Raw genomic sequence first — 57,147 nt, forward strand, 5'->3', positions numbered from 1 at the left:
AGCTTAGTTTTTGTACAGATATGCAGTATGAATTGTGGGACCAGGTGGCATGTTGGCACAGTTGTAGCACATGCTGCCTCGCAGTAAGGAGACCCGGGTTCGCTTCCCGGGTCCTCCCTGCGTGGAGTTTGCATGTTCTCCTCGTGTCTGTGTGGGTTTCCTCCCACAGTCCAAAGATATGCAGGTTAGGTGAATTTGCGATCCTAAATTGTCCTTGGTGTGTGGGTGTGTGTGCCCTGCGGTGGGCTGGCGCCCTGCCCGGGATTTGTTCCTGTCTTGTGTCCTGTGTTGGCTGGGATTGCCTCCAGCAGACCCCCCCCGTGACCTTGTGTTAGGATATAGCGGGTTGGATGATGACTGACTGAATGTGGGACCTTTTGTGAACAGGAAAGTAAACACTGTATCTACTCACGTATAACTCGGGTCTTGAAATCCGAAAAATCAATCATAAAATTAGACCCTGACTTATACGCCCGTTCAAAAAATATGACACTTAATTTGTTTGTGTTTTTTTTTTACATCTTCTTGCCTCTTTCAATCTCCCACCAGTTTCTCAGACACATCGAATTTTGTTGCAGTAGTGCAGTTACCGATTTCTATAGTCACTTCAATGACTTTTAATTTAAAACCAGCTTCTGATCGAACGCTCCATCGTAGATAAGGGATGCTCTTCCGATAAAGGTGTATGAGGGTGTGAGATACACAAAACATTAAACAGTGCAAATGTCGCTTTGGAATAGTTCAGGCATTGCAGTGTGGCCACGTAGGCACAATACATAGAAATCAAAGGCCGTGTACTCAGTGGTTACTCTCTCAGGTGGGCATTAGCATATCATAATCTCTTGGACCAATAGCATGAGTTTTTCGCATTCGACTTATACGACTGATATAAAATACCAGAAATTATATGATAAAATCAAGGCCCGTGAGAAATTAAACACAGGGATATACATTAAGTAAGTAAAAATTGATTTATAGACACCTTTCACAGGCAAAGGCCTAAAAGCACGGTACACTTATATGCACAGCTAGCTGTTTAAGATGGGTTGAAATCTACTTAATAAATGAATGCCTCAGGGTTAGCGTTTGCAGTGCACCATACAATGCACATGTCTCTGTTATATGCCATTTGGTATGGGATTCATGAAAGCAGTGGTGATGTTTGTGATGTGCCATCTGCTGAAATGACAGAGACATTACAATCAGACAGACATACACAGAGGTAATTATTTTGTATTACCTCTTTTAGGGAATTTAGATGTCAACTTTTGTCAGCACAAGGGGTTGAGGACAGATGTCGACCCTAAGGATTAGAGAGTGAAAAAAAGCTAAATACATCAACATTTACACTAATAGTAGACCCTCTTTGCTAGGAGGACTGTTAGACTGACTTATTGAGTTGACGTCAAATCCCTCCGTGTGCGTGAGTAGCATAAAGTAAAGAACATCTAGAATGGCACCGACATTGGGCAAGAGAGAGAGAAGCCAATGCGCAAAGCAAAATGCTTTGTATACATTTATTTTCTTGCATATTATTGCTGAATCGGATTTCAGCAAATGCGAAGTGGAGTCAAGGAAAAATGTATTATTTGCAGTGGTATAAGAAACAAAAGTTTGGCGGAGACGCTCAAATGTTTAAGTTCAGAAACTCGCACAGTGCCTGAAAGAAAAAAAGAAATTGATGTGAAAAGGCTAGTCACGGCCCACCATCTATTATGTTTCAGACAATATTACAAAAGATGACCCCTGTGCCGATGACATGATGGTGCTGCTGTGCCAAGTTTGTCTTCTGGCGCTGGCAGCACCCACACCTCTGCCTCAGAAACCGCTGAGAGGTCATCTAGCTGTGTGCTGACAGATGCTGTTCTGGAGTCAGAAAATGCAATAGTGGATGTGGCCAATGAACTAATGAATATAAGGGCTGTACTGTGTGATATTGACCACAAATGAAATGATTGGTTGAAAAGTAAATGCTGCATCTGATTACATGTTTTTACATTCTGCTAATTACATTCAAACAAAGTTGTAATGCTGTCAGATCTGGCTGATCATTTTGTGGGTCAGGTTCATCGTTGCACATCTGTTCAGGTACATGCTTGCACACTACGACTCACTACAATGGGCTGCAACACTTCCAGCATCATCACACTGAGCACTGGAGCGCCGCAGAGCTGCATGGTTAGTCCACTGCTCTTCACCCGGCTGACTCACGACAGCACAGCCACGCACAGCACCAACCACATCATCAAGTTTGCGGTGCAGGGACTGATAAGCAGGTATGATGAAACAGAGATGAGGTGGAACGGCTGTCCGCATGGTGTGAAGACAACAATCTCTCTCTCAATGTCAACAAGACAAAAGAGAGAATTGTGGACTTCAAAAAATCACATCCTGCCCACATCCCACTCAGTATTATCGGTTTAGATGTGGAGACTGTTAGGAGTACCAAGTTCCTCGGTGTGCACATAACTGAGGAACTTACGTGGACGCATAACCTCATCACTAATCAAGAAATCCCAGCAGAGACTACACTTCCTGAAGCGGCTGAAGCGAGCAAGTCTTCCCCCTTCCATCCTCACCATGTTCTACAGAGGCACCATTGAGAGTGTTCTGACCAGCTGCATCACGGTCTGGTATGGCAACTGCAACATATCTGACTGCAAGTGCCTGCAAAGGATAGTGAAGACAGCAGAGAACATTATTGGGGTGCCTCTCCCTTCACTACAGGACATATTTTATAAACGCAGTGTCTGCAAGGCCTACAGCATTGTGCGGGACCCTTACACCCCTCATGGACTTTACACACTTCTGCCATCATAGAGAAGATACTGCAGCATCAGAGCCAGATCATCTGCGATTCAGCAGGAGAGTTTTTACCCCCAAGCTGTCAGACTCCTTAACACCAGGCTGCCCCCTGGGATCTTCCACACAGCCTCAACCGCCTTTAAAAACAGAACTTTTATACATGCAAGTCACTGTCCTGCAAAGACGAGTGTGCAGGTAGAAAAGAACTGAAAATCTCATACTGACCTTGAAGGATTTTGCACACTGAACTTTGACATTCTTTGATTCTTTGATATTCTTCTGCTGTGAAACATTCTGACCTGTCATTATTTACACATGTCTTATTAATTATCATCATACACTGATAATTTCTGTATTATCTATATCTATTATTTATTTATTTTATTACATATTTATTGACTATATTTATGTATCTAAATTGCATAATACCATATATTGCATCAATCTTGTTTTTGCACAATGTCTTGTCTTGTTTGTGTTTTAATTTTAATTCTATTTTTAATTTAATTTTTATTTTTTATTTGCACTTCATGTTGTTATGCTGTGGACCCTGAGCTTCGCAATTTCGTCTATCTATATACTTGTATATGGTTCAGATGAAAATAAAGTTTGCTTTGACTTTGACTTGAAAGTTTTGTGCACTACAGAGCAGCACCTTAAATGAGTGTAAATGCTTTCTATTTACATGAGAAAATTCATTCCTTGAAGCTGCCTTTGTAGTGTAGTGATGGCACCGATCGCCACAAAAGATCAATCCTCTGCTCTTTACTTTGAGGTGACTCACTATCCTTAAGAGGACCGCTTGCTTTTGGCCACACTAGTTGGAAAAAGCACCTGCAACTGTGCAGAGTTGCCGTTTTTATAGGTTTTCCAGCTATATACAGTTTGTTGTAATGCCAGCTCATTCTTTTGGTGATTAACTCCTGGCTGATCTAACTTGTCCAGCACCTTTGAAATAGCAATGTGTGTACAGTTGACCACTCTGATTACAATTGGAAAATAGGACCTTGCTGCGAATTGAGCTTATATACAAATTTATTTTCCAGTTCAACCACAATTTAAGGAAATCTTATCTATCAGGATGACGAGCAGACAATACCATCCTATACAGCTGGCATGATGGGACTCAGTGATGTTTATGAAATATCCGAACAGTCAGCAAGCTCCTGTGGCTAAAAACCTGAGAATGGACAGAACTTGCAAAGGAGCAGGTAGAGCACAATTCCTCAAAGTCTGCCATTGTAAACCTGGTGCCAATTCAGCAAACAGTGCCAAGAGGATAACTCTTAGAAATCAAAATCGACCTAGAAGCCAGTCATCATCCATCCATCCATCCATCCTCTTCCGCTTATCCGAGGTCGGGTCGCGGGGGTAGCAGCTTAAGCAGAGAGGCCCAGACTTCCCTCTCCCCAGCTACTTCTTCCAGCTCTTCCTGGAGAATCCCAAGGCGTTCCCAGGCCAGCCGGGAGACATAGTCCCTCCAGCGTGTCCTGGGTCTTCCCCAGGGCCTCCTCCCGGTTGGACGTGCCCGGAACACCTCACCAGGGAGGCGTCCAGGAGGCATCCTGATCAGATGCCCGAGCCGCCTCATCTGACTCCTCTCGATGCGGAGGAGCAGCGGCTCTACTCTGAGCCCCTCCCGGATGACTGAGCTCCTCACCCTATCTTTAAGGGAAAGCCCAGACACCCTGCGGAGGAAACTCATTTCAGCCGCTTGTATTCGCGATCTCGTTCTTTCGGTCACTACCCATAGCTCATGACCATAGGTGAGGGTAGGAACGTAGATAGGCTGGTAAATTGAGAGCTTTGCCTTACGGCTCAGCTCTTTTTTCACCACGATAGACGATGCAGAGCCCGCATCACTGCGGACGCCGCACCGATCAGCCTATCAATCTCACAATCTATTCTTCCCTCACTCGTGAACAAGACCCCAAGATACTTAAACTCCTCCACTTGGGGCAGGATCTCACCTCCAACCCTGAGAGGGCACTCCACCCTTTTCCGGCTGAGGACCATGGTCTCGGATTTGGAGGTGCTGATTCTCATCCCAGCCGCTTCACACTCAGCTGCAAACCGCTCCAGAGAGCTGAAGATCACGGCCTGATGAAGCAAACAGGACAACATCATCTGCAAAAAGCAGTGACCCAATCCTGAGTCCACCAAACCGGACCCCTTCAGCACCCTGGCTGCGCCTAGAAATTCTGTCCATAAAAGTTATAAACAGAATCGGTGACAAAGGGCAGCCCTGGCGGAGTCCAACTCTCACTGGAAACGGGCTTGACTTACTGCCGGCAATGCAGACCAAGCTCTGACACCGGTTGTACAGGGACCGAACAGCTCTTATCAGGGGGTCCGGTACCCCATACTCCCGGAGCACCCCCCACAGGATTCCCCGAGGGACACGGTCGAACGCCTTTTCCAAGTCCACAAAGCACATATAGACTGGTTGGGCAAACTCCCATGCACCCTCCAGGGTCCTGCTAAGGGTGTAGAGCTGGTCCACTGTTCCGCGACCAGGACGAAAACCACACTGTTCCTCCTGAATCTGAGGTTCGACTATCCGACGGACCCTCCTCTCCAGAACCCCCGAATAGACTTTTCCAGGGAGGCTGAGGAGTGTGATCCCTCTATAGTTGGAACACACCCTCCGGTCCCCTTTTTAAAGAGGGGGATCACCACCCCGGTCTGCCAATCCAGAGGCACTGTCCCCGATGTCCATGCGATGTTGCAGAGACGTGTCAACCAAGACAGTCCTACAACATCCAGAGCCTTAAGGAACTCCCGTATCTCATCCACCCGCAGAGCTCTGCCACCAAGGATTTTTTTGACTACCTCGGTGACTTCAGTCCCAGAGATGGGAAAGCCCACCTCAGAGTCCCCAGGCTCTGCTTCCTCATTGGAAGGCATGTTAGTGGGATTGAGGAGGTCTTCGAAGTACTCCCCCCACCGACCCACAACGTCCCGAGTCGAGGTCAGCAGCGCACCATCCCCACCATATACGGTGTTGACACTGCACTGCTTCCCCTTCCTGAGACGCCGGACGGTGGACCAGAATCTCCTTGAAGCCATCCGAAAGTCGTTCTCCATGGCCTCCAAACTCCTCCCATGACCGAGTTTTGCCTCAGCAACAACCGAAGCCACATTCTTCTTGGCCTGCCGGTACCTATCAGCTGCCTCCAGAGACCCACAGGACAAAAAGGTCCTATAGGACTCCTTCTTAAGCTTGATGGCATCCCTCACCACCGGTGTCCACCAACGGGTTTGGGGATTGCCGCCGCGACAGGCACCGACCACCTTACCGCCACAGCTCCGGTCAGCCTCCTCAACAATAGAGGCACGGAACATTGCCCATTCGGACTCAATGTCCCCCACCTCCCTCGGGACGTGGTCGAAGTTCTGCCGAAGGTGGGAGTTGAAGCTACTTCTGACAGGGGACTCTGCCAGCCGTTCCCAGCAGACCCTCACAACACGTTTGGGCCTACCAGGTCTGACCGGCATCTTCCCCCACCATCAAAGCCAACTCACCACCAGGTGGTGATCAGTTGACAGCTTGCCCCTCTCTTCACCCGAGTGTCCAAGACATATGGCCGCAAGTCCGACGACACAACCACAAAGTCGATCATCGAACTGAGGCCTAGGGTGTCCTGGTGCCAAGTGCACATATGAACACCCTTATGCTTGAACATGGCCTGCGCCACCACCACCTACTCAAAGCATCAGGATGCACCAACATTGATGGACTGAAAGCCAGAAGTCTACGTGACCATCATCATCAGGTCCTTCCATGAAAACCCTAAATACAAAGAGGACTGTTTGACTTATGTTAGGTAGATTGCCCAGAGGGGACTGGGCGGTCTCTTGGTCTGGAACCCCTACAGATTTTATTTTTTCTCCAGCCTTTGGAGTTTTTTTGTTTTTCTGTCCACCCTGGCCATCGGACCTTACTCTTATTCTATGTTAATTAATGTTGACTTATGTTTATCTTTTATTGTGTCTTCTATTTCTCTATTCATTTTGTAAAGCACTTTGAGCTACATTTTTTTGTATGAATATGTGCTATATAAATAAATGTTGATTGATGATGTTCGTTATGGACAATCCGTGGCGAGCATAGAAGTCCAATAACAAAACACCGCTCGGGTTCAGATCGGGGGGGCCATTCCTCCCAATCACGTCCTTCCAGGTCTCACTGTCATTGCCCACATGGGCATTGAAGTCTCCCAGCAAAACGAGGGAATCCCCAGAAGGTATGCCCTCTAGCACTCCCTCCAGAGACTCCAAAAAGGGTGGATACTCCAAACTGCTGTTCGGCATACGCACAAACAACAGTCAGGACCCTTCCCCCCACCCAAAGGCGGAGGGAGGCCACCCTCTCATCCACCGGGGTAAACCCCAACGCACAGGCTCCAAGTCGGGGGGCAATAAGTATGCCCACACCTGCTCGGCGCCTCTCACCGGGGGCAACTCCAGAGTGGTAGAGAATCCAGCCCCTCTCAAGGAGATTGGTTCCAGAGTCCAAGCTGTGCATCGAGGTGAGTCCGACTATATCTAGCCGGAACCTCTCGACCTCGCGCACTAGCTCAGGCTCCTTCCCCTTCAGAGAGGTGACATTCCACGTCCCAAGAGCCAGTTTCTGTAGCCGAGAATCAGACCGCCAAGGTCCCCGCCTCCGGCCACCACCCAACTCACACTGCACCCGACCTCCTTGGCCCCTCCCATAGGTGGTGAGCCCATGGGAAGAGCCAGTCATCATCATCTGTAAATACACACTCACTTCTAATTCTTCCATTTGTAATGTCTTCTAACAATGCTAAAGCAGCCATGGTAATTGGAATAGTTTGCCCATTCCATGCACCATTATATTTTTCCAAAATTGATTACAATCAAGTGAATTAAATTTGTAAACGATATGAAATTAATTTTGGTGCATTTGATGAAACCCACATCATGGATGTGAATCTAAAAAAGAAAAGCAGACTACAAAAATAGTAGCACTGCTTTGACGCTGGGTGCCGCCAGTTTGCAAAACTGAGCAGGAAAGTGAGCACATAAGGTGGGACCCTGCCGTGAAAATGTGATAGGCTTTATGCCAAGTTTAGTTTCTATCCATCTCAAAGTGAGTGTAGAAATGGGTGTACGCAACACTTTCGTGCATACACACCGTTTATACATGAGGCCCCTGGAGACTGAAAATGAAAGTCCGGTACCTGCATCAGCTGATCAGTCGCACCTATGGCAACGTTTGCCCTGGGAGGATTACACAGACAGTGATCTGTGGGAGGCAAGCTGGCAACTGGACATAAAATGACGTGGCATGCTAATGGACACTACCGAGCACCAGACACTTCACTACTTCAAGCTGTTTTTTTTTCCAGAAAGTGCCTTTCAGCTTATGAGTGATGAGACAAACATATATGTAATAAGTATGTGGATTTACGTATTGTGCCGTGAGAAATCATCAGGTGTGCCGTGCAAGGTTATCCAATTTCACCTGATTGGTACTCTAAGGCTGCCTGTTTGTTCTGCTGTCACTAGAGGGCAGTATAACTTCTTGCCCCAATTAAGTGGGTTGCCAACCGCCAGTAAAACAGAAGACGAAGAAGAAATACAGTCAAGCCGCGAGTGAGACAACGCCGCAGGTAATAGCGATGGATAAATATTTGAAAAGAAAAAGTAGTCAATCTGACCTGGGTCCTGGAGAAAATAACAACCCAGATGAAGGCCCTAGCATGAGTAGTGGTCAGAAGATAGATAGATAGATAGATAGATAGATAGATAGATAGATAGATAGATAGATAGATAGATAGATAGATAGATAGATAAGGGAAACCCCTTCACACTATTTCTGCAACTTCCAATATATGCAAGAAGCCCAAATTTCCCATGATCATCCTTTACATCAGCGTTTCTCAACCTTTAAGTAGTTTTCATAACAGTTTTAATCACCCCTGCCCCCATGTTTTTTGAAAGGAGCCCACTAATACAATTTGTTCTTTTTAAATTAATGATACATCATAGATGCATATTTTATACTTAACTTTTATCGACATTTATCTAATTCCATATTTATTTTTCTAGCATCACAGTTTAAGTTAATTTGTTTTGGTTTCAATAGATGTATTTTTCATATTTTTGATTCTTGTTTTCTTTTTTTTCACATCTTCACGCCACCCCTAGGGGGGTCCGCCCCACAAATTGAGAACCACTGCTTTACACTGTACTTAAAAACGTTAAGTATGTTTCATTTTGCACCGTGCCCCATAACGAACTTTCGAAAATAACACCTTCTCTTTGGCGGTTCTCACCATTATGCCATAAGGAACTTTCGGAACTGACCTCTCCTTTTGGTGGTTTCATTCCTTTATTTCCATCAGCAGACGATTTCACGGCAGAGATGCACAAGGGCCGCCCCCGGTCCCCCTTCTTTTTTTCCGCACGGCCGCTGTCCGCGGACCTACGTGGTTGGCTCCCTGCCTAAAAATGTGCATTTCTCATACACAACACTTCAATCATAAATGAAACTCTTTACAATCATCAAATTCACTCTCAATACTATAATAATACAATTACGTTGACAATCATGTTACGTTATTTTTGAAATGTTTCCTTTTCTTTTTCATAACGTCTAACAAACTACTTCTCCGCTGCGAAGCGCGAGTATTTTGCTAGATTGTCACAAATAAGCATTTTAAGTCGATTTATGTGTGAACCATTGCTTTGTGTGCTTTTAGGAGAACTGAGATTTTGGAAAAATATTCAGTCCTGGGACAAAAGGACATCACCCACAACTCCCAACATTCATAAACACATTGAAAAGGATCACCTTTTACCTCTGCTGTCAGAAAAATGCTACTAATTAATGAATTATTAACTGAGACAGGCATTATTTTGTACACAGTATCAGTAATTTAAGGAGTATGGGTGGATGTACAATCATGAGACCCAAAGCAAATAAATACATCAGGATAAAGCTGCTAGATGTCCCAATTGTCTGGACATTATCCTTGAAGGTGCTGCCATCAGTCAGATTTTGTGTAATATAGCTCCTTTCACCGCGCACACTGACATTTCATGCTTTAAAATGGATATTCACTTTAAATACAAAGAAAACGACAAGGCAGATAAGGCAGACTACAGTACTTTTCAGGGGTGGGCAGGAGGCGACAATATGATTTTGTAGGCACCTGACAGAATACAAGCCAAGTTTACCAGCCAGCTAAGATCCAGTTCAAGTAAACAGGCAATGCTTTACTGAGAGTATTTTTCTAGGAAGACGTAAAAAAGCAAAATAAATGTAACAATCAGATCTCCAATAGAATTTTAATAAAATTAGAACACAAAGATTTCAAGACACCAAAAAACTTATTAGTCAGTGAGGTACTGCCCATGATGGCTATGGTGTGTTGAGAAAGATCAAGTCAGCAGCTTCACGGGCTGTAAATGACGGATCTTCAGCTTTAAATCATCGTGTACGGTTGTGCGAAGTGAATAATAAGGAGCCATTTAAACAGAAACGAGTCATACTGACGCTACACACACGTCCATCGAGACGAGGCGTGACGTTCAGTTTGAAAAGATCAAATTAATGTATATGCTGTAGAATATTGTGTCTTGTTTTCAACGTATAAAAGGTTAAGTTAATACGTAGCGGTGAACAAAATACGTGTTTAATTTGCATGAAACTTGGCCTGGCTGTTACCGCGGACGCTTTTTTAATCGTAATATAAAGCTTTCTTCTTGGTCAAAAGTAACTTTCAGATAACTGATAAAACACACTACCAAAGGAGCACATACCTCTGACAAGTCTTCTTTAAAGTCCATTCGGAGGGGCTGCCCAACTCTCGATGTGCTGAACAGGCCGGCGGCGGCCGCGCGTGCGTAACTCACCTTCCCGCCCAAACTTTAACTGTACACAAGCGGGAAGGCAGGCGGGCGCGCGCCTCTCCAGTTTGGTCGGACTGCAGGTTTGAAGGCGTCCGCGCGTTAAGCAGTGGACGGAGCAAGATGGCCAGCAGAGGTCGCCAAAACATTAAAAACTCCAGCAAGACACAATACTGTATACTGCTGGTGGAAGGCGCTCCTACCCTCCTCTTAGGTACAACAGCAATAGTCGTCTTGTCAGGAACACGTACAAAAAAAAAGACCTCCGGAGGAATGAAGTCAGACCCTTCTAACAGTACAAGCAATAGTTAGCACTTGCATTCCCAACCATAATGAAACGCGCTGCCATGATAAACAAATATTAAAATAAAGAGCATTATGTTGTTTTAGAGAAAACGCAAATCAGCTTACCTGAAGAACTCTTTAAGTGACGGTGTCCCCGTTTAAGTTCTTCACACTTGGAATATTATAGAAACATTCAAACACAGTGGTCAACTCTACACCTAATTCTACAGTCAACAGACCACTGGACGCAACCAGCCCACTGTCAGTGACTCTGGGTGAGAACTGTTAGTTATCAGGAGAATTTGTCATGTGTCCAGGGAAGACAGACAGACAGAGAGATATGAAAGGCACTATATAATAGATAGATAGATACTGTAGGGGTGGTACCAAGCAGTGATGCTCAGGAGGACCGAAGGAGGGCTTGCGCCTCCTCCAGACCACGAGGGGGCAACCGCCCTGGTGGCTTTGGGAACCACAGGAACAGAGCTTGGAAGCTCAACCCTATAGGGGCCCCAATGCCTGAGGAGCCCTGGCACTGAGCACTTCTGCCACACCCAGAAGTGCTGGAGGGAAGAAGACCAGGGACACCCAGAGTGCTTCCGGGTGTGCAGCCGGTACTTCCACCACACTGGGGAGTGCCGGCGTAAGATTATCGGGAGGCACCTGGAGCACGTCCGGGTGGGGATAAAAGAGGCCGCCTTCCTCCATTCGAGGGCTGTAGTCGGGGGTGCAGAGGACAAAGTCTTGGTGGAGAGGAGTGGAGGTGGCCTGAAGTAGGAAGAGGCATTGTGCGAGGGCCTGGATAGGAAAGGCACTATATAATAGATAGATACTGGTAGACAGGAAAGGCACGATAGATAGATAGATAGATAGATAGATAGATAGATAGATAGATAGATAGATAGTAAAAATCCTCATCAGAGAATCTATCTAATAGATAACAGAGATGTAAGTTAATGGCACATTTATTTTCTAAGTACAGTATCCTTTTTCCCAACCCTAGGATGCTTAACATCACTTCCTCCATGAACTCAGCCTCTTCCAGTATTCCAGGATAAAAGTGTCTTTGTCACAGCAAGAAGCTATCACTGTCATGAATCTCCCAGTATTTCTTAACCAAATCCCAAAGAGGTCCCTCAAGGTAGCTTCAGGCCCTCAGATTGGGAAACTGTCCAATTTAGTTAAATGTCCCAAAAACTACAACAAAAATCACCATAAGAGGAAGGACCCATCAACCATGGGCTTGAAACAGAAAAGGGCACACAAAGAATCTTCATAAAATAAAATGATTTATTTTGCAGAAATGCTCTGAAAGCTCCAAAGAGCACAAAGACACAGAAAAGAAGTTGCCTGAAATACAGTAGCGAACATGTCCCAATACAAAATTTGATATAAATGGTCAAAAATGGAGCGAACAGGTAAAAATATCCAGGAACACAAAGAATGAATCTCAGAGTAGAGCAGAACTCACCAACACCACAAAGTGCATTCAATGAACTGCTAGGGACGGCTTGTTGTCCGGGCCTTTATAATGCTGGGGCTGGTCCCTATAGCAGGTGGCCTTGGCTCTTCAGGAAATATCCACAAAACAAATAAAACAGAATAGAACAAGCAGAGGCACATAAAAAACTTAAATAATAAACAAAACCGATATTTTTCCACAAATAATAAATTAATAATATTGACATAAACTATAGAAGAAAAAATGAACAAAAAAAAAAACACATAAAAAAGGAATTTAAAAACAAACCAGGAAAGAGACTCTGGTTAAAAGATAATAGTCATGATTGAAGTTTAAAAAATATTTTCTGAATATTTAACAAAATAGAATAAATTTAGAAATTTAGGGTTTTCTGACTGTCACGCTAAAACCTGCGCACCAAAGGGCCTTTGACGATTGATTTCAGTCTCAATCGATGGCTTAAGCCACGACACATGCAATCCCGGTGGCTCCCAAGTAACGGTTCCACCAAATTCGCTTCGGCGCGTGTCTCCTGAGAAGAAAAACAATGAGGTCCCTTAGCACGCGGGGCCACATGCTGTGCACAAAGAGTACAGAGGAGCGGAGACACACAGTGCATGTGGCATTGGTGACATGGACAGTGACTGTGACAGGAAAGTCTCAGCGGCACAGCATCCACAAACCGATGTACTCGGTCAAAGTGAGGCACAAAATGCACACGGGACAAGGCACTCCCAGTTTCCTCTGCTTGTAAAATGAAGTCACACACACCCTTTGGCCATGAAAACCAACAGCACCCGTGACCTTTCCTCAGTGTCACCCTAAAAGCGGGACCCATTTCATAAACGACGAACAACAAACGGTAACACAGCAAGACAATTCCACAGGAACTGCAAGAATAAACGATTTTAGAAGAACATCTCCTTATGTTTTACATGTGAGCCTCCACTGGTAATCTCCCATCGACGCAGTGCATATGTCTGTAAATGAGTTCCTAACTAAAAAAGGCAAACGCACCACACACACACACGCCAGACAAATTAAATACCATGTCAAATACGTGTTGAGATGAAATACAAACAGTTTCCTGACCTACAGATACAGATATCTGTCCTCATTTCTATACAAAAGTACAGGAATTTCATTAACAAGCAGCAAACCATCCACTGTAGAATTGGGGAGGCCAGCCAGACCCTGAACTTGACCAGTTTTTACCCTAAACTGACATGCCAGTGAGTCCGCAAGAACACTTAGAGCACAGGTGTCGAACTCCAGGCCTGGAGGGCCACAGTGGCTGCAGGTTTTCATTCCAACCCTTTTCCTAATCAGTGACCAGCTTTTACTGCTAGTTAACTTCTTTTCCCTTCGTGTTAATCACCCTGTTTTTAAGGAATAAGTCCTCTGAATTGAATTCTAACAAAGCAGAAGTGCTAGTCATTGTTTCGAAAGCTGCTAAAAATGTCAATCTGAATGTAACATGTCTGTAGATGGCACTCCTATCACTCACAATACACTAATTCTAAACTTAGGTATATCTGCAGTGAAAATGATGATCTTTCATTTGATACACATACTAAACATGTATCTAGAGTAGCCTTCATTTTACTTAAGAAATATTGCAAAACTTAGATTATGTTAGCATTCCGTGATGCTAAATAACATATCTGTACTTTTATTACTTCTACATGGATCACAGTAAGGCTTTGTGGCTGATAACAGACTTAATTTAATTCAAAATATGGTGGCTGAAGAGCTTACAAGAGCCAGGAAATATGAACAGTTTATATCACCTCTGTTTTGCTTTGTTTACATTTTCTTTCTGCAAATTTTGTGTTATTTCGTATTGAATTATTAGGTACTGGTGATCACCTGTATCACTTTGCATAGTTAAGGATCTCAGTATTTGAGTTACCTTTTAATTCCTTACAGTCACTCTTACAGGAAGGGGGATATTTTGTCTATAGAATAAAAACAATCTGTAGCTGGAAATAAAACAGTAGTTTGTAAAGCAGACTGTTTTAGGAACAACCCTCCCAAAGTGGTATGAGATTCCGACAGTCTGTCAGCCTTCAAATCAAGGATAGAAATATATTTGTTTAGTCAGACCAATAAGTAAAATTTACAATGAATCTACATTCCTATTTGTCCTTTGTCTTTTCTTTTTAAACTTGCTATATTATTTTTAATTTGTGTAAAACAAAACAGACCATTTTTTATTTTGTTCAATAATAATCTGCTACTGACACCAAGATTTTTGTCTCCGGGTTTAAGGCCTGGAAATATTTAAAGCTGCTTTGTGACAATACTAATTGTAAAATGCACAAAATAATTCAAATTTAATTCCTTGATTAAAACAGTTACTTAGTATTGTGAGTGATTACTGTAGATACAGAATTTAAACTTGCTAAAGCCATCCTCCTTTTTTGTCATTTTTATAGAAACACATAACTATTCAACTGGGAGAGTCAGTACCACAGCTGACTCAATGCAACAGATGGTGCCCCTTGGTCCATTGTCCTTTTTGTAGTGGTAATGTTTTTAAGTCCTCCAAACTGGAAAAATAAAAAATAAAAATATTTGAAGAGTCATTTCAAGAAGGCAGTTCTCCATGAAGGTAAGTTTATTTGAGAGTTGATTTTTAATGTATGTGCAGTACTGGTACATAGACTTTTAACTCGGTATTCTACATTATAACAATTTATACTGTTACACGTTTTAGGTTTCGCCATCCACAGATGTGGTTTAGACTGCAGGCCATCAGTGTTATCACTGACCTACTGCCAGACTACAATATTTGAATATTTGAAAAATCACTTGCTTGTTTGTAAATGTAAACAGAATGCTTTTTCAACCACCAAAGAACCACTAGAAATAAACTGCAATAAGTAGAGTGTGCCCTGTACTGTATGCAAATAGATTAAATATTAATTTGAAACAATTCTTTTGTGTGCTCCACAGTATGCTCTGCACCTTGTCTTGGATACGCCATTTGACTTCACAGCTGTAAGCTTTCACTTATGTCTCTGATTATTTGTTAATATCTGTTACTGGTTTTAATGGTCTTTGTTTTTACCCTCCCTCTGCATGTCAGTGTGATTTACCGTTGATCAGGAGGTGGTGGAGCTTCAGGCTATTGGAGAATTTTGCTGTTGGAAGGTCTCTCTCTCTCTCTCTCTGTGTGGCTAACGTGTGAATATTTCTTACAGGACAAAGGCGTTCACTAAAAGGGCACTGGAGAGTGTGAATGAGACCCAGAGCAGTGAGGAGGTATACGTGTAATATCTAATATTATTTAAATAGGCATGTAGAAATACATGTTTTGTTTAATTCACTTTGAGGTCTTTATCTAAAAGAACCACTAATAAAAAAGCACCTCCGCACTGCAGTAAAATGGTTGCGCCAACATAGACAGTTGTTCAGAGGTGCCGTATCTGAGCCCCATTTTCTGGAGATGGAGGAGGAGGACCAAAGCCGAGCACCCCAGGACATCATCGATGAAGTCGAAACTGAAGATTTAATTTTGGCAAAAGAACCCTTTTTATTTATTTTTCAGTTTAGGGATGATATGGAACTTTTCACTCAGGAATGTCAGGATAAAATGAAACTTAAAGTAAACTGCATATATAATTAATCAGTATAATTATTGTCTGTTGCTACATTGATTGTTACTTGTATTTTATTGTGCATTAATGCTCTGTTGATTTTAGTTTATAATACTTTGATTTTTCTGTTTTCCTTTGATGGTGGGTAGTTTTTGAAAGTAATCAATTTAACTGCAAGTCTTTTTTTGGGTCTGCTGCTCATTTTAAAATATTGATATTTCTTCTTCTTACTTATGTTAGTATTTTTAAGTCTACTTAGTGCTATCTAAAGGCTCTTTTAAAATATTTTTTAAAAATATTTCATCACAGAACAAACACAAAAATTAGTAAAAATGTCTCCTTTTGGAAATAATGTAGTGTTTTTTTGAGGGTTTCCTTGGAGGACAGGACATTATTTTGGTACAGCAGTAAAAGATTTGAGGTCTTGGACATTATGAAGATGCTGCTGTGTATATACAGTATAATGTAATACTGTGGTATTCTAAGTCACTACACACATTACTGAAATACACTCAATGATAGTTTTAGATAGCCAGCCTCACACTCCAGTCCTTCACAAATGCAGTAGTTTACAAACATCATATTTTAATTTGAATACTATAATATTGCTTTGCAAACGCTAGAGTCTTTTGAGAGCTGTTGGTTTGTTCTGTGGCGTGAGATTTAAATAAAAAAAATACATTTTGCTCTTAAAACTTGGGTTTTGGTTGCCTCTAAGGAACCGTGTGGGAATTTTTTAAAGCTTTTTTCCCTTTAGAAGGGTTTTTTTTTTTGCTTTTTTTTTCGCCCGCACAAGAGCAAAAGTAGCTGGGTGTTTGGAAGTGCGCTTGGAAAAGTTATTTGTACTCGTACTTGTTCTTTTTCTTGTTCTCTGTATTTGAATTAGCATCGAGGAGGCAGGATAGAAAGCAGCAGTAACTGATATCGGCATTTGTAAATAAATAACCGCGTCGTCGTAACAGCGATTCCTTAGTTTAAAGGAAAAGAAAAAAAGGCCGCGGCTGACTTCAAAGCAGTAAAAGGTGGAAACTCAGTAGTGCGCAGGTAAGCGGCCTGCGTTAAGACACCGATCAGGCACAAGGAGCAGTAGGAGCAAATAAGGTAGTAAAGTTTTATTTATTTGTTTATTTTAGATTAAACAGTCCTTAGCGGTCCAGAGGCAGAACAGTTAAGTGGGCGACAGCGTATTGGTTCATTAATACGGGGGAATACAAACAGTGCGAGTGAAGAGCTTATAAGTAAGAAGAGCGCAAAGCTAGAAGAGACAGAGAAAAGTAAAGTTAACCTCATAGAAAGGCAAACAGCAGGCAGCTGAGAAGGAGAACAGTACAGGAGCTTAAGGGGAAAAGGTGTAAAATATCTGTAGCAGATCTTAGTGTTACCAGTTAAGGAGCAGCTGAAAGAAGAAGAAATTTAATTTTAAGAAAAAAAAAAATAGTTAAGGCAGCTTAGTAATCCCAAGTCAAATTTTAATAATGAGGCCAGTGCAATGCAAGTCCTGTTGGATGTTGGACTTTTAGATGATGGTTTGGAAGAGCCAGTTGTCTATGAGGGCTACATCTGCAAGAGATGCCAGCTGATCCAGCACCTCGAGCTCAGGGTCGCTGAACTGGAGGAGGAGTTGGCTGACCTGCGTTGTAATAGAGAATTGGCGGACTTGGCCCAGGTGTCCTTTAGAGATAGTGTGCACCCCTAAGGTGGCGCGGAGGAGATTCCAGACCAGACAGGTAGGAATAGGTGGGTCACGGTCGCAAGGCGTAAGGTAAAGGGTGCACACTGTCCGGGGCATCAACCCCAGAATTAGAAGTGTCTAACCGTTATCATGTCCTGGCGGAGCTGGACGGTGACTCTGATAATTCTGAGGTGGTAGGCAGGGTTGAGGAGCCCCAACGGGCCACCTCAAAACCAGTTCCCAAAAAGAGAGAGGTAGTGATAGTTGGGGACTCAATCATTAGGGGGATTGAAGCGCAGGTGTGCTCCAGAGAGAGAGAGTCTCGCGGTGTGTTGCCTTCCGGGAGCACAGGTGGGAGACCTCCTGGAAGGGTGGATAGGCTCTTGGCCAGAGCGGGGTGGATCCAGTTGTCATTGTCCACGTTGGAACAAATGACATACATAAGGGTAGTCTGTCAGTTCTGCATTCCAAATTCAAAGAGTTAGGTACCAAGCTGAGGAGCAGAACTGACAAGGTAGTCTTCTCCGAAGTTCTGCCTGTGCCACGCGCCAGTCCAGGTAAGATTGAGGAGATTAGAAGGCTTAACGCGTGGCTCAAATCTTGGTGCAGGGTAGAAGGGTATAGGTTTATGGGGCATTGGGACTCCTTTTGGAACAGATGGGACCTGTTCGCCGTGACGGGTTACATCTGAACCGGAGGGGCACCAATGTATTGGGGAGGCGTATGTGTAGGCTAGTCGAGGATTGTTTAAACTAGGGAATGGGGGCAGGGAGTTTAGGACAGGCCAGATTTAGATCTATACATGGAAGAACAAACAATGGTGTAGAAATAAAAATGCATAGTAATGTAAATTTTAAGCAAACACGTAAAGATAGAAGGATTAACACATTAAAAATAGCTTGCCTTAATGCTAGAAGTATCAAAAATAAGGTAAGTGAGTTGGAGTTGTATGTAGCAGAGCACAATTATGATATTATAGCAATAACGGAAACCTGGCTAAATAACAAAGATGGGGATGAGTGTAACATAGAGGGATACACATTTTTAGGAAGGATAGACAGAACAGAAAAGGAGGTGGGGTTGCTGTTTATGCCAAACAGGAATTAAATGTAAGTCATCTTCAGTTGGATGATGAGCCCCATCTTAGTGAGGACATGTGGCTTCACCTGGAAAATATTAGGGAAAAGGTCTCATTTTAGGAGTGTGTTATAGACCACCCAATTCAGACAGTAATTTCAACACACATCTTTTAGTAATATCAAAAGGCAAGTTTACAGGGGATATTATAGTCATGGGGACTTTAATTATCCAAATATTAACTGGGATAACCTTACAGATGGAGGAGCACAAGAGCAGGAGTTTTAGAAGTAATCAGCGACTGTTTTTAACACAGCATGTTAAAGCACCAACAAGGGGTGAAGCCTATCTGGATTTAGTATTCTGTAATAATCAGGATAGAATTGAGGGTGTAGAGGTGATTGAACCACTAGGGTCAAGTGACCATAATGTAATACAATTCTCAGTATTTTGTAAGAGTACAGATGCAAAGACTAAAATTGTTAAGTTGAACTTTAGTAGGGCTAATTTTGAGCAGATGCGACAAAGTCTAAGTAGGATAGACTGGGATAAGCTTTTAAATGTGGAGACAGTCGAGGAGCAGTGGAACAGGTTTAAAATGTTTTACATGTAATGCAGGACAGATACATACCTAAATTTGGAAGTAATAGGAAACTAAAAAACTCCACGATGGATTAATAAAGATTTAAAAAGAAGTTGCAAAGGAAAAAACTGCTGTATAAGGCATATAAGACTAATGACTGCAAAGAGAACCGTAGAGCGTATGAGAAAATGAGGGCAACCATTAAGAAGGATATCAGAGAGGCTAAAAGACAGTTGGAGAGGAATATAGCAGATAAGGCGAAAGAAGACCCCAAGAGATTCTTTCAGTATTTTAGTAGTAAAAGAACAGTCAAGGAGGAGGTCAAGTTCATCAGGAATAGTAAAGGGAATTAAAAGATACAGACAATGAAATAGCAGATGCCCTAAACTTACATTTTTCTGAGGTGTTTACAAGTGAGCAAGTGGATAACCTGCCAGAGGTAAACAACTACTAAGGAGGTACTGAGGGATTTGGAAATTGTAGAGGGAGAAGTGCTGCTCAGATTAAATAAGATGAAATCAAACAAATCACCAGGCCCAGATAATATTTATCCTCGTGTTCTTAAGGAGGCTAGTGAGTACATATATAAACCCTTGACACATATTTTTAGGAAGTCACTGTGCACTGGAGAGATTCCAAAGGACTGGAAAATGGCAAATATCATCCCATTATATAAAAAGGGTGACAGGGCAGATCCAAGCAACTATAGGCCAGTAAGCTTAACAAGCATCACAGGAAAATTAATGGAAGGAATTATTAAGGATAAGATTGAGCAACACATGACAAGGACAGGAGTTATTCTGAACAGTCAGCATGGGTTCAGAAGAGGGAGGTCGTGTTTTACTAACATGTTGGAATTCTATGAGGAGGCAACAAAAGGATACGATCAAAGTGGAGCTTATGATATTATTTATCTGGACTTTCAGAAAGCATTTGATAAGGTGCCACATGAGAGGTTGGGCATCAAGTTAAAAGAAGTGGGAGTTCAGGGTGATGTTTTTAGATGGGTGCAGAATTGGCTCAGACACAGGAAGCAGAGGGTGATGGTGCGAGGAACCTCATCAGAACTGGCGATGTTAAGAGTGGTGTTCCACAGGGGTCAGTGCTAGGGCCTGCTATTTTTAATATATATAAATGATTTAGATAGGAATATAAGTAACAAGCTGGTTAAGTTTGCAGATGATACCAAGATAGGTGGATTAGCAGATAATTTGGAATCCGTTATATCATCACAGAAGGACTTGGATAGCATACAGGCTTGGGCAGATTTGTGGCAAATGAAATTTAATGTCAGTAAATGTAAAGTATTACACATAGGAAGTAAAAATATTAGGTTTGAATACACAATGGGCGGTCGGAAAATAGAGAGTACACCTTATGAGAAGGATTTAGGAGTCATAGTGGACTCTAAGCTATCAACTTCCAAACAGTGTTCAGAAGCCATTAAGAAGGCTAACAGAATGTTAGGTTATATAGCACGATCTGTGGAGTACAAGTCCAAGGAGGTTATGCTCAACCTTTATAATGCACTGGTGAGGCCTCATCTTGAGTACTGTGTGCAGTTTTGGTCTCCAGGCTACAAAAAGGACAAAGCAGCACAAGAGAAGGTCCAGAGAAGAGCGACTACAACAACAACATTTATTTATATAGCACATTTTCATACAAACAGTAGCTCAAAGTGCTTTACATATTAAAGAATAGAAAAATGAAAGACATAATTATAAAAAATAAATCAACATTAACATCGAATAAGAGTAAGGTTCAATGGCCAGGGGGGACAGAAAAAACAAAAAAACTCCAGACGGCTGGAGAAAAAAATAAAATCTGTAGGGATTCCAGACCATGATACCGCCCAGTCCCCTCTGATGAAGGGAAATAGTACAGTGGATCGAGACCGGTATTTTAAAATGAGTTCATCAAGAACACAGGGACACAGTTGGAAACTTGTTAAGGGTAAATTTCGCACAAACATTAGGAAGTTTTTCTTCACACAAAGAATGACAGACACTTGGAATAAGCTACCAAGTAGTGTGGTAGACAGTAAGACGTTAGGGACTTTCAAAACTCGACTTGATGTTTTCTTGGAGGAAACAAGTGGATAGGACTGGCGAGCTTTGTTGGGCTGAATGGCCTGTTCTCGTCTAGATTGTTCTAATGTTCTAATGTTATAATTTCTCTTTGAGAAGCTTGAAATATAATTGTGTTGAATCTCAACTTATGATTACATTTTTTCTACATATGTACTATTGAGGGACTTTTTTTTTTTTAAAATCAGTTGGTCACTTTATTTTAACAAGCAATGTAAATAGCCTGTTTACTCTTTACTCTCAGATCACATTCTGTGTGTTTATCAAGCAGAACTGAATATTTTCATTTTCTACACAATCCTGTAATAACTGTACAGTTCACACAGTGAGACACACAAACACACTCACTATGCATACACACTACGGGTACCATCATTGGTTCCTCTGTGGATTGGACTGTTGAATCAACACAATGGCTGTAGATGAGGTGAGGTGTCACCAATGGTTAATCCTGCTCCTCAAGATGGCTCTGTCTTCTTCTCCCTGTTCCAGTCTCGGTTCAAGGTTGTCCAGATGACAAAAGTATTTTTTATGGGATGTTCAATATGTTGAAAAAATTGCCTGTGGCCAGTATCCAGCATAATGTTTTTGTCGAAATTCTCCACTCCTCTTTTTGTAGCATTAGCGTCCATTATCATTTCTAGCCATGGCATCTCCTATCCCTGTGCAGGTCACATTGTGCACCAAGGATGTGTCATTTGTTTAGACAAACGTGAAGGTCTTCACTGGCCTATTCTGTGTGGCCAGCAGTTGAGATGGGAGCTCTGGCTTATTTTTCCAAGCATTGTTACCTTCATCTTGAGGAGCTCCTGTCCCAATTTGTGTAAAAGTTATTGCATATGGCGTTGTGGCCATGCAGCTTATGTCATGCCCAGGGTAACCCTCACACCTTAATTTCTCACAGGATTTCCTCCATCAGACTTCCCTTTTTTAATGAAATGACATCCTCTGCTCTTCTGTATCTCTGTCCTTCCCCTTGAGCAAGTTATTCAGAGCTTTGGACTGGCTTATCATTTTTATGCAGATGATGTTTAGATCTGTTTCAATGTTAAAAGTGACACTTCATCACAGCCTTCTCAGCTCACAACTTGCTTCAGTGAAATTAAAATTAAAACCTGAACAGAGCAAAACTCTTTAAAATTAAATTGCAACATAACTGAACTCCTGCAAAGTGGCACTAAAATGCAACTTAAGAAAACAAACTCCTCTTCAACCATTCTGGGTGATGATCTCATCAGACGTCCTTTTACTGCAAAGAATCTCAGTGTCACTTTGATTACTCCTTTTCTTATTTCACCCATGTAAGCCACATTAAGAAACTTCCACCTGTGTCACCTTTCTTATGTTTGCTCATTCCCGTCCTTTTCTAATGGTGAGAATCTTGTCCCTGCTGTTATCACATCCAGCATTGATTATTGTAAGTCACTACTGGCAGGTGCCCCTTCTAATCTTATATCACAGCTCCAGCTGATTCAAAACTCAACTGCAAGAGTCCTGACACGGACATCCCAGCCACACTGAGAAAAGCGCTATATAAATGTAATGAAGTATTATTATCCTGCTGCACCTTCACTGCTCCCTGTGTCTTACAGGATTGAATATCAAATTCTGTTCTTGACCTGCCCACTAAGGTCCTCTCATTCTGTGCCCTCACTAACCTGCACTCTGTGGGTGACAGCACGGCCTTCAGCTGTATATAGCGCCCTGACTGTGGACAGACCTCCCTAAATTAATGACATCAGCCGACTCCATTCATTTATTTAACTCATTCTTTAGGAGGACATTAAACAGACCTGACATTCTGCCCCTTCTTTCAGTTTACCCCCTCTATCTGTCCAGGTACTCAGGGTTTGCATTATCACAAATTATGTTATTTGTTCAAAAATTTGTTGTAGTTTTTATATGTTGTATTTTAGTCTGGATTATTGTCTTTTATTCTATTTGAATATTTTGTATATCCTGTATTTATCTTTATTTAGTGGAGATATTTGTAGTCACTGTTATATAGGTCTTGTTCTTTCTGAATTTTGGACATAGGAAGGGTGCTATATAAATAAATTAGGGTTATTAATAGTATTTTTTGGTGGCTTGTAATAATAAGTGACAAAAACTAGAGAAGTTCTATGTAAGGCAATATATAGCATAATTCAGTGTATAACATGTATTGCTGTTTACTTCACATACATGTTTAAGAACAATATTGCACGCATGCATAGTACAAACACTCCGAACTTCACCAGGATGGGTATTATTTAGTTTGTTGTACTGTTTTTCCTTCTCAGTTTTATCTTTTAATTTCTGAACGGTCCTTGACCCGACGTTACTTTCCGGGCTTTGCCGAGACGTGCCGAAACCTTCCTAAAGTTATCTTCCGATTCTCTGTTCTCGAACTGCGGTGACGTCAGTTCTGACTTGACGTCAGTTCTGACTTGGAGACAACTTACTTGCCGAGGCCGGCCGAAACCTTCCGAAAGTAATGTTACGAAGTCAGTCCTGAAACGTCACTTCCGGGTCTACAACTGCGGCTCTGAAACAGTGGAGTTTTAGCTCTCTGTCTCTCTCTCGATCCAAGGTTCACAGTCTTGGTGCCAAACGTCCAATCGCGAAGTATTTCATTTGCAAAGAGTGGAACTCTAAAGCGGCAATGAAAGCTCGACGACTGCAAGGAGTACTTGTCGGAAAGCAGGTTATATTCGAATTGAAAATGACAGGAAATGGAGGACTGAGATCGCGAAAACAGGCGCAGTCATCCGATTATCCGAAGGAAAGAAAAATATCCAGGGCATCCAAGCAAACTAATAATGATGTGCAGAAACACCGGAGGCGTTCGACTGATCCCATTTTCGGATTTTATTTACTTCAGACTACCTCGTCTTTCTGCTGAAGAAGGACGTTTGTCTAGGCTTCCAATGACATGGTGTTCAAGAAATGGGAGTGGCGTCTGTTTTGTCACAGACCTTTTTTTAGCTCAGCTTTTGGTCTCGCGGGGCGTACTGTTTTAATGCAGCGTCGACGAGCTTGCTGATGTTTGCGACCATTTGTATTTGCCGGAGCGTCATTGGGAAACGTGGGAGGAAAAGAGGCACAAATTAAGGCTTTACAGCTTGAGACACATCACGTAAGTTTTGCAGGTTATTTACAGAGGGAATTGTTAAGTAAAATTTTCGTGTTGTATTTTGTAAATTTTGAACAGCTTTGATTCTGAATTCTACGTCTGGAAGCTTCAGCTAACTTCGTTGATAATTTTAGTAATATTCAATTTAAAAAGATCACGAAAATAGAGAATTCCAAAACTCATTAAAAGTCCACTCACCGTGGCAGTTTAGTTCTGGGCTTCCACATCTATGTTACGATTTGTATATAAAAACTTGCAAGTCCGGAAAGAAACTGTAGGGTTATAGCAACAGAAAAAAGCACAAATATATGCATATAACAAGAATTGTAATAGTCTTAAGTATGCTAATCGTTCCCACCTCAGACGACCAGTTACCTAAAAACATCAACAGGTATCCCTCTGAAAGTATCTTGAGAGGAGGCGTTACTGCCTGGATTGGGAAAGTCAAGTAACAGGGCAGGGAGTGTGGTGTGGTCCGCTGAACTTCTAAGACATCTGCAACAGTGATGATACCTGACCACAAAAACAACATTTATTTGTATAGCACGTTTTCATACAAATGATGTAGCTCAAAGTGGTTTACAAGATGAAGAAAGAAAAAGTTTATTAAAAACAAAACTATAAAAGTAAGATTAGGACCAGGGCAGAGTAAATTACCAATGTATGAAGCCATCCCAACAACGGCTTCTTGTCTGTCCTTCAAGTCAGGTAACGGTACAGGCTCAGAGAGCACAGTCCAGCTTTTATAAGGAAAGTGTCCCTCTTACATTCAGTTAAGTTATTCATTTAGGTATTATTTTTTACGTATTTAAAATTCAATTAACACCCTTTATATTTGTAAAGTCGTGCATTATTATTAATAATAATAAAAACAATAACACCTGGCAGCGACAGATAGAGGGTCATTTCCTGTGGGACTGGACCGCGTGCCTGCTTGGGGGGTTGCCAACCGGGATGCGGAGCTGTTTCGTTGTGTGGTGGGTGCGGCGACGTGCTGTACCAGTGCATTCTCCCCAACTTGACTTGTCTTGCGGTATTATTATTGCTGCTCTTTTATATTCTTAAAGGCGCAGTCATTTGAATTGACCAATTAAGCACTACATGACATATTGCACTGTGTATAATTTGTAGATTTCACATTTTTTTATCTGTCACATGCAAGGACATTAACAAAGTGCAGGTACTTACTAAGTGATTAGAATTGCGCATACTTGCCAATTACAGTTTCACAGTCCAGGATTTCTGTTATTGGCAGAATATAATGGCATACAATGTTGACTGTTAAGGTGTCTGCTAGACCATTCAGGAAACCGGGAACAAGACCACCCCAGCCAAGGGGTGACTCTTTACAGAGCTTGAAGGTTGATGGTACCAATGACCTCATATTGTGCTCCTTAGACAAATGCAGTTATCGAAGGTGCACCTCATATAGTGTGTGAGAGTCATTGTCCAGGATAGTCCGCATCCCTGAGTGACCCCCTGCTCAACGTCTTGTGGCGAGCTTGACTCTTAGGATTGATCTGGTCTTTTTAATCGGTTTGTTTCATCCATTGGCATCACTTGCACTAATTCCATGCTCCCAGCACACTACTGCATTCAGTTACACTGGTCACAGCAGACTGGTTTGTTTCATGTCTACACCAGGGTTAGGTTCCCCTTCAGACAAACGTCCCTTGACAACCCCTTACGTTTCCCATAAAACAGCAGGAAGCATTGTTTAACTTGTATACACATAATAGATAGAACTTTATTTGTCCCCATGTGGAAATCTGACTTTTTACAAAAGCTGTTTAAATAAATAAATAAATCGATAAATACATATACAAACTATGGTCTGAAAACACACCAAAATGACTAAAAAGAAAGAAACCTTCTGAGTTGTCAGTCGCAGTCACAGCAGTGAGGCGCAATAAAGAGGTATTGCTGTTGGCATAAAGGAGCCCCGGTCGCGTTTCCGAAAACACTTGTGCTGAATAATTCGTTGGCTTTTGGCGTGTCAGAGGGTGGTGCAGCATTGTTCTTGTTTATTAAATTAATTTGACTGATAAATCAATCGCTGCACATATCAATTCGCATCAGTAAGTTCAAACACAAGGTCCATTGAGCAGCTGTGTTATTTTGCATGGTACAGCTGAGTCAGCCACACCCCCAAACCCCCCAAAGCGGCTTCAGTCCAATCCAGTCAGATTGCTTGCGTTCAGTGCATCGCTTTAAAAAAAAAAAAAACAGTTGGCATCTCGAAATGAAAAGATACACGCACACGAGTGAGACCGAGTAGTTAAACGTGGGCACGGGTGAGAACACGAGTGGTCCGCGTTTCGTTCTTTCTAAGCCACTTGCATAGCAGAAAGAGGCATGGAAGAAGGAGAGACAGTTTAGCCGGAGAACACACGGCGCATGTACATGAGAACACGTGCCTCTAAACAGAACGCGTTTCCTGATTTCCCATTTTAAGTCACGCCTTTCTGTATTTTGCAGATTTATCCACTTGTCACCCACGTCTCTTAATCCCCGTCTAACCAGGCGGTTTCATACGGTAAAGTGGATGCCACTCGTATATTTAGAAGGAAGTTCCACTTCCCTAGCCAATGAGTTGCGGGGGACGGGGCTTACCAGCTAAAATTGGGGAAACTTCATAGATCAGGAGCCTTTTTGACGGTGACAGGTCGAGTCGATGAGAGTCTGTTCTTGCACAATATAAGGTAAAAAAAAGCACCCCACGTTACACGCGGTTATTTCCGTTTTTGAACAGTTTGTTGTTTATTTTTATATTCTGCCAACAACTCGGGTACTTTATTCCAGTTTGCTTGTGATGGGTGGTTCCTTGCTGTTAATACCACTCTACCGTATAAAGATGAATCCAGTTAAGTATACGGTATATGAATTTTCTTTTGTTTTGCAAAGTATGTGCTCATTTGCTGATGTTCTCTCTGGTACGTTTCACTGAAAACTGTAGGATGGGCACCTGTGTGCTGTATGGTCTGCCTTCCGGGGCGTTACTTGTTAAATGTCTTTTGCTTTAAAAAAAAAAAAAAAAGGGGTCGCAAGGTAGAGCGTGATGTTGTCGTATATCTGTGTCGATTTTATAGAAAATAAGTAAACGTTATCTAAAAGAGCAATGTTCTGCCTATGACAATAAAGATTTGCCTTTGAACAAGTCTTCCTCCATAACGCTGACTGGTTTAGGATTTAGAGGTTGTTTTTTTTTGTTGTGACATGCACTCCGTTCCTTTAACTTTTTAGTGCTTCCATATTATAAAGAACAAAACAAAAATTAATCCTTTTTTATATTGCTACTAAATCTTCACATTTAACAAGTTATGTGTGGGCAGCAAAGTGTTACTCCTTGGCTCCACTGAGTTTCCCTGCCCTCTGGTTTCCTCAAACATTTAAAACTTCGGATAGTTGCCAGGTTCATGGAAGATTTCAAATATATCAATGTTAGTGAGTTCCTGAATTGTGACTGATGCTTCTGGGACAGGTTAAGTGTGCATGGGAATGTGTTTATTTGCCTGAGGTACTGTTTAAACTGAGCAGATCATGTTGTCTTTTTTGTCTTGTACAAGTAATTGTATTTTTTACTGCCTTTTGTTCTGTTCCAGGAGCCTACTTTATACCTTCTTTCACTTGGCACTTTAGTTGAAGTTCCAAATATGTGTGTAAGAATGTGAGTTGGGCCCTGTGAAGTACTGGTGGCATGTACTGGGCTCTTTCTTGAGTTGTATCTTAGTGCTGCTGGCTACATATGTAATGAATGAAATTGACAGAACCAAGAATTATGTTTGAAACATGCCAAATTTAAAAAAAAAAAAAGTTGAAGAGGAAAGCTGGGGTGCTTTTTAAAATTATTTTGATATGTTTTCCTTTTTTTTTTTTTAACATAGCATCCTAAAGTGATGATCAATTTGGGCAGTAACCTATAATGTAATAGGAAGCAATTTTTTGTTCCTTCAAAAAAGTGTGGTGTGTGTGTATATATGTATATATAATTATTTATTTTATTTTTTTTTAACTCAGTTTTGAAGTTACAACTCTATCTCTCTTTGTTTTCTCATTTTTAGGGCTAAATCCCAAAATGCATGAGCATCCTATTTTATTTTTGGCATCAACACTTTATCCGTTTCTAAATATAGGCAGCTGTTTGTGTCACTTTCAAAAGAAAAATGGAATCTGGTAAGTGTTTTTAAATGCATAATAAATCTGTATTAAATTAGAACAGGGAATTCACAAAATACTCAGCAGTGACAGGTTGAATTCCGCTGGTTGTGTCAAATCCCCAACTTCAGTGGTTCTCAAATGGAGTCCTTTGGACCCCCAGTGTTGGCAGGTTTTTGTTCCTGGCACACAACCAGTCAGCCATTTCCCTTTAGTTGTTGTCATTTCATTTGGTGTTTCTTTTTACCTGCATTCAGAAATTCACAGCAGTGTGATATATATTTTATTTTTTCACATTTATAAGACATTTGGAAGTGTTTGTATTTTTCCTACAGCTTTAAACGTGTACAGTAACTCTCCTCAGTTGTTTTATATTAATTTGCCTATGTGAACTCTGACCCGGACACACACAGACGGACAACATAGTTTCACCCAACACACCGTTTATTTACAAGTTATTTACAATAAATACGTGCACTCACAACCCCAGTGCCTCCAGCACCGATTCCCCCAAGTCCAGGCCACACAGTCCTGTGCCTCTCTTTCTCCTGGCCGCCAGTCCTCACTCCAGCTCCGTCCTCTTCCACCCGACTTCCACTGCTGTGCGGGGCCGTTCACAGAAATTTGTTGTAAAGGAAATGCAGGTCCCCGTCTTGTACCAGACGGCCCATCCGCACGACTACACCACTGTGAACGCTGGCCGGGACACAGACAGACGAACATCGTAAGTTCACCCAACACACTTTTATTTACAATATTTACAATTATATTTTCAGTGCACTACCCAGTGCCTTCTGCACCGTTCCCCCAAAAGTCCAGGCCTCACAGTTCTTGTGCCGTTCTCCTGGCCGCCTCCAGTCCTCTCTCCAGCTCTGTCTACTACCGCCCGACATCCACCAATGACTGGAGGAGGCGCCCCTATAGAAACCGGATGGGCTCCAGCTGCTTCCCGGCAATCTCCCGCGGACACACCCCCATGTGGTGGAAGGGCCGGCTGCGCACCCGGACCATCTTCCCCCCGGCACTTCCTGGTATGGCGGAAGTGCCGGGCTCCCGGGATAATAAGGCACTGGGCCACGGGCCCCTACAGGGCTGGGCTTCCAAGCCCTCTACCTGAGGCCTCCAGCATAACCAGGACGGACGCCCCCTCTCGGTCTGGAGGAGGCACAAGCTCTCCTCTGGTCCTCCTGGGTGTCCCGGCCGGGGACCACACCTATTAGTCTGCTCCTTAGTTGTCTGCTAATAATGACAATTAACAATGAGCCGAGCAGACATGAGGACAGCCAACACTGAATTCTGAAAGGCTTGTGACTGCCCCACTAACATACTCGATCTGAAATAATGAATTAAATGACTAGAACACACATAAAAGCAGAATGCAACTTTTAAAAACTAAATTTAAACAAAAACATTTCCATGTAACAAGCATAAATGCCTGGTACATTCTAAAAAATACCAAAACTTAGTTTTAGAGTTTCTAAATTGACACCAAAACACAGAAAGTGGTAAATAGCCGTGTGCTTAATTGGGCTGAGAGTCCAGGTAAAAACAGAAGTGAATTGGAGCAAAACCTGCAGCCACATTGGATCCCCAGGACTGAGTTTGAGAGCCACTGCCCTCCTTCAATCTTCCAAGAAAGCCATACTTGAAATTCATTTGTTTTTTTCGTTGCATGTATTCACCAGGGCCACAGACATTAAATGAAAGCAAATGAAGTTGCTCCATCTAAAATATTTCAAGCTTGTAAAAATTAAGGCCTCATGTACTACTACATCAGTTAAAACGAAAACATACAGAACACAAAGAACTGAATTTAAGGCAATCTGTGAGTTTGAGAACGATTATAATCATAAATCAGTTAAACTTTATTTCAGATTTCTAGTTTGAATTGTTGTAATTGTCCATGTGAAGTGTGCACTTTCCTCAGCCTACTCTTTGGGTTTTCTTTCCACATCCCCAAAATTGTGCTGGTTAGATTTATTGGTGATTCCACTGTGATATAGCGGGTGCACAGCTCAGATGAAAGGCCAGTTTTTAAAAGCCACACTCGCGGCTTAAAGAGGGGGAATGGTGGTGTGGCCAGTGCGGTTCCTGGACGCTGCGTGAGGCGGGCGTTTCCTCACTTATGTGCACAGGTGAGGAATCGTCTGCATCTGTAATTGATGCCGGGAGCTGCTAATCGCCACACCTGAACCGCGTCCCCATTATACAGTGCATCCGGAAAGTATTCACAGTGCATCACTTTTTTCTCATTTTGTTATGTTACAACCTTAAGAAACAAAATTCTCTGGTCTGATGAGACAAAGATTGAACTCTTTGGTGTAAATGCCAGGCGTCACGTTTGGAGGAAACCAGGCACCGCTCGTCACCAGGCCAATACCATCCCTACAGTGAAGCATGGTGGTGGCAGCATCATGAAGTGGGAGACTAGTCAGGATAAAGGGAAAGATGACTGCAGCAAAGTACAGAGACATCCTGGATGAAAACCTGCTCCAGAGCGCTCTTGACCTCAGACTGGGGCGACGGTTCATCTTTTAGCAGGTCAACGACCCTAAGCACACAGCCAAGATATCAAAGGAGTGGCTTCAGGACAACTCTGTGAATGTCCTTGAGTGGCCAGACTTGAATCTGATTGAACATCTCTGGAGAGATCTTAAAATGGCTGTGCACCGACGCTTCCCATCCAACCTGATGGAGCTTGAGAGGTGCTGCAAAGAGGAATGGGCGAGACTGGCCAAGGATAGGTGTGCCAAGCTTGTGGCATCAGATTCAAAAAGACTTGAGGCTGGAATTGCTGCCAAGGGTGCATCGACAAAGTATTGAGCAAAGGCTGTGAATACATACGGACATGGGATTTCTCAGTTTTTTTATTTTTAGTAAATTTGCAAAAACCTCAAGTAAACTTTTTTCACGTTGTCATTATGGGGTGTTGTGTGCAGAATTGTGAGGAAAAAAATGAATTGAATCCATTTTGGAATAAGGCTGTGACATAAGAAAATGTGGGAAAAGTGATGAAGCGCTGTGAATACTTTCTGGATGCTCTGTATATAGTAGGAGCACGAATGCAGAAAGGGAGAAAAAAAGAAAAAGAAAGTGAATGGATGTTAAAGGAGAAGAAGGAGGCAGGAAGGAGAAAGCTGGTACATACAAAGAGCAAAGGTATGCTGGCTGTCAAGAACAGAAGGCAGCTGGGCAGTAAGCCCTAGTGGGGTGTTTGGCATGCACCCTGGGCAGTCGGTAGTGGTCGCTCCTGCTGACTGTTTGTGAGGAGCAGGAGTGACTGGCATGAGGTTGGTTTGCTGCATAAGGCCGTGGGAGTCAGGAGGCTTGGGAGGTGAGCGCCCTGGCCTTTCAGAGCAGCTCTCATTGTAGCTGTAAAGTCTATAAGCTGTGCTTTGTTGAAAATATTCTTCAAAGTCTGGGATTTGCCATTTAATCAAATGTCTTCAAATGGAGTTTGGAAAGCCCAGTTTTAAGTCTGAGGCTTCAAGCTAACAGTCACATATAATGTAAAATTAATGTCCTGCTCGTTGTTTTTCATTTTGCTAGCTCTCTGACGTTTTTGTTTTTTTCTTGGTTATCCCAGAAACTGAATTATTTTTGGAAGTACCACTGTTCATTTAGGGTCTTATTAAGTGTTGACATCTTCTTATACAAATCTAAAGGTTTGTCCACACTGCCATATAAAATATTAGCATCTCTCTTTTAATGTTTCTTGGGTACGCCTAATGCTTTTACATTTTTCTATAAGAACAATAGTGTTGCTTTAAAGTCATATTTTCACTTTACAAAAGTTAGAGAGTTGCATATGAATTCAGATCAAAAGCAGAAAAATGTATCAAGTTACACACAGTTGTAGTTACAAAAGTTTTTCATATATATCCAATAAACACCCGATATTTGTTTGTGTTGGTGGCTGGGAAACCTTTTTAATCGCATAATATCATAAAGAACTGAGTTAACAATGTTACTGATACAAAGGGCTTGAAGGGGAACAAATTAAAAATAAAAATAACATCAGTCAGACAGTCCGTCATTTTCTAACCCGCTTAGTCCTGAACAGGGTGACGGGAGTCAAAATTTGGTAATGTTACTACAGGAAAAGGACTGAAGTTGCTTAATGCTGTGTCTTTAAAATGAGGCACAGAGCACATGGACCAGGTGTGCTGATTGTCTGCAAGGTGTCTGTGGAGTTACTGTAGATTACAGAATTCCTGGTGCTGACTCATAGACTTTAGACATTATTCGAACTCCGTAGCAGTGCTGTGTGGCTAGAAGGAGGCAACACAGTCAGTGTTTCCCAGCACTTAACCCTCGCCCATCCTGATGTCTTACAGGTGCAAAATATTTACAGTAAAAATAAGAAAGGTTAACATTAATGAACAGCATGTTGATGGTCAGCATTTGTACACAATGCAAGTTTATAAAGAACACTTTGAGCTTATTGGATGAACAGACACAAACTTGTTCAAACTTAAATCATTTTGATTCTGTAAAGTGCGGTGCAAAACATCCTATTAAACAGTGTCAATCACCAGTGTAGTCTATGCATTACTTCCATTGCTTTCATTAATTTGCATTTCACCAATTATATTTATTAAGCCCCCAAGGACATTTTGTTCCAGATTTAAGTTTTCCAAGTGTGTTTTGCTTATTTCTTTGACACATTATTACATTTAAATATTTCAGATACTAAGCATATTGTACTGACCGGTCTTGCAATTCTGAGGGCCATGTAGCTACACAACTGCCGAACAGCACGCTTTCTGAGGGAGCAGCAGGTTAGACAAGTGAAGCATCGCAGTGAGCTGTGAGGAGCAGAGAGGAAGAGGGGCTCCTTGAAAACAATGGAAGAAGTGCAAGAGCCTGCAGTCGGTTGGCAGAAACAATACAAAGAGTGAGGAGGTGGAAAGATATTGAAGGAGAGGATGAGTATTGGTCAGGTTGAGAAGTCCCTCATGGCCTTAATGGCGGCAGGGTGGTGCAGCTTCGGTTGGTTGTGGTGGACTGGGCTGGACATCAGGCAACAGTATTGGGGTTTGTGGCTCCAGCACATCTACCCAAGTTGTTGGTGTTGGTTGTTACAATATTTAAAATAAACTAGGCTGACCCGCCTTTTAAGGCGACTGACTCTTAAGTTGACCACTTCTTAAGGCAATTCATTATGTAGATCAATTTGATATTTTACACAAACTCATTCATTTGGTTATATTGCATTTGAGTGGTATTACTTTAATACTCGTAGTTTCTGTTATTTTTGTGATGAAATTTAAACTTTATTTATATATTGAGGTCGCCCTTTTGAACCCCCCTGATATTTACTACGCGGTGAGGCATTTGTACTCCATCAACATTAATTATTTCCAGAGACATCATTTTGTCTATTTTTCCAGCGCATCGTGCACAAAAGCAAGGGAACGATGAGAGCACAAGAACTCTGCTCATATCATGTCGCTTCGTACCGCAGGCTGCAAGTAGTAAGTCTGTGATAAGCGGAATACCGCTACGCTTTCCACTCACGGGACGGAAGGACAATCCCGACCGCTTTTATATAGTAAGAAAGAAGAAGAAGATATCGCACAGTCTGGAATAGAAAATCATCTTTTACCTGGAAAAACAAAACTACAAATCCCATCATGCATTGCAAAATGGACGGGGCGTGTGTGAAACTCCGCACCTGTGTAGCACTCACGGGACGGAAGGACAATCCCGACCGCTTTTATATAGAAGGATGTAATGCACCACTATTCCATTGCTATAGTAATGTTCAGTTTTATCCCTTTTATTGAGGGGAAAAATGTTAATTTTGCATTTAATTTTGTGAAAAATGCAAAGTCATCCATTATTTCCTTCTGTATCCTTTTGGCATATCGTCATTGAGATGTGAAAATTTTGACTTCGGTACCAGTAACTGCTTTTGCATTTTGCCAACACTAATTGGAACCGTATTAGTTTTGAACAAGTTAATGTCTTGCAAACAGGGGATAGGTCTTTCATCATAGAATCCTTATATATTTTCAAGGGTGAAAAATAATCGAAATGGAATATGTAGTGAAATTTACTGTAGAGCACAGACTTTTTTTTTTTAACCCTCCCATCTACAATTCCATGTCCAGGAATACGCGGCCATTTTTTATTTAAAAATTTTTGTAACCAGCACTGTGTCCGGTGTTGGTTCCCACATTATGCCCAATGGTGACGGGGTAAGCTCAGTATGAGGCTGGTTTGAGAGTCAAGCTATATATCATTCAAGGTTTTGAAAAATTTACATTGACCTTCACATGTAAAACTAATACCGTAAGTTAAAATTAATTTTAAGGTCCACTGTGATTGGTGACATTGTTGAGGGTTCACAGAACTTTCTACTGCATGCATTTTTTTACTGTATAAATTTTTCCTATTTACTTGTTGTATATTTGATTCCTTTATCCAAGAAGATGGCTTTATTAAGTCCTATATAATGACAGTGAAGAGAGTGGCCCGTCTTTCCATTTTTTATTCTGTTGGTGCTGCTTTAAACAGATACATGATATATGAAATGTCTTACTTTGCAGGAAGACGGTCATTTCTTTTATCATCACCATTTTGATCAGCCCTGCTTCGTGTGGTAAGTTAAACATGATTTTAAAAAAAATTAAAACAAAGCATTTCATTTTACTTGTAATTCCAAATTGTTGCCATGATCATAACTTATCATGTTGTGTATCTTTACACATGAGCACAAACTGTCTGACATACACAGTTAGAACCATATGTTTTTGGACATTAATAAAGTTACTGCATGTTTTAGCTTTTTTACCATAAAATATTTGGGGTTGAATCTTTAGAATGAGTGTGTTCTATGGCCGGCTTTATTATTTCTTTCACAATTAATCAGATAAAAGATCTGGAGTTGATTCCAAGTGTGGAATTTGCATTTGAAATCAGTTGCAGCAGTGAACTCTCAAGATGAGGTCCAGATAGCTGTCAGTGCCAAAACAGGCCATTATTAGGCTGAGAAAACAAAACGAGCCCATCAGAGAGATAACAACATGAACATTAAGAGGGTCCAAACAATCCGGTTTATTCTTAGCAAGATGGAACACACTGGTTAGCTCAGCGACACCAAAAGGCCTGGATGACCATGAAAGACAACACTGCTGGATGATTATAAAATTCTTTTCTTGGTGAAGTAAAATCCCTTCAAAACATTTGGCCAAGTTTGATGAAGGTTGAAATATCATTGTCGTAAAAGGTGCAAACCACCATGATAAATGGTGGAGGCAGTGCTCTGGCATGGGCATGTATGGCTGCCAGTGTAACTGGGTCACTAGTGTTTGTTGATGATCTGACTGCTTACAGGAGCAGTGGGATGAAATCTGAAGTATATGGGGCCAGACTGTCTGCTCAGATCTAGTCAAATGCCACGTATCTTATAGGACAGATGAACAACAACCTAAAAACATGTATTGTGAAAGCTGCAACAGCATTTTACTCTGCTTCTTTGTCTTGAATTCTGTGATGGCTGTGTAAGTCACCTGACTGCAACCCAACTGAATGTGCGCTTTACTTGTTGAAAAGGCACAAAGACCAACAAACAAGCATCAAGACCACTGCAGTAAAGCCTCATTAGGGAGGCTTCATCACCCAACATTTTGGGGATGTCCGGACTGTCATTGTCTGCAAAGGATTTCAACCAAGTATTGAAAATGAGCATTATATTTATGATTGTTATATATAGTCCATATAACTCAAAAGTAATTGGACAAACTAAGAATGGTTCTCGTTCTTAAACGGCTCATGTGATAAACTCCTTGAATTAAAGCCGAAAGTTTACACTGCAATCACGTCTTGGCTGCCTCATTTCAGACCCACTGTTGTGGTACACAGAGCCAAACGTATGAAAATTGTCAGTCAGTCATCATCCAACCCGCTATATCCTAACATAGGGTCACAGGGGTCTGCTGGAGCCAATACCAGCCAGCACAGGGCGCAAGGCAGGAACAAATCCCAGGCAGGGCACACGCACACACTAAGCACAATTTTTGGATTTCCAATGCATGTCTCTGGACTGTGGGAGGAAACCGGAGCACCCGGAAGAAACCCACACAAGCACAGGGAGAACACGTGCGCCACCGTGCCACCCTGAAAATTGTGTTTCTGTCCAAATACTTGTGGACCTAAGTGTAATGCTCATTTATATGAGAATTTGTGTGTGAATACATTAAATTACTTGAATTTTTGTATAATTAGGCTTCATTAGAATATTGATATTTACTTTGTATATGAGGACAATCTTTTTGAGTTTTAGATTTTATGCACTTGTTTAGGCTTTATTGTTCATCTTCATTATTTAAATGCCTTGGTCGTGTGGTGGAAGTTGAATAAGGAAGACTGCAAGGTTGAGTTTAGGGAGAAGGTAAGACAGGCACTGGGTGGCAGTGAAGAGTCACCAGACAGCTGGGAAACTACAGCAGATGTAGTAAGGGTGACAGCAAGAAGGGTGCTTGGGGTGACATCTGGACAGAGGAAGGAGGAAAAGGAAACCTGGTGGTGGAATAAGGAAATACAGTAGAGTATACAGAGGAAGAGGATGGTGAAGAAGTGGGATAGTCAGAGAGATGCAGAAAGTAGACACGAGTACAAGGAGATAAGACGCAAAGTGAAGAGAGAGGTGGAGAAGGCTAAAGAAAAGGAGTATGATGAGTTATACGAGAGGTTGGACACTAAGGAGGGAGAAAAGGACCGGTGGGCTACACAGAGAGGGGCCGAGCTGGGAAAGATGTGCTGCAAGTTAGGGTGATAAAGAATTAAGATGGAAACGTACTCACAAGTGAGGAGAGTGTGTTGACCAGATGGAAAGAGTACTTTGAGAGACTAATGAATGAAGAGAACGAGAGAGAGAAGAGGTTGGATGATGTGGAGATAGTGAATTAGGAAGTGCAATGGATTACCAAGGAGGAAGTAAGGATAGCTATGAAGAGGATGAAAAATGGAAAGGCCGTTGGTCCAGATGACATACCTATGGAAGAATGGAGTTGTTTAGAAGAGATGGCAGTAGAGTTTTTAACCAGATAGTTTAATGGAATCTTGCCTAAGGAGATGAGAAGAAGTGTACTGGTGCCGATATTTAAGAATAAGGGGATGTGCAGAGCTGTAGTATCTACAGGGGGAGAAAATTGATGAGCCACAGCATGAAGTTATGGGAAAGAGTAGTGGACAGTCAGTTAAGAAGTGAGGTGATGATTAGTGAGTAGCTGGATGGTTTCATGCCAAGAAAGAGCATGAGATTTTGCTCTGAGGATGTTGATGGAGACGTTTAGAGAAGGCTAGAAGGAGTTACATTGCGTCTTTGTGGACCTGGAGAATGCATATGACAGGGTGAGGAGAGAGGAGATGTGGTATTGTATGAGGAAGTCGGGAGTGGCAGAGAAGTACGTAAGAGTTGTGCAGGATATGCACGAGGGAAGTGTGACCGTGGTGAGGTCTGCAGTAGGAGTGACAGATGCATTCAAGTTGGAGGTGGGATTACATCAGGGATCAGGCTCTGAGCCCTTTCTTATTTGTAATGGTGATGGACAGGTTGACAGACGAGATTAGACAGGAGTCTCCGTGGACTGTGATATTTACTGATGACTTTGCGATCTGTAGCAATAGTAGGGAGCAGGCTGAGGAGACCCTGGAGAGGTGGAGACATGACAGAGGAGAAGAATGAAGGTCAGTAGGACCACCAAGACAGAATACATGTGTGTACAGTTGTGCTTGAAAGTTAGTGAACCCTTTAGAATTTTCTATATTTCGGCATAAATACGACCTAAAACATCATCAGATTTTCACTCAAGTCCTAAAAGTAGATAAAGAGAAACCAGTTAAACAAATGAGACAAAAATATTAGACTTGGTCATTTTATTTATTAAGGAAAATGATTGAATATTACATATTTGTGAGTGGCAAAAGTATGTGAACCTCTAGGATTAGCAGTTAGTTTGAAGGTGAGGTGTCAGATGTCTGGTGTTTTCAATCAAAGGGATGGCGAAATTCAAGACCGTTGTTACCCTCCCCAGGAGTGGCCGACCAACAAAGATCACTCCAAGAGCAAGGCACACGTGTAATAGTCGGCGAGGTCACAAAGGACCCCAGGGTGGGTAACTTCTAAGCAACTGAAGGCCTCTCTCACATTGGCTGATGTTCATGTTCATGAGTCCACCATCAGGAGAACACTGAACAACAATGGTGTGCATGGCAGGGTTGTAAGGAGAAAGCCACTGCTCTCCAAAAAAAAAAATTGGTGCTCGTCTGCAGTTTGCTTGAAGTTCACGTGGACAAACCAGAAGGCTATTGGAAAAATGTTTTGTGGAAGGATGAGACCAAAATAGAACTTTTTGGTTTAATTGAAAAGCGTTCTGTTTGGAGAAAGGAAAACACTGCATTCCAGTGTCAGAACCTTATCCCATCTGTGAAACATGGTGGTGGGAGTATCGGGGTTTGGGCCTGTTGTGCTGCATCTGGGCCAGGACGGCTTGCCTTCAGTGATGGAACAATGAATTCTGAATTATATCAGAGAATTCTAAAGGAAAATGTCAGGACATCTGACCATGAAGTAACTCTCAAGAGAAGGTGGGTCATGCAGCAAGACAACGACCCTCAGCACACAAGTCGTTCTACCAAAGAATGGTTAAAGAAGAACAAAGTGAATGTTCTGGAATGGCCAAGTCAAAGTCCTGACCTTAATCCAATCGAAATGTTGTGGAAGGACCTGAAGCAAGCAGTTCATATGAGGAAACCCACCAACATCCCAGAGTTGAAGCTGTTCTGTACGGAGGAATGGGCGAAAATTCCTCCAAGCTGGTGTGCAGGAATAATCAAAAGTTACTGGAAACGTTTAGTTGCAGTGGAATGGTGAGGATGCAGGGAGTAGAGTTGGCGAAGGTGGATGAATTTAAATACTTGGGATCAACAGTACAAAGTAATGGGGGGTGAGGAAGAGGGGTAAAGAAGAGGATGCAGGCAGGGTGGAATGGGTGGAGAAGAGTGTCGAGAGTGATTTGTGACAGACGGACATCAGCAAGAGGAAAAGGGAAGGTCTACAGGACAGTAGTGAGACCAGCTATGTTATAGGGTTGGAGACGGTGGCACTGACCAGAAAGAGGGAGACCTTGCAGGAGGTGGCAGAGTTAAAGATGCTAAGATTTGCATTGGGTGTGACAAGGATCGACAAGATTAGAAATGAGGACATTAGAGGGTCAGCTCAGGTTGGATGGTTTGGAGACAAAGTCAGATTGGCGAGATTGCGTTGGTTTGGACATGTGCAGAGGAGAGATGCTGTGTATATTGGGAGAAGGATGCTAAGGATAGAGCTGCCAGGGAAGAGGAAAAGAGGAAAGCCTAAGAGAAGGTTTATGGATGTGGGGTGAGAGAGGAAGAAGAAGAAAAAGGTTGTGTATATTTGGAGAGAGTGGGAATTGGTGCAGGGCTGCCTGCTTTTACACCGTGTTCAGGTGGGCCATTTGCAGTCTCCTTTAAATTAATAGTGTTATACACAAGAATGTATGTCCACATTTAAGTTTGCATAAGTAGCTAGGCAGGCAAAGTGTAACCAATTTGTCCACCCCTATTTCCCTGTAGTGTGAAGTGTATTTATCAAGTACCTACAACAATAAGAACATTTCTATTTCTCTAACACATTTGTATACAAGGAATGTAGCTCAAAGTGCTATAAAAGAAGAGTTACAAGAGAAAAACAAAACAGCAAGTTAAAAATAGACATTTATAACTAAATAAATATTATATAGAAAAATTATAAAGAATGAATATGCACTTACATAACACAGATATAAAGACAGTAGTATCCTAATTTGAGAATAAGTTTTTAAACTTCATTAAGAGAAGTCAGGTGGCCAAGAAGGAGAACAAACTCTAGGGGTGAGATGTTGGAGGAAAGGAAAAAACAAACAAACAAGCAAAATCTTCAGGAGTTCCACGCCAACAGACCACCCAACTCCCACTGAGCTTTCTGTTACCTAACATAAAGGTGCTAAAGTCAGTCTTATTATTTTTAATGCTAATTTTAGTCCATTTGTTGCAGTTGGTCTCTTGAGAGTTTGAGTCTCCTTACATTCCATCATCACAACTGGCTGCACATGACTTTGACCAGGTGGTGGTGGCATAAAACACCATCACAGAGAAACCAGAAAAGTAGGGATTTATAATAGAACATCCATGATGTATATGCTATTACAAAGCATGTATGATCTATTAGAAGAACAGAAATGAATTAAGAAAAATTCACATTTAAAAAGTGTGTTTTAATAGTTTTTTTTTTTAATTGATCACTGGTATTAGCCTGGCGTATCTCTATTGGTAAAATATTCCATATTTTTGGTGCATAACAGCAAAAGGCTGCCTCAGCACTTCTTTAATGCTTAGCTCTCATTATATTAAGCAAACCAGTGTTGGACAATCTGAGGTTACTACAGAATGTAAGGGACAGGCACTCCAAAATATACAAGGGAGCTTGTAAGACTATTCAGAGCTTTATATACCATTAGCAGTATTTCAAAATCTGTTCTAAAGGACACCGTTAACCAGTGTAATGATGTTAAAACCAGCTTCTAGTTAAGGTTCTGGCTGCTGCTTCATTTTGCACTAATTGCTGTCAATATGATGTCTTTCTTAGGCATTCCTGTTAGGAGTGCATTACAGTAATCTAGTCGGCTTAAAACAAAAACGTGAACTAATTTTTCAGCACCATTCAATGTTATAAGAGGTCGAACTTTTCTTATATTCCTTAAGTGAAAAAATGCAGTCCTAATAATCTAGTTAATGTGTGGGAATCCTGCCTGCTATTTATAAGACCTGTGTGTTACGTACAGGAAGAAAGCAACAGATACTTGTAATGGCATTTTTTGTTTTTCCCTTCTACCAGATATATTTGAACTGATTTGTCCGGAGCAGGTACCGGCAGCTCTTGGCAGTAACACCACAATCAACTGTACAGTGAGTGGGGACCATCACGATTTAGATCAAGTTTGTTGGAGTCGTGAAGGAAGACCTATAGCAGGATACCAGAGCAAATGTATGATTCATGGAATCCTCTTGGACGAGAATCATGTTAGACAAGGAGATGTTTCCCTTATAATTCCATTTGTGCAGGAGTCTGACAGTGGGAATTATACCTGCTTTGTGTTCAAGAAAGAGACTTATCGTACCAGGAACATCACACTAAGTGTAGAAGGTACTTTTTTTTTTCTTTTACAGTTGTTCTTTGTAAAACTGCTCTTTCAGCATAAGGTTGAATTCTATTATACTTCCATGACCTGAAGGTTGATGAGTAATGTAACATGTGCTTCCCTTGTTTTTAATTTTCTCTTACAGCCCAAAATGAAATGAAGAAACAAGAACACTCAAAGCCTACACCAAATAACAATGGCACAGTTACTACTGGTATGTGACCTTTGTTCTCCTACTGAAATTTCTGATCTAGTTTTGATTTGGCAGGCCTAAAAGCGGCCATGTTTTCCACATTGTCGCTGCTATCTTGCTATGTCTTTGGGTCTAGGAGATCTGAGTGTGTTTCATTTTAGTTTAAGAGAGTGTTTTTCAGAAGTGAATTATTTTAAAAATGTTTTATTAAAAATGTGTGTGTTTTAGACATTGGACAGACATGGACAAATTTGTTGGGACTCCGCCACTGAAAATGGAAGAACCTACAATTATCTTTGAAATAATTTGAAACTGAAAAAAGTCATTAGCACCCATCATTGCTTATTGCGTATTTAACAAAAATCTGACTTGACATTAGAGTTTTGATTCAAGCAAATATTTCAAATAAGAAAACAAATGAAAATGGCATGGACAAAAAAGAATGGAACCCTTAACCTAATATTTTGTTGCACAACCTTCAGACTGCAGTCGGCTGGCACCCTGCCCAGGGTTTGTTTCCTGCCTGGCGCCTTGTGTTGGCTGGGATTGGCTCCAGCAGACCCCCATGACCCTGTAGTTAGGATATAGCCGGTTAGATAATGGATGGATGGACAACCTTCAGAGTTCACAGTCACTGTTTGGCCCACTCATCCTGAGCAAACTGCTCCAGCTGTGTCAGGTCTGAAGAGGGTTGTCTTGGAGGCGTATTTCAGTATTTGTCCATAGATTTCTGAGAATTCAAATCTGGCTTCACAGAAGGTCACTTCAGAACAGTCCAATCTAGTTTTTCACCATTCTTGGGTGCTTCTCGCTGTGTGTTTTGGCCGATTATCCTGTTGGAGGATCCGTGACCTGTGACTGAGATGGAGCTTCTGACTCTGGGCAGGACGTTGCACCCCAGAATATCTTTAGATTTCGTTGTTTCTTTGTTGATCATCATTTCCTTGTAGATTCACATTAGAGTTACTCCTGTTCTCCAAGAGTAATGGACTTGTAAGCCCTCAATTTAATTGAAAAAGAGATTCATTCTCTCTGGCCGTGGTTTTTGGGTTCTGACTGGGGTTTGGCACAATACACACCTTTTATATATTCTTTAGCTTTAACGGTATCCATTCTACAGTGCCCCTTAAGTGACAGGTGGAAAAAATAGATTGGAGACCAAAACAAATCTAATGGCAGAAACAACATTTTATAGCAGAAAAAAAAAATTCCATCCATTGTCTGACTTGGGGGTGCTGATCTTCCGCTCCAATCTGCACCAGTGCAAATCTGACATCACAGCCTAATGATGCCAACAGGACCACATCATCCTGAAAAAGCAGAGATGTGATCCTGAGTTCACTGAACTGGACACTCACCACTCCTTGGCTGCACCTTGAAATTCTTTCTTTAAAAAGTATGACCAGAAATGACGACAAAGGGCAGCCTTGGTGGATCCCTACACCCATTTGGAATGAGTCTGACTTTCTGCCAGCAATGCAAACCAAGCTTTTGCTCTGGTTGTACAGGAACCCAATAGGCCACAATCAGCCTGAAGCACCTTCCCAACAGGCCATCCTTAGGGTTAGTGTTGTATGCCTTTTTCAATTCCACAAAACACATGTAAATTGGTTGGTCATACTCCTATGGACCCTCCAGATTCCATGTGTGGGTTGAAAGCTAGGCAAGTGCACTGCGACTCAAGTGAAATCCACAATGTTCCTCCTGAATCCAAGGTTTGACCAGCACATGGACCCTGCTTTACAAAACCCTGGCATAAGCCTTCCCAGGAGGCTGAGTAATTTGACCTCCTAAAGTTGGAACACATAGTCCTATTAATTCTTAAAAATGGGGCCACCATCCCAGGTTGCCAGTCCCAAGGCATTGCCCCCCAACCACCACACAAAGTTGGAAGAGGTGTGCCGGCCAAGATGATCCCAACAACATTCAGAGCCTTAAGGAACTCCAAGTGAATATCCTCCACCCGGGGCCTTGACACCAAGGAGTTTTTTTTCACCTACCTCAGCAACTTCAGCCCCAGTGATGGGCAAGTCCACCTCCAAGTCCTCAGAAGAAGGAATGTCAGGAAGATCAGCTTGTTGTCATGGGGGTCGCTTATTTATCTTTTATCAGAAGCAAATGCGTTTTAAAATTAAGTATTTAGGAAACAAAGGTCAGAATGAGTGTGGAAAGTATGATCTTCATTCCAGTTATCACCTCAGTGAAAAACACGGCCCATTTCTCGTTATTTTGTGATGCAAGTATGCATCTGTTGCTGTTTAGAATAATTTTAAATTTCCTCAGAGTTATTAAATAATTATAACAGTTTTATAAACCTATTGAATTTGGGTGAACCAGTTCATTTGATAGTGAGGTCTCTCAAATGGTTTCTGATTAACACGATCAGTTATTCCTCATTGTCTTTTTGTTAAAGCTGACACTCCATTTCAAAGAGTCTCAACTGTTTACACCCTAAATAGGGTAGGGTGCCTCAGGTATGAGCTGTCAGTAATTTGGGCTGGTGTTCTGCACGTCTGCAAACTCTGTTGTCTGCTGTCCTATAACACACACAACTGAGAACCGGCGTCCTCCATCAATGAACCTTAAGATCCATCAGTACAGACCTGGAATCTGATGCCTCACTTTCTGAGTGGTGGTCTCTGACAGCATTGACGTTGTGTGTACACCCTGGAATGCAACTTAATTTGTTTTACTAACATATTTTATCAGATTGTAAAATTGATGGTGTGTTTATATTAACTGTAGTGTATTGTTTAACCTCGGTGTCTCTTTATGCAGACTGGTTTGTTCATTTTACATTAAACCACATTGTGTAGTGTTGGCAGGGGTCGGTGTTTTTAATTTCATGTTTGCAAGTCTTTGTTACCAGAACCAAAACCTCCAAGTAATTGGCAGATACCTGAGTGGATGCTGATAGACATTTTATTACTTAATTACTTAATAACTGGAAGTGTTCACTTACTTATAAAAGAATGAACTGTGAAAGTAAAGTCAAGATGAGTACGCCTACTTTTTGCATTTTGTGAAAGAGAGTAATTTCACCCAACCTGAAATCCAAAAGCTCAGGCAGGTGCTTCCTGAAGCCTTGATTATGATTTAATGATTTCATAGTTTCTACATTTCACGCAAACATAAAAGTGTGCACACTTAAATTTCAATTCTGTTGTACACTACAGTTTTCAATCTGAAGTGAGTATCTTGTGATTGGCAACACAAATTTTAACTGCAACACAAGAGCTGCCGATTGGTAAGCAATCCACATGTGTATCACAAGAGACGGCTCAGCACATCTTATTAGATGGATGGCACCTCAGTCTTATTCCTTGTCTCTCTTTGAAGATAAATTTTATGTATTGAATCATCAGTTTTTTTTAGGCTTGTACTTACTGTTTTCATTGTCATTTTAGGCGTCATTTATAAACAGCATGTTTTAAAATGAATAATAAACCCTTTGAACCAGATGTAAAACAGTGGGAAATGATATTAACCTGTTACTTTTAATAGTAATTTATCTTTCTTAATCTCGCAGTTAATAAAATGTTTATTTATAGCCTGTTGATAGTAGGCTTCTAAAGGATATTTAAGGTGTTGCCCTGTTTTTTTCCCATATGTGGAAAAAACTGAAATCTTCTTACCAAGACTGACCATTTTTATTTATTTTCTTTTCCCTTCTATCTTTAGGTCCTAATCGAGAGCTTCCGAGTAATTATCTTAGGTGCATCATTTGCATCATTCATATTTACTGCATTACTGGTCTGGAGAGTTTTGATGAAGAATTGAAGAAGTGGATGAGTATACTAAAAGGTGTGCAAAGTTTGCAACAACTTCTTTAAGCTGCTCCCATTAGGGGTCAACACAGATGATCATCTGTTTCCATAACTTCCTGTCCTCGTCATCTCCCTCTGTCACACCCATCACCTGCATGTCCTCTCTCACCACATCCATAAACCTTCTCTTAGGCCTTCCTCCTCTCCTCTTACCTGGCAGCTGTATCCTTAGCATCCTTCTCCCAGTATACCCAGCATCTCTCCTCTGCACATTTCCAAACCAACACAATCTCGCCTCTCTGACTTTGTCTCCAAACCATCCAACCTGAGCTGACCCTCTAATGTCCTCATTTCTAATCCTGTCCATCCTCGTCACACCCAGTGCAAGTCTTAACATCTTTAACTCTGTCACCTCCAGCTCCGTCTCCTGTTTTTTGGTCAGTGCCACCGTCTCCAACTCCTATAACATAGCTGGTCTCAATACCGTCCTGTAGACCTTCCCTTTCACTCTTGCTGATACCCGTCTGTCACAAATCACTCCTGACACTCTTCTCCAGCCACTCCATCCTGCCTGCACTCTCTTCTTCACTTCTCTTCCACACTCCCTGTTCCTCTGTACTGTTGATCCCAAGTATTTAAACTCATCCACCTTCAACAACTCTATTCCCCTCATCTTCACCATTCCACTGACCTCCCTCTCATTCACACACTTGTATTCTGTTTGTTCCTACTGACCTTCATTCTTCTCCTTTCTATAGCAGATCTCTACCTCTCCAGGGTCTCCTCAACCTGCTCCCTACTCTCACTACAGATCACAATGTCATCAGCAAACATCACAGTCCACGGGGACTCCTGTCTAATCTCGTCTGTCAACCTGTCCATCACCATTGCAAATAAGAAAGGGCTCAGAGCCGATCCCTGATGTAATCCAACCTCTACCTTAAATGCATCTGTCACTCCTACTGCAGACCTCAATACTGTGTCACTTCCCTCGTACATATTCTGTACCACCCTTACCACTTCTCTGCCACTCCCAACTTCCTTATTCAATACCACAAGTCCTCTCTAGGCACCCTTTCATATGCTTTCTGTAAGTCCACAAAGACACAATGCAATATCTGACCTTCTCTCTACTTCTCCATCAACATGAGTAAACATCACATCTGTGGTGCTCTTTCCCGGCATGAAACTATCCTGCTGCTTGAAAATTATCACCTTCTTTCTTAACTGAGCTTCCACTACTCTTTCCCATGACTTCATGCTGTGTCTCATCAATTTTATCCCCCTGTAGTTACTGCAGTCCTGCACATCCTCCTTATTCTTAAAAATTTGCATCCTGTCACTGCCATCAATCCTGAGCACTTCCTTGCTTCCAAAGGTATGTCATCTTGACCAACGGCCTTTCCATCCTCTTCATAGCTACCCTTACTTCCTCCTTGCTAATCCATTGCACTTCCAGATCGCCACATCATCCAACTTTCTCCTTGCCGTCTTCCACCATTTGATCCTTCACTCTTCTTTCACTCTCTTCTTCTTCTTGATATCCAGTGTTACCCTACAGACCACCATCCTATGCTGCCTAGCTCCGCTTTCCCCTAACACCACTTTGCAGTCTCCAATCTCCTTCAGATTGACACTTCTGCACAGGACATAATCTACCTGTGTGTATCTTCTTCCACTCTTACACGTCACCCTGTGTTCATATATTCACCACAGCCGTGCCCATCTGTTTTGCAAAATCTACCATCATCTAACCTTCTGCATTCCTCTCTTTGACACTATACCTACCCATCACCTCTTCATCCCCTCTGTTCCCTTCACCAACATGTCCATTGAAATCCTTGAATGTCCATTGAAATCCTTACCAATCCGCACTCTCTCTCCCTTGGGTACACTGTCCACCACTTCATCCATCTCACTCCAGAAATCTTTCTCCTCCATTGCACACCCAGCTTGCGGGGCATATGCTGTAATATCATTCATCACCCATTCAGTTTCCAGCTTTATTATCCTCACACTGTCCAACATTCTTTTCACCTCCAAAACACTCTTGACATACTGTTCCTTCAGGATAACCCATCCACACCATGGTAGGACAATTTGAACCCACCTCTGGTCTCCCTGGTCTTCCTCTCCTTCCATCTGGTCTATCAACCTTCCTTCTCTCCATCATATTGGCTAACTCTCTCCCTTACTACTCATACTGCCAAGATTCACAGCTCCTATTTCCACTTCCATTCTCTTAACCTTCCTCTTCTTCCCGCTGTCTCTGGACACGCCTTCACCCTGTCCGCATACTTATATGCCAAAATTTTACACTGGATGCACGTAACCTGAGATAACCTTCCCCATTTATCCGTGCTTCTCTCCGTGTTACTACTTTGTTTGCACATTACACTTGTCGTTTCTCGTATTGATCCTTCATATTACATTGCTGTGTCGTCTTTCTTAAAATACAGGACTTTGGCTTTGTTCATGTATGCTTTTATAGGCACATTTCTGGCATAGCTCACACAAAAGGAGGGTTTGTTGGGACTTTCTTCTGTGCTTTTAGTATTAAGTTCAGTAAAACATGCAACTGCTGCCATAGACAGTAGATGCACATGTCTGATATGCTACTTTTCAGTAAATCTCTGAATCCTGCAGAACTCCAATGTGAAAACAGCAGTTATTTTGTACCCAGTTTATATTTTGGTGGGTGCCATTTATCTGAATGGTTAGCACCTTTCTAAGAGTTAAATTGTTCACATCTTCTTGTTGCTGTTAATATTAATACATTTGACTCTCCATGATCCTAAATATGATACAAAGATGGACTGAGACTGAATGGAGAAGATTACTTTAAATATATTTCACTGAAATACTGTGTAGATTTAATCTGTATGCTGCATGTAATCTCGCTAACTAGTAAATGTACACTGACTTACAGAATGGATGAATAATGACATCCCCAGGCCTCCTAACCACCAAGAACACATGGCAACTACCCTGATGTGGTACAGAGTACTATTTTGTGGAAATTTTGACATGAATAGTTTGGTAGAGCCATATGAGAATTTTTGTTTGTATACAGACTTTGCTAACATTAACATTTACTTGCCTAACTAGTCATGCCTGTCCCTCTTTTGCTAGTAACTAGCAAGACATGGAAGTCGTACACAAACTCAGTCAGACAGTGGGATGATGGTGCCTGGTGTGTCTTGATTAGCATCAAATCATCATGGTACCCCACTGACCACGCCATCGTCTGGCTTAATACCGCCATAGAGATTTAAATGCTAAATAAAGTGAGAGTTTCACAACTACCAATTGCTCCAGATGACCAACTGGCTATGATCTGATAAAAATGAGTTTTTGCAGTTTAAGTTTAGAATAAAATTCCTTTGAGGTGAACAAGCGGTAGTAACATGGACAAAACACACAGACAACACATGGCACAACTTTACCTGCATGATGCATGTACAGTAGCCGTGTCCACTATTGTACTGCCAGGTGTTTGCTGGTCAGTGTGAGGCCAGGAAACCATTAAAAAGGATTTTTGTTCTAACAGCAGCGTCAGACTGCTGGCTTCTTTTCCATAAAGGTCAAGGAGCACATGTAGGCCTCTTTGGCATCTTTTTCAAATGTAGCACGGTCCTCCTCAGAGGTGGGTGAAAATCAAAATGCTGTGAACAATACATTCCTGATACTGATCCTGAGGCATTCCTTGGCCAGCCAAGAGACATAGTCCCTCCAGCATGTCCTGGATCTTCCCCGGGGTCTCCTCCCAGTTAGACGTGCCTGGAACTCCTCACCAGGGAGACGTCCAGAAGGCATCCTGATCAGATGCCCGAACCACCTCATCTGACTCCTCTCGATGTGGAGGAGCAGCGGATCTACTCTGAGCTCCTCCCGGATGACTGAGCTGCTCATTCAATCTTTAAGGGAAAGTCCAGACACCCTGTGGAGGAAACTCATTTCAGCCGCTTGTATACGCGATCTTGTTCTTTCGGTCACTACCCATAGCTCATGACCATAGGTGAGGGTAGGAACATGGATCAACTGGTAAACTGAGAGCTGATACTGATCTGCTTTCTTTTTATTTGCCCAATTTGCTGTGGCTAACTCTTTAAGGAAGCAAATGTTACTGGACCTTTCATATCTGTTTGCTGGCATATGGTGTGTCACCTGAGTCAAATGGGAAAAGCCTAAACTGGAAGTCAGTCATTGTCCAACCTGCTATAACCTAACACAGGGTCACGGGGGTCTGCTGTAGGCAATCTCAGCCAACACAGGGCACAAGGCAGGAACAAATCCAGGGCAGGGTGCCAGCCAACCGCAGGACAGACGCACACACTGGTGACATCAACAGAGGCTCACTGAATTAACAAGCCAAATAAGAAGGCAGGGTCAGCTATGGGATGCAGCAGTGGAGGAGAGAATAAACAACAACAACAACATTTATTTCTATAGCACATTTTCATACAAACAGTAGCTCAAAGTGCTTTACATAATAAAGAATAGAAAAATAAAAGACACAATAAGAAAACAAAATAGATCAACATTAATTAACATCGAAGAAGAGTAAGGTTCAATGGCCAGGGGGGACAGAAAAAACAAAAAAAACTCCAGACGGCTGGAGAAAAAATAAAATAAAGACAATAATGAAGGCATTAGGAACAATTCTGCAGATTTTCTGTCTCTCAGTCACACCAGTGAGGCCTTTCAGACAGCAGAAATGTGTCAGGAAACGTTACTGAAGCTCCTTTACATCTACAGCAATACATGTTTCTACTTGTCTTGTCAGTCAGTCAGTCATTTTCCAGCCTGCAATATCCTAACACAAGGTCACAGGGGTTTGCTGGAGTCAATCCCAGCCAATGCAGGAACAAATCCTGGGCAGGGTGCCAATCCACCGCAGGGCACACACACAGCCACGCACAAAGCACACACTGGGGACAATTTCAGATCACCGATGCACCTAACCTGCATGTCTTTGGACTGTCGGAGGAAACCGGAGCACCCGGAGGAAACGCACGCAGACACGGGGAGAACATGCAAACTCCATGCAGGGAGTACCCAGAAAGCGAACCTGTGTCTCCTTACTGCGAGGCTACCACTGCACCACCGTGCTGCCAAAATGCAAATTTGTGATTTAAAAAAAAAAAAAAAAGATTAAGAAAAGACCTTCATGCTAAACTGAACAATTCATGTTGTTAAGTTACCTAAAGAAGGGTATAGAGGACACTGCAGGGCCAACTGGTCCCTCACCTGGCATAAAGACAATTTCACAAATTGCTTTTAAAGACATCATTTTAATAATAAGTTCTATTACTGGGGTTTGAGGGGCTCATTTATTTTCGTAGCAGCCGGTGAGGCTGTGCCTGCCTGCCCTTAATGTGTCAGGGTTTACATGCAGGTTTGTATCCGGCATTGGACTCCTCTCATTTGGAGCTCTTTTGATTGCATGGCGCTCTTTTAGTCACTTACAGCAGGGTTTCTTAAGCTGGGTTTTGGGGTCTTAGGTTGTTTGGTCCTGAGTTACCGTTATATTAAATGAAAATGGATCAGGAATGCTTTGTGAAGTGGGCCGAGGTGGGTTGCTACAGGTGGGTTAAGCATTCGACTTGCTCTGATGATTGTCCTCAATTTACCCGCCTGACTCTGACAATTATCTTGAATTCTCCAAGGGGGATAATTTCATCCAGTCTCTGTGCCCCCGACTGATGATTGCCCAGGCATTCAACAGTGGGTCTCAAAAACATTAAAAAGGGCAGGATTGGGTCATACCCAAAAAAAACAAAATTTCAAGAAACCCTGAATTGCAGCATGGAAGTCAGGTCAGTTAATGGTGCATAGCAATACACGGCAGTTCATTGTAATGTGTGGTAGTCTGCTTGCCTCTGATTTTTGCACATGCTGAATGACGATTGATTTGTTTGTTTTTAGGGTCTCAGAAGCTCAAAGGCATTAATTCAAACGGGGGATTTTTTTACTTGAAAGACTACTGCAGTTTCACATCAAGCACATTGGTGTTCACGCTTTCCTTCCGTTGTGCCAAATCCTGGAAGTCATCGTCCGAACTAATGTTCTGTTTTTGTTGAAGGAGTACCTTGGAGTTTAAGGACAGTCTGTTACTGATAAGACCATGAGTGATCACTGTAAGCAATAAAGCGGAGAACATGTTTCCAAAAGGCAGCAAAAAGTCACCAGCCATGGCCTAACTCTTGTTTGATATAAACTAAGCAGTTTGGGGTGGATTTATGACGTGGCTAAGAGAAGGTGGGGTTGGTTTCAGGCTGTTTGCACACTGTGTTAATTGGGTTTTCAGGACTTTAATTTTAAAGTTCTAGATCAGCATTAATATAAGGACCTCCTTTTGTTAAATTAAAATATTGTGGCTTATTTTTCTTCCACAAAAGTGACCACATCCATGGAGAAAAAGGGAAAAGCTTTTATTTTGTAAATATTGTGTATAGTATATTTATGTATTTTCGTTTTTCCTTGGGATGTTCAGGGCCACACTATTACTGTATATTTTGTTACAATAAATTTCAAATGTTTCCTGTGTAACAAGTGTTTAGAATTTTTTGTGTTACTTTGCCAATATAATGTGGAAAATGTTGTTTCAGGGAATTGTGGGCAGGCTTCTTATACCTCCTGTCTGGTCCGTTTCATTGATGGTCCTGTCACAGGACAGCGATTTCCAGTTATAGACCTCATTTACATAATCTTAGCAAGTCGGGTGCCAGTGAATCAGTCCAACCGATCTGCAGCTTGTTCTAACAAACCAATCACGTCTGATCTTTGTTTTAAGTCATAGGGATCGGCATCCGTGTGCATATGAGAACTGACAGCCAATGAGTGATCAGCCTGAAGTACAATGTATATAATGAGGTGATAAGGTGTTTAAAACCTGACCAACAGAAAAGAGGCTCGTCTGTCTAATGTCTTGTGTTTTACCTAAAATTGAAAAAAGAAAGAAATAAAAGTGCCAAGATTGTGGTCGAACTTGCCATATCTATAAAGCCTTCGCACAGACACCAGTTCTGTCAAGCAAACACATTATTGGCTGTCAGAAAAAGGGGGTGAGCGTGTGCTGCTTTGGAATCTCTGCTGGAAAGTTACCACAAAGTCATCTAATTTGACAGGCCCTACAATGTCTAGTTGTGTAAATTGAATTATTTAAGTAATAAGATCAGTTTGATATCCACTCTGACAAGAAGTCCTGTAACATGAGGTCCTCTTAATGCTGATTTTTAGTAAGTACCTTTCACCATTGTTGGGACAGTCAAAATGTATCTTCACGGATGAATTTGGATAATTGAGATGTAAAGACGATAGGCTTAATGTAATTATTTTGGGGATTTCTGCTGTGAGAGCAAACAAAAGGCAGGATGAGGAGGGTTTAGGTCCTGGAGGATTCCCTGTTTCATTCCGATGCTAGAAAAACTGAAGTTAAATTGCACAAATGTGCAGGACAAGATCAGTGTTCTGCTGCTATGTAATAATAACAATATTTAATTACATTTATATAGTGCTTTTCTAATTATCATGCTTTACATAGACAGTGTGGAGCCTTTTCAACCACCACCGATGTACAGCGTCCACTTGGATGGTGTGATGGCAGCCATTCTTGTGCCAGTACGCTCTCGACACACAAGTGATAAGGTGCTGAAGGGGTCAGAGAAATAGCCAATAAAGACCAGGAGAACATTACTGGGCCATGATGGGCAGATTATCCAGCAATTCGGTTGACACCCTACTCATTTCAAAAGATGTCCAGGGCTCTCTTATGACCACTGTGTTCAGAGCTCAGTTTTACATCTCAAACTGAGAGGCGACACCAAATTTTATAGCACAGTGTCCCCATCACTGCACTGGAGTCCACATTTCTCATCCAGTGGCAACCCAACCTTTCCTAGATGGTCTTTCCAAGGACTGGCTGGGCCCAAACATGCTTAGCTGCAGGTGGATGACCTGTCCTGAAGTGAAGGTGCTATGGCTGCTAAAGAGCTCCATATCCCTGTGCGGGTGATCCAGTGAAGAACTCCAACTTCTAGAGGTGACTTTGTTTAAGTTTCAGTTTGGGCAGAGAGGGCAGGTTTTCTTGGCCACCAAAAGTGACCTTCCTTGTTTCTCTTCCTCCAATCTAGGGAAACAGATGGGGAAAAAAAATGTTAGTGGCGGTGTCACATTCAAAACCTTCTCCATATTAACCTGATGTAGACCTGTGAAGCACCCCCTCTACTCTTGCGTGTTTGACACTGCATGCTCGGGCATTAATATTACAGATTATGACAACGAAACCATTTCAGGTCAACATAAGAATTGTAACAAATAAAACTTGAATTTTTAATAAAAACATTTTTGCGTTCTGCATGTGACTGACTGTCCTCTGACTCTTTGGGTTATCAAGAGGTTTTGATGAGCCTTTGCTGTGGCCATTTTCAGTCACTGTTTGGATTTCTGACTTTGCACACTGGACTGGGTTCACCTCTGGTTGTGGGCAGTGATTTTTCTTCTGTAAGAGATGGCATACTGGGACTGGAATCCTGGTCAGAACAGAACTGGGATCCGTATCCGGCAGGGACACCAATTTTGTGAAAGGAAAGGGGGAGACGATTTATTCAGGACATTATCTCCCCTAACACCCTAGGTGGCAGCCCACCTAGGCTTCAGTTCCGCTACAGAATCCCAAAGGGAATATTTGGAACTGCAGTTCTTTTGACCAGCCCTTTTGGGTCCCGTGGGTGCCATCAGGGAGTGCTGAGGGGATTTACGACCCGTACATTGTCAGGCGCAAGACATACCGGGAAGTACTTCTGAGCCACAGTATCGGGACACCAGAAATGCTCCTGGGTTTTATATAAAAGGAACAACCTCCTTCATCCATAAAAGGAACAACCTCCTTCATCCAGGGGAGCCAGAGTTGGGAGGAGGAAGACGAAGCTTGCTGGAGGAACAGAGAAGAGACAACAGTATTGCAGAGAGAGAATTAAAGTTGTGGTTGTGGTGTTTCACATAATTAAAACCCTTTGTTCACTTTGAAACTTCTGTCTGAGCCTTTGTGTCTGGGGTTTGGGGAGCTGCGGCACCTTCAGTTCACATTACTTGGGCTGCGCTGGACTCCTTGGTTGTGTTGGGCTGTAGCGGTGAAGCACGCGCCACTGAGTTCTGAGGTGTTTTTTGGTCCTCTGGCATATGAGATTTTTCTTTTGATATTGGAAGTCCTTTTACTGCCTTAGTCACTATCCATCCATCCATCTACCATCCCAAAGCTGATGTCACATTACATGACTTCTAGTTGGAGGGGATGTTGCCTTGGTGACTGCAGTTGCTGATCTTGTCACCTGGGTATGTCAATTTACATGACTAGAAACTGCAGGGCATGTTGAAGGATGTGACTGCATGATGACGATCCAATGCAGTTTCACATTTAAGTATCGCTCATGCGCCCCTTTTCCTGACAGTGAATTACGTGATGGAGCTGGTGCTTGTGTGAAGGGTTTACAGGTATGGTGAGTTCAGTGGCAGTCTTGGCCTTTCATTTTTTTGTGTTTTTCCATTCCGTCCATGGGGCATAAAACCGGAGACATCATATGCAGAAGTATGTCTTTTGTTTGTGAGGTCTAAGATACGTGTGTTCCTTATTCCTTGTCAATGCATTCTATGTGTTGCCCTGAAGAGCACTCATTGGTTGTCGGCTCTCATACACTAAATACCAAATCAAACCTGTCTGAGGGGTGAGTCACTGGGGATGTCAGACTACAGAACTCTTTCAGATCATGTAAATGGAAGCCATGGCTAAAAATCACTGGAAAAGTCATTTAATGTGATAAAAAGGCCCTTAGACAACCCAACAGCCCACATTTACATAATCTGAGCAAGTTGGAGGCCATTGGTGGAACGCTCTCATGAATGCCTGTTGTCTAGTCAAGGGGTGAGCAACGTCGGTCCTGGAGCTGCTGTAGCTGCAGGTTTTTGTTCCAATGCAGTTTCATAATGAGAAGTCAATTGTTGCTGTTGAAGCACTTATTACTCAAGCAGTTCCTGGCCTTCACCAGATATTCTGCTTGGAGTTTGGCCCAAAGAGTTCAGCTTTTGTCTTGTCACACCAGAGAGATGTTCTCCTCAGGCTCTCAAAGACCTTTAAACTGTCTCATACTTTTAACTCAAGAGTGGCTTCCATCTCGCCACTCAACCATAAATGCCTGATTGATGGAGTTCTACTGAGATGATCATCATTCCAACAGGTTTGCCAGTCTCAGCAGAAGCTCTGTTCGAATGACCATTGGGTTCTTGGTCATCTCCCTGACTAAAGTCCCTGATTGTCTGGTAACTCAGTTTGTTTGGATGCCCAGATTTAGGAAGAGTCCTGGTGGCTCCAAATATCTTCCATTTCACTCTTTTTGAAGCCGTTGTGCTCATGGGAGCAGTCAGAGCTTTTCAAATGGTTGCCTTGCCCTGATCTTTATCTCACCACAATTTGAACATGGAAGTCCACAGAGAGTTCCTTGGACTTGGTGTGCAGTGTGAGTTGTGGGACCTTCTATCTAAGGATCTACCTTCCTCAGTGATGTGCAGTCAATTCAATTGACCACAGGTGGACTCCCATCAAGTTCTACAAACATCTCAAGGAGGGTTAAAATAAACAGAATGGACCTAAGCACTCACAGCAAAGGGTCTGAACACTTCTAGGAAGGAGAGATTTCAGTTTTTGATTTCTAACAAATTTGCAAACTTTTTGAAAGCAACACATGCTGTCATTATGGGTTATCGAGTGTCGACTGATCTCATGGATTGATTTCTCCATTTCAAAGTAAATCTACAACACAATAAAGTGTGCAGAAAGTGAAGAAGGGGTCTGAAGATGCCCTCAATCCACTGTAACTTTTTAGAAACTGACACAACACTAAGCCCACTGTCATGGTGTCCAGTACATCTCATGCCATTCAATAGTTTTATTCTATTGTAATTAATATGCTTTTTGGTCTTTTTTCACCTCACACTTATGCACATCTGTAATTTTTTAGGAATCTAAAATAAATTTTTGATTATCTTGCCTCTTTACATATCAATATTTTTCCCTGATTATAATGCTTAAGTGATTTTTTGCGTAATAGAAAAATATGGAATTTATGTGCATACAGTATATTGACTTTATAAACACAGTTATAAAACAAGTACGCTTGACAATCTGACTGTCTGCCCAACATTGCAATAAAACCACAGCCACCCAACATTTTTATATTACATCACAGTACATGGTGTGA

The 57,147-nt window shown here is 42.0% G+C and overlaps 2 protein-coding genes across 3 annotated transcripts in view; one reads left to right on the forward strand and one right to left on the reverse strand.

Annotated features, from left to right (window-relative positions):
• The window catches only part of LOC120530681 (titin-like), a 53,022-nt gene extending 49,911 nt beyond the window's left edge, over positions 1-3,111 (reverse strand). Inside the window, exons 1-2 of the mRNA XM_039755102.1 lie at positions 3,031-3,111; positions 2,148-2,265 (exon numbers count right to left, since the gene is read on the reverse strand). Coding sequence (XP_039611036.1) covers positions 2,148-2,265; positions 3,031-3,111 — 199 coding nt within the window. The remainder of the gene's footprint in view (positions 1-2,147; positions 2,266-3,030) is intronic.
• Positions 3,112-23,948: 20,837 nt separating this feature from the next.
• Positions 23,949-52,444, forward strand: LOC120531913. 2 transcript variants are annotated; one of them, XM_039757768.1, is made up of 7 exons: positions 23,949-24,572; positions 28,631-28,742; positions 35,279-35,331; positions 41,629-41,937; positions 42,078-42,146; positions 45,807-45,929; positions 51,821-52,444. In XM_039757768.1, exons 2-7 carry the CDS (start codon positions 28,645-28,647, stop codon positions 51,973-51,975), a joined length of 807 nt encoding a protein of 268 aa, XP_039613702.1. In that variant the 5' UTR covers positions 23,949-24,572; positions 28,631-28,644; the 3' UTR covers positions 51,976-52,444. The 2 variants fall into 2 exon arrangements, with proteins under 2 accessions (XP_039613702.1, XP_039613703.1); XM_039757769.1 differs by lacking the exon at positions 23,949-24,572 and adding an exon at positions 27,190-27,271.
• Positions 52,445-57,147: the final 4,703 nt, after the last annotated feature.

This window comes from Polypterus senegalus, chromosome 6 (genome assembly GCF_016835505.1).
Source record: "Polypterus senegalus isolate Bchr_013 chromosome 6, ASM1683550v1, whole genome shotgun sequence".
NCBI classification, from domain to species: Eukaryota; Metazoa; Chordata; class Cladistia; order Polypteriformes; family Polypteridae; genus Polypterus; species Polypterus senegalus.

Bases quoted from the DNA above. Each gene is read 5' to 3' on its own strand.
- LOC120531913 (XM_039757768.1), top strand. From the start codon at position 28,645: ATGCATGAGCATCCTATTTTATTTTTGGCATCAACACTTTATCCGTTT. The intron at 28,743-35,278 runs GTAAGTGTTTTT...CTTACTTTGCAG, and splicing joins CAAAAGAAAAATGGAATCTG to GAAGACGGTCATTTCTTTTA. The intron at 42,147-45,806 runs GTATGTGACCTT...TTCTATCTTTAG, and splicing joins CAATGGCACAGTTACTACTG to GTCCTAATCGAGAGCTTCCG.